This window comes from Centruroides sculpturatus, unplaced genomic scaffold, assembly GCF_000671375.1.
Source record: "Centruroides sculpturatus isolate CEXI.00-Female unplaced genomic scaffold, Cexi_2.0 scaffold375, whole genome shotgun sequence".
In the NCBI taxonomy this organism is placed as follows: Eukaryota; Metazoa; Arthropoda; class Arachnida; order Scorpiones; family Buthidae; genus Centruroides; species Centruroides sculpturatus.
Window position 1 is genome coordinate 568806 of NW_019384589.1, and position 62681 is coordinate 631486.

At 32.2% G+C, this 62681-nt stretch overlaps 4 protein-coding genes across 4 annotated transcripts; 3 read left to right on the forward strand and 1 right to left on the reverse strand.

Moving 5' to 3' along the window:
- Positions 1–12120: 12120 nt before the first annotated feature.
- LOC111624720 (sodium-coupled monocarboxylate transporter 1-like) lies at positions 12121–19714 on the forward strand. The gene is made up of 15 exons (XM_023367636.1): positions 12121–12506; positions 14071–14136; positions 14212–14263; positions 14336–14403; positions 14475–14629; positions 14694–14834; positions 14903–15032; positions 15738–15826; positions 15911–16026; positions 16789–16856; positions 16926–17012; positions 17643–17851; positions 17934–18037; positions 19235–19350; positions 19435–19714. The coding sequence occupies exons 1-15, from the start codon at positions 12141–12143 to the stop codon at positions 19618–19620; spliced, it is 1953 nt and encodes a 650-aa protein (XP_023223404.1). The 5' UTR covers positions 12121–12140; the 3' UTR covers positions 19621–19714.
- A 12482-nt stretch (positions 19715–32196) lies between these two features.
- On the forward strand, positions 32197–36844 carry LOC111624709. The gene has a single exon (XM_023367617.1). The coding sequence runs from the start codon at positions 32804–32806 to the stop codon at positions 36842–36844; it is 4041 nt and encodes a 1346-aa protein (XP_023223385.1). The 5' UTR covers positions 32197–32803.
- Positions 36845–40755: 3911 nt separating this feature from the next.
- On the forward strand, positions 40756–45284 carry LOC111624721. The gene has a single exon (XM_023367637.1). It carries the CDS (start codon positions 41058–41060, stop codon positions 45282–45284), a length of 4227 nt encoding a protein of 1408 aa, XP_023223405.1. The 5' UTR covers positions 40756–41057.
- A 412-nt stretch (positions 45285–45696) lies between these two features.
- LOC111624710 (probable glutamate receptor) lies at positions 45697–47638 on the reverse strand. Its single transcript, XM_023367618.1, has 7 exons — positions 47624–47638; positions 47456–47535; positions 47283–47370; positions 47053–47211; positions 46436–46586; positions 46090–46319; positions 45697–45960 (listed from the first exon to the last, which is right to left on the reverse strand). Exons 1-7 carry the CDS (start codon positions 47636–47638, stop codon positions 45697–45699), a joined length of 987 nt encoding a protein of 328 aa, XP_023223386.1.
- Between the last annotated feature and the right edge of the window lie 15043 nt (positions 47639–62681).

Here is a 62681-nt window from a genome sequence, read left to right on the forward strand (position 1 = left end):
TCTCCTTCACACCGTTAACTTGTTTGTGAGGCACGAACCCTCGACTTACTACCACCCTCTCCTTCACACCGTTAACTTGTTTGTGAGGCACGAACCCTCGACTTAATACCACCGTCTCCTTCACACCGTTAACTTGTTTGTGAGGCACAAACCCTCGACTTAATACCACCGTCTCCTTCACACCGTTAACTTGTTTGTGAGGCACGAACCCGCGAATGTCTAGGATGTAGAATTTCCTCCTTTATTCCACAACAGGATTTAAGGCGTAACTAACAGGAAACATTATGAAATAATTATATTTTTATTTAAATTTCACAACAGTATAATATATAACTATCATCAAATTATTAATTGTTCTGTGGTCATTAATCCTCCAAGTAATTGTTTATTTACAATGGAACCTCGATTTAGCGCCACCGTTTTTTATTGAAATTGGCACCTAAATTTAATATAACGCTAAATTAAGGAAAAGCAGATAATCATTAACGCTTTACCCGGTGTGATGCTATTTGCGGGTGCGCTACATCGAGGTTCGATGTGTGTATATAATTCCCGTAATTCACAGCGTAAAATTGAAAGTTTTCTGATATTTGTAACGTGTTAAACTTTATGTAAAGTATTTTTTTTTTAATGTATCATTCATTATAATTAATCACGTTTTATTACTTTCATAATTGAGTTTTGATTAATGGAAGTGAAATTACTTCGTAACCAAACGTGGAACTTTGAAGTTATTGTAAATAAATATTGATTAATCGTTACGTGGAATTAAAAAAATAAATATTTATACTTGTGTATTTGAGTGACTCGTACAACATGGAATTCATATAAAACGGAAAAATCAACAGTGTTATAGGGGGTTCGACTGGTATTGTCATAATGTATAATTCTTTTATTATTATTAAAACGTAATGTATTTTGATTATAATTAGAATTTTTGTATGTTTTTTTCCGGTTTAAAATAAAATTTATTGTTTTTTTTAAGATGTTTTTAATTAGTTAATTGCTTTAAAAATGATTAAATTTCATTAGAATCACAGTGACCCAAAGGTCAGTTAACCATATTGTATAAGAACGATCACAGTGTAAACAAGTTTGTTAGTAATAAGGTATTTTAATAAGACAGAAATGGTTAACTGACTTTTGGGCTACCCTTTTTTATATCAACAAGCAGGACGATAGTTTATTAAATACTGTACAGTTAAACCTGTGAACAGAGACCACCGAAGGTAACAAAAATTCCGGTTACTCAGCGATGGCCGTCATTTAGAGGTTATTACGTACACTTTTTTTTTTCTTTTATCTTGTGGCTTAATAAAACATGTTTAGCTAGAAAATTAATAACCTAAAATAATTAAACCTTTTCTATTATTTCACAATAAAATACCTAAAAATAATAATATTTTATTGTTATATGTAGCTGTATAAGCGAAAGCAGATGCTTCACCTATTTTAATGCATTTACTGCAGTTACGGTTACACAAAAATAAAGTCATTGTGTCAGTCACGCACCTGCAAAACATTTGTTAAAAGACATAAGAAAAATAATATAAATAGTGTTTTTTTAATTTTATTCCTTATCGTTGAATACCTGGAATATTAAACATAGATATAAAATATACTCAGGTGTAGACTATATGAATGAAGATTATCACTAATTTTATCTTGTTACTAGACAAGTGATAGATGTATTATGTAATTATCAGTTTGACTTATCTATTTTGTAGCGAATTTCATATCAGTTTCGTTTTTTTACCTTATATAATTAGAGAAAAATATATATTTATTTTTAAATTTTAATATATTTTTTTGGGTGGGAAGGAAAAAAAGTAAGAAAACTCGGGAAATCTGTCAAGAAGGAAGACTTTCTATGGGAAATTGGTTCCATATTTGAGTAATAAGTACGTGAAAATGCGTGTTTGTGTGGTTCGAACCCTCGACTTAATACCACTGTCTCCTTCACATCGTTAACTTGTTTGTGAGGCACGAACCCTGACTTAATATCACTGTCTTCTTCACACCGTTAACTTGTTACTGAGGCACGAACCCGCGACTTAATATCACTGTTTATTCACACTGTTAGCTTGTTTGTGAGGCACGAACCCTCGACTTACTACCACCCTCTCCTTCACACCGTTAACTTGTTTGTGAGGCACGAACCCGCGAATGTCTAGGATGTAGAATTTCCTCCTTTATTCCACAACAGGATTTAAGGCGTAACTAACAGGAAACATTATGAAATAATTATTTTTATTTAAATTTCACAACAGTATAATATATAACTATCATCAAATTATTAATTGTTCTGTGGTCATTAATCCTCCAAGTAATTGTTTATTTACAATGGAACCTCGATTTAGCGCCACCGTTTTCTATTGAAATTGGCACCTAAATTTAATATAACGCTAAATTAAGGAAAAGCGGATAATCATTAACGCTTTACCGGGTGTGATGCTATTTGCGGGTGCGCTACATCGAGGTTCGATGTGTGTATATAATTCCCGTAATTCACAGCGTAAAATTGAAAGTTTTCTGATATTTGTAACGTGTTAAACTTTATGTAAAGTATTTTTTTTTAATGTATCATTCATTATAATTAATCACGTTTTATTACTTTCATAATTGAGTTTTGATTAATGGAAGTGAAATTACTTCGTAACCAAACGTGGAACTTTGAAGTTATTGTAAATAAATATTGATTAATCGTTACGTGGAATTAAAAAAATAAATATTTATACTTGTGTATTGAATAATTATATTTTATGACGGATGTATTAATGAAGTAATACATCCGATTTAATGAATTCTTACAACGTTACATCCTATATACACTTTAATTGTGTAATTTTGATTGTAGTAATAGTGTTTAGAAATTAGAGATTAAGTGTTTTTGGTTGTAAAAATGGGGTGCCAATGGTCGAAAATATCTAGAAAATATTAAAAATGTAAAGAATAATGCGTTAAAATAGCTTTTAGGATCACTTCTATCATAGTAAAGTTTGGTTGTTTTGTAGGGGTGCATCTTAAGTTCTTTTCAGAGGCACCCCCTATTTATGTATAAAACACGTGAATAAACCCGGAAAATACCACGTGGCTAGTGTCAATCACGTGGTAATGCACCGTGGTTGAGCTGAGATGAGAACCCGCGACGAAGTTTAGTGGTGTTATCTATTCGTTGGTCTCTTGCAGAAAGTGGTTAGAGTAAGTTATTATGATTATCAAAACCTATCGTTAAGGGGTGTAAATTAATCAATTGTTCATAAACCAGTTTATATTTTCTTTATTTTTACATTTGATTTGTTTCTTGGTAGGCGTAGAAACTGTGTGCGTGAATGAGATAAATACCAACAGATTTTATAATAAGAGGGCCTTGGCAATTACAGGATTGAGAAGGCGATTGATAGACCCTATTATTGATCATAGGGAAAATCCGAAATTAGAAAGAACTTAGCACTATTAGACGGTATCAACGAGCTGGACACGTAGAGTTTTCCGGATTTCACGTGTCTAACACTTGAATACTGGGCAGTTTCATATAGAAAGTCCTTTGTTTCATATAGAAAGTTTCATATAGAAAGTCCAGAGACATTTTGCATTGACAAATTTTAAGATAATAATTAGGAAAATAAATGTAATCAAGTGTAACATATTTAGCATTCATTTATACTATAACACAATTAACAAGAATAATTTGCAAAAGGGTTTTTAAATTGTTCTTGTTATAATTTGTTTCAGGCAAAAGCCTGATTTCATACGAATAGGATGGGTTAACACACACATATATATGGACTTTTATGGAGTGATATTTTATTGTTAATGAGAAATTTAATTGCGTATTAGTTGTAAATTAATTTTACTTATCATTATTCTCGTTAACTAACATCCTTGTAAAAGGGAATTTACAGTTATAGTCATGAGATTTAAAATCCATCTCTCCAAAAGAATGTTTTATTTAAAGGACTATAGGATTAAGGCAACACAGTATATGTGATTTTAGGAGGGGCCTTTTATGGAAAACAGCCAAGGGAAGTGTTTCTAGGAAAGACTTTGTATAGAAAAGTGCGAGAACAGGATGCAATCCGTAGGACTTTCTAAGGGGAACTGATCCATATTCAGGTGTTAGACACGTAAAGAAAACTCTGAAAACTCCACGTGACCATCTCGCCAACTACAAATGTTAAGTCGTGTGAAACAGGTTTTATTTAAAGGAAGTAATTAAATAAATCTGTAATATTTATAGAACTTAATTTTAATGATTTTAAAAAAATATATATTTTATAGGAATTAATTTAATACATTATACAAACGGGGACAAGTGCCTAAAGCGCCTCGACATTAACAAAAAATGTATATACTTTATGCAATTTGTTTTAGATTAATTATTATAATAATATTGAAGTAAATATATTTACAAAATATAAAAATGTTAAAAATAGTGTATACAGTATTATAATTTTTTCATTAAGGTATATTATTAAAGTTAAAAAATTATTTTTAGTTAGAGAAGGAAGTGAAGGAGAGAACTACTATTATTTGGAAGTAAAATGTAATTTTTTTTCTGTTTTATATTTAGTCCCACTTAATACACGAAGGTGTAGAACTGAAAACAGAAAGAGGGAGAGGGAGAAAAGCAAAGGGAGAGAGACAGAGAAGGATAGAAGACAGAAAAGGGGAGAAGGAGAAAGACAGAGAAGTGGAAGATAGAGAGCGACGAAGAGAGTGAAAGAGAAAAAGAGAGAAGTGAGTGATGGAGAGAGACGAAGAGGAGTGAAAGAGAAAAAGAGAGAAGTGGGTGATGGACAGGGACGAAGAGAGTTAAATGGAGAAACAGAGAAGTGGGTGATGGAAAGGGACGAAGAGAGTTAAATGGAGAAACAAAGAAGTGGGTGATAGAGAAGGACGAAGAGAGTGAAAGAGAAAGAGATAGATGGGGAAAGAGAGGCAGAAGAAGTGAAAATGAAAATGAGAAACAGAGAAGGGAGAAGTAGGGAAAAAAACGGAGAAAAAGAAGGAGAATGCGAGGGAAAAAAAAACAAGGAAAGGGAGAGATAGATAGATAGATTGAAAGAGAAAAAGCTGCAAAACAATAATGGAATCAGAAAAACTTGAAACACTTCACAATAAGATGTAAGAATAAAAAGAAATTCTAATAATATAAACCGCACAAAAAAGGAAAAATAATTTGATAATGAGTACAAAAATAAATAACAATAAATTGAATGTAAAAATATAATAGCTACAAAAATAATGTCTTAATCATGCCGTTTCCTGGATTTTATATATAAACAATGCACGATAATAAATAAATATGAAATCAGAGTCATTGACAGTAGATTATCTTCAAAGAGTTGATTGAAAATAAAATTAAATAATGAAAAATTTATTTAAAAATTTATTAAATAAATGCGCATCGATGCGACTGCTTGCGATCCTTTATTAATTTCTGAACAAGTGATACAGTATAACCTGTATAAGGCGGAATGGCATCGTACTTAATAGTATTTCCGGTTTGGCAGGTTTCCGTTTCGCACAGGTTTTTTTTTTAAAGTAGCAAATCGCTCCATTTCGAAGATTGTTTCCGTATTAAACAGGTTTTACTGTATATAACTAACATAAAAAAGGGGTAGACTAAAACTACTTTCGTGCCTTTTATTGGTTAAATTTTGTATAATTAATTAATTAAAGTGTAATTAACTATCAATATATAGTGATTAATCTTAATTAAGTGTATTTAAATGTACAATCGAGCAATGAAGTGTGCATAAAAAAGTTCTCTTTTTTTACTGCGGATTAATCATAATAGAAGAGAATTAAATTAAAAAAGATTTTAATGACGAAAATAAATTATATTCTACTATTTTTTACTTTATAATTAGTAAATTAAACTCAAATTATAAGTGAATAACATGGCATATCACTAGCCTATCTTCGTCTAAATATACACATTTTAATAATATATACAAGCCGAACCTGCGAACAACGACCAGTAACAAAAACGTAAAAGAATGGCCTATGTTCGGAGGTTATTTCGTATGCATTTCAAATAGGAACTTTCATAAAAGTTCTTATAATACATTAACCTGTAGAACCGCGTATCTCAATGGTATTCAAGAGGCCTTTACACAGAAGGCCTACCGGGTATTTGAGTGAGAACGGATTACGTCTTAATCACTAAATTAGTATAAAATATACAATAAAACCTGTTCAAAACGAAAACCTGCATAAACGCAAAAAGTATTCCGGTTTATGCAGGTTATACTATAATATAAAATCGTATTCGAGGAGCAATTGTTAAGGTATTACAAAAAAATAAAAAATTTTTAATATAATATCATCATAGTAAGCAATCTTCAAGGTTAACAGCGCGAGAAATCACCATGTACTGTATACGTAAGTGTGACGTCGGTGTTGAAGTAATTTCCGTTTGACTTCGCACGCGACATCATTGTGAAAGCTGAAATCTCCAAGGATTTAGTAATAGGATCGATTACTTTCCTAAACGGAAATGATTTCATCAATTCGTTACAATGCCCAAGAATAGGAATTTAATTTAATTTGAATTTTTAAAAGGTCTTACAATTAAATATATACTTTTTTAAAGTCAAATTTTATGTCAACAGTAGTGTAAACAGTAGGGGTGAATCCAGTCCCTCTTCGATTTGTTAATAAAATAAGGCATGGAAACACACGGAAGGTTTGCCTTCTAGGAGGACATTCTTATTGAAAATTGATCCATATTTTACATGTTATACACGTGAAAACTCTCGGAAAAGTTGACACTAGTCAGGTTCGAACCCACGACCAATTACAAATGTTCTGTGGAGAATTATTCATTCAACCGCAGCTTACCTTTTTAGATAAATGAATGAATTTTATAAGGATTATGTGTATTCACATTGAATAATATTATATAATTATGGGATATATATATATATATAATAGAATAATACGAAACGATAATATTCAGGTCAAGGACAATCTAACAAATGAATAAAATATATTAAAATGAATTTATTCAGCTGATCTTATTTCGAAAGATTCTTTTTCCCGGTCTTCATATATTCATATTGCATCTATTGAATTCACGAAAAACAGTAGAAAATAAGCGTGGAAATCGAATCTGGAATCATACTCGAAGATTATTTATGAATTCTTATGAAGATAAATTAAATATTAGATGACAATTTCCATGAGAAAAGAGCGAGTTTAATTTAAAATATTTATTGACATTGAAACAAAATAAAGATGAAACTGCATGTTTACAAATGGTTGCATTCAGCATGCAATAAATATATATAGTCATTCACAATGTAAAATATTGTATACTCTTATGTATTACCAGGTTTCACGGTGCTGAGCATGTGGGACTCTGTAAAGACGTGGGTTCGGACCACACCCGAAGCACATTTATCAGCGAATGTTTTTATATCTTGTCCAGAAATAATTATATTTTATGGGATTGAACTTATGAGCCATCTGCCAGGGTAAAGTGCCTCTTTGGAAAACTTTCAATAGGAAACTCCACGTGGTTAGTCCGTAGGTGAGGCGAACCCGCGACTAATAGTCAATGGTTTGCCGAGTGAACGAAACCACTGTTGGTCCTCTGTTTTACGGACTTATTAATTTAAATAAATCCCACAATAATAAATTTCAAACAATCTGGCCATTATCATTATACGAAAATTAATTATGTATACTGTATTTGATAGAACACAGTCATACCTCGATATAACGCTATTCCTATATAGCGCCACCCTCGTATAGTTCCAATAATAATTACCTCGTTAATCATTGAGTATTCCATTGATTATCTTACAATGCAATTTTCGATTTAAAATAATTTAATATCGATAATAAACCCCATAAAACAGTTTATTTATTCGTTTTACGTGTTGTCTGTCCATACAATTTATCCTTAATATTAGTATTTTGGAGTCTACTAAAGAAAGTCTTTCTAAAGGGAGAGTGAGAAAGAGAGAGAAGGACGAAGAGGTGCAGGAAATGAGAAAGATAAAGAGGAAGAAATGAGAGGACCAAGAAACAGTTGAGATGGGAAAAAAGAGAAATAGAATGAGAAAAAAGAGGCCAAAAGAAGCCTTTTCTTGGCCATTTTCTCTTCCTCGTAGAAAGAGGAGAAAGTGAAAAAGGCAAAGAAAAAGAGGAAGAGAGAAAGGAGAAGGAGAACAAGAGGAGAAAGAGATGAAGGCCAAGAAAAAGAGGAAGTGGAAGAGGTGAAATAGGACAAGAGGAGGAAGAGATAAAGGCGAAGAAAAAAAGAGAGAGGAGAAAGAGAACAAGGGAAGGAAGAGATAAAAGCCAAGAAAAAGAGGAAGAGAGAGAGAAGAAAGAGGACAAGAGGAGGAAGAGATAAAAGCCTAGAAAAAGAGGAAGAAGGACAGCAGATAGAAACCAAGATGAGGAAGAAATGAAGGAAGAGGCCTTTTCTCTTACCCTAGAAATAGGGGAAAGAGAAAGGTGTCGAGAAAAGGTGAAAATGAGAAAGGGAGAGAACAAAGTGGACAAGAGAAAGCACTAAGAGGATAGTTTCCTCAATATAACTTAATTCATTTACTTATCTTACTAATAAATTCCTAATTTATATTAAAAATGAAATTGCATTTTCCACTTTCCAGTACAGAAACAAAGATTGCAAAATACCCATTATTAAAAGACGGATAAACCCTTTACGCTATGTTTTTGTATAAAGGTAAATTCAAGGAAAGATGATTCAAAAAATAAAAATAAATTAAATGGTTATATATGATGACGTCTCTTATTATACGTAATTGTCTAAACCTGAGGATAATTTCTAATCATTTTTTATGATAAATTTATTATTTACTTCCTTTTTCCTTTATCTATAATTGATACATTCAACATTGTCATGTTTCCTATGATGATTAATGATGTTTACAGAGATTCGAGATCATTTTAAATCATTTTATTGACTTTAATAGGATTAAAATAAAATAATCCTTAATTGTTTCCAGATTTATTAATTTCAATGGGGTCAAACATATTATGAAACGGCTTAACTTACCAGAGTCATCGGTTATTAGAATAGTATAGCACATTTCCGGTTGATTTAGTATGCACAATTCAAAGTTCATTTTCTACGAAGGAATTTTAAATTATTACTTCTATTTCAAAATTTATAAGTCAGATTTAACTTCTATACATAATTTATAATAAAAATCTGCATTAATTGAACAATTTAAGGCATTTTCGAGACATAATTTAAGTGGTGAATTATCAACACGTAGTACGCGATCTACCATTTAAGTTCTGTTACACAACGAAAGAGAATAATAAATTTTCATATTGACATCAATTTTTATGCATTTATTAATTCGATTATAAAAACTTGTCTGTATTTTTTTTCTATATTTAATTAATGATAAGTAAATATACAGGATTCTCCACTAGATAACAAAGTATGTCTGTTCATTCCTTCCATTCAAACCAGGTTATCCTTTACAGTGCATTATGTAATATGTTAACGCCTAGTATTGAAAATAAAGTTCATTATCCTAAGCAAATTCCCGTTATAAAACAATTCTGAAACTCACTTTGAGTAACGTAACAAGGGATAATTTGTAAATTGACCTTACTTGACCTTAACGTAACAGGGAAAATTCATATATTTACCTTATGTTAATAATACAAATGAGTTTATTTTTATTATCTAAGCAACCTTAATGTGCATTTTCTTACCGTTTTTCTGTATTTTTTCTGTACTAATGGTGGCAACTAAGTGTCTTAGTTGGAGCACGTTAACCTTATGAAATACAGGAATAAATCACGATTATTTTGTCAAAAAATTAATTTAATTTAAACAAAAATATAATTTTTATATACATTATTATCTTTATTTTATAATAATGTAAAGGAAAAATATTTAATTAATTTATTTTCAATTAATTTTTAACAGTTTTTAAGTCTGTCTTTCACATTACGTGCGTGGGTATACACATACAATTGTATGTTTTTTTAGTTTAGTGTTCGATAATTACTTTATATAAAATAGGGATTTAGAAACTTCTAAAGCTTAGAAACGTGTTAATAATGGAAATTTTCGCATTTTTATTCGCTTTAAAGTAATAATTATTGTTAAATTAAATGTAAAATAAAACTGTTTATATGGTAAAACACTAAATTTAAATATCCCTTCTTTTATAATAAGCGTTTAAATTTAAGGGGGTAATTTTTTGACAAATTGCCATACTTTCTTTCTGTTATACATTACTATCCCTCTGTAATGCATTACTATTCCCCTGTTATACATTACTATCCCTCTGTTATACATTACTATCCCTCTGTAATGCATTACTTTCCCTCTGTTATACATTACTATCCCTCTGTAATGCATTACTTTCCCTCTGTTATGCATTACTTTCTCTCTGTTGTGTATTACCTTCTATCTGTTATACATTATAATCCCTCTGTAATGCATTACTTTCCCTCTCTTATGCATTACATTTCTTCTGTTATGCATTACATTCCCTGTGTTATGCATAAAAGAGGAAAAGAAAGAGAAAATTTTAAATACATTACACAAGTTCTAGTAACTTCTTACAGTTTCCCATGTTTACATCCTCAGACACACCACTTTAAATTGCGTTTGTATGCATCTAGAAGTATACATACTTCTTTTTTCCCAATAACTAAACAGGTATGTAGTGTCAAATGATTGATGTGTCTGGCATTCGTTTCTTTCAAGCCACATCGAAACGAAAGTAATTTCCACATAAAAACAGGTAATACGTGTATAATTTCTTTCCTGATACACTTCTTGGTATTCGTGAAATATCTGGAATAACATGTTGTTTTTTTCTTTAATTTCAATTTTGCATCCTGTTCACGATACTCGAAATAGAAACAGTGATAATTACTGTATAAATTTAGGCAACGAAAAACAAACAATTGCTTTAACAATTGTAATTCAATGACTCTAACTTACGGGAGTTAACTACCATGAATTTAATTAACACTCGAATTTCAATTTTCTCTCCCCCCAGAAAACACTATTTTACTCTACCTTCCATTACGTCTAACTTATAGTTTTTAATTAACCCATAGCAATAAGAATGGGGTGGCCCAAAACTTAGTTAACTAGTGTATAAAGTAAATGCCCTGTTCATTCCGATTTTATTGTTGTATGTTATTTACATGTATACCGACTTTTGAGCCACCCTTTTAAAAACGTTCAATCAATTGCCTAAAGGAAGCGATTGTATTATTAAAAAGTGATCTCGTGTATGATGTTAGCCTTTAAACCTGTGTTTTCGATAGAAAAAAAAGGCTGTTTTTGTAAGTAAATTATATTTTTATACAGTTTAAGATGATTATTTTAAAGAAAAAAAAGTAAATAAATGAAATATATAGTTGAAGAAACGTGGTAAATTATTATCAAGATAGCATGACTAAGTAAATTTACAGATAAATATGGAGGAAGAGTAAATTTGAAAGTCATTAACAGGATTTTTGTATGCGTAGAATTAATAGGTTTGTTTCTTTATACGTAAATTTTACGTAGGAATGATCATCAATTTATCAAAAAATTGGGACAGTGTTAAGTCTATTTATTTATTTATTTATTCAATTTTTCCTACTTTAATGAGGAAAACCATAGCTCATCAAGGTCTCATTTAAATTAGATCAATTTTGTAACCGTTATGCCCTACAAAAATACCTTTTTTTTAAATCAAATTTAACACCAAATAAAGGCCCTTGACATAATAAAAATTTAGTAGGCCCTAAAATAATATTTTTACGTTCAAGTGTTGTGGGTTATATATCCACACCAGGGCATGGTACTGTATACAAATAAATAAAGTCCATTTCTGAGAAACAGACACACAGACGTCTAGAAAAACTTGAATTATTTACTTCACCTTAATTACTACTCTCTTTGATAAGGGGGAAAAAATACAAAATGATACAAGTAAAATAATTATTATTTAAGTACGAGTATTAACGTTATGTAAAGGTGGAAAAAAAGGGGGGTAGTAAATACTGTACTGTACTTTCATTCATAAACGGAACCGGTTTTCCTGTCACTGTTGCATCAGAGCATATAAAGAGAATTTTCCGTTTTCATCTTGCATTGCTATTCACGCATCCACCTTGGATAAAGTAAAATGGATACAGTAACAGTAGAAGACAATGCTGATAATCTAGCAAAACGTTTCAGTGTTTACGATTACGTAGTTTTTGCCGCAACTCTATCTATTTCGGCTATTATTGGAATTTACTACGCTTTTAAGGGTCAAAAAACTACCAAAGATATACTAATGGGTGGAAAATCAATGTCAGTTTTCCCTGTTTCTATGTCAGTTCTAGCAAGCTTTATGTCTGCCATAACACTACTTGGTACACCTGCAGAAATGTATACTTATGGCACACAGTATTTCATGATTATAATATCGTATGCCCTATTGATACCATCTGCCTCGTATTTTTATTTACCGATTTTTTATAAGTTAGATTTGACTAGTGTTTATGAGGTAAGATTATTTTATATAATTTCATTTAAATTTTATATTATTTTTCTACATCTGTATAATCTAATATTTATATTACTAAACGTGTATTGTTATACCATGATTAGCATTTTTAACGTATAAATTAATATAATAAGTCGTTAAATCTTTATTAAGTATAAAAATAGAATAGAATTAAATTAAATTCCTTAAGAAATACTCGTATATAATTTAGAATTAAAGCAATTAAATAGTGCGCGTTATACGACGATTTTTGGAAAAAAATTCGAATAAATAATTAATTTTATTATTTAAAACATTATTTTTTCCATTTTTTACATAAAACATTAAATATTTAATAATATTAATATTAATTTTCGCCATTTAAATGAGTTGTAAGATCGTCGAAGGTCGAACTACATAGAAAATCCATACCAAGAAAACAATTAATTTTCGCACACAACACGAAGATATTTGAAAAAAAAATGGGGGAAAAAACATATAAAATTCGATAGATATTATATAATTTTATTAACATTATAACTATAATTTAACTCTGCGTACGTTTATATAAATGCTAACCTTATTATAGTATTGTATTGAAAAGTTATGACCCAATAACCCACTGTTAGTAGGACAAATTAAACAATACACTACAGATAATAATTTCAAAATAATTAGTAAATGATATTTATAATATAATACAGCAGTAAATAATTTAATAATTCGTTGTACATCATACAATTTTTGTATTATATACATCGAAACTGCTTACTGTTAAACATCGTCTTACCATAGAAAATTATCCATAGAAGTAAATAATGTCTTTTTATTATTATTATTATTATTATATTCGAACCTGTAATTAATTACATCATATCCTGTTAGACAATGGGTACAGGTAGAATCGGTTCCAGCAATTTATATATTTGATTGTATTCAGGTAACATTATCATCAGAACCTATTCAAGAGAGGGTTGATACTTACACAGAATAAAATTTAATAGAATACAGATCAAAAAATAATATAAAATTTTATTCTGTAACAACAATATAAATTCCTGACACACAAAAAAATATATAATATAATGTTATTTTTATGCATTATGATACTGACTGTGCATCACTACTTTCCATAAGTGGTGTAGAATATTAAATAATAAGATTAAGGAAGTTCAGGACACAGCACAGTTTTTCACGCCTGTATAATTATTTATTTGTTGTGGAATAAATCAAATTGTATAGAAAGCCAATACGGTTAAACCTGTAAAGAACGGACAGTGATTAGAACACAAAAGATGTTCCGTTTATTGTTCATGCACACAACACACATAGAAAGAATGCCTTAAAATGTGGCCTCTGTTCACAGGTGAATTCTGTTAGCGGGTGGCCGTTATTAGAGGTTGGAGTGTATATATATTATATAAAGAATTATACGTTTAAATTGGGTAGAATGTTCATTATTCAACGATTATAAACAAAAAAAATATGGTCTTCTTAAGAAGGTTTCATCAGTTTTAAAGTAGATTATTTCTTTATTTATATTATTATAGATAAATTACATGAATTATAACATATTTTTTTATAGTATTTAGAAAAAAGGTTCAGTAAAACAGTGAGAACGTTAGCATCGATTGCATTTTCCGTACAAATGGTATGAATTTATCATGTATACTTAATGTTAAACAATTTATAACACTGTACTCACCTGTATACTGTATAATTTCAGTTAATTTACATGGCTATTGTGCTGTACGCGCCTTCCCTAGCTCTATCTCAAGGTAAATCTACTCTAATAACACCCATTAACACCCCCGTTAGAAGCGTTTTACTAACAAAAATTCAATATTTAGTAACAGGAATAGCCGTCTGGACGTCTGTTCTATCAATAGGATTTGTTTGCACCTTCTACACGACAATTGTGAGTAGTAATAAATGTACACGTGTACAAATTATAAAAGCATGCATATAACTGAATTTCTATAACATTAGGGTGGTATAAAAGCTGTCATCTGGACCGATTTATTCCAAGTTTTAATAATGTTCGCTGCCATGTTTGCTGTGGCAATTAAGGGGGTGTCGGATGAAGGTGGGATCGAAAAGGTTTGGAAGATCAGCGACGAAGGAGGGAGGATAGAATTTTGGAAGTAAGTGCAGAAAATTTACGTGTGTTTAATTATAATTTATACAATAAAATTCTGTATATTTTAGTTTTGATACGAGCCCCTTAACCAGACATACAGTATGGGGTCTGGCCATTGGTGGTTATTTCACGTGGTTAGCCATATACGCTGTTAATCAGTCTATGGTGCAGAGATACTTATCCATACCCACATTAAGCAAGGCACAGAGGTAAGGTATAATTTACTTACACACTAAGTCTTTACCTTCCTAACCTCATAATAATAATTATATTTTAGTGTCATCCTGATCAATTTTCCCGGTCTGAGTTTACTACTGTCATTAACTTGTGTAGTTGGATTAGCAATTTATGTAAAATACAAAGACTGTGATCCCATTAAAAGTAAACAAGTAAATACTTCAGATCAGGTATGTTATAATTGTTATATTTTTATGTTTATTTAAGTACTATCCTCATAAAATTTAACGGTGTTTTCAATAGAAGTATAATGAAAAAGGGGTAAATTAGCATACTTAATGATGATTTTTTTGTGGTAAAATCTTAATATATTTTAAAAATTAATTATTAAACTTGACTATAACTTTCGGAACGTCGAATTGTGTGGAGACGTCAGAGTTTAACAGGGTGCATCCAGACTTTTTAACGAGTACACGTAGGTGTCTGGATGCACCCTGTTAAGCTCTATTGGCTGGGGTCCACACTATCAAAATAACTTAACATATGAACATACGGAGGACAGAGATACCAGTTGTTTTATCATACCAGACAGGTATACGTGACTTTACCTATAACACCATAAACAATGTAACTCGCACGGTTCTAAACTTATGGTACACCCCCTACTTAATTGAATTATGGAAAAATGTGATTATATAATTTAAAAATTTAAATAAATTTTAGCTGGTTGCATACTTACTTACTAAGAAATTGAAATTAACATATCACAGCCAATTGCACGCCATTGCGAAATTGAATATATTTCCCATTTATAATGAAATTTTAACGAGAAAAGTAATTTAAAAAGGTTACAATACTTTAATTCTATTAAATTCTGATTAAATACATTTAATTTTTTTTATATTATATAATTAATTTTCTATATAAATTTACAGTTGTTTCCTCTGTTTGTGATGGACGTATTGGGAGAGATATCAGGGATACCAGGTTTATTTGTTGCTGGAATATTTAGTGGTGCCCTTAGGTTAGTTTTAAATTAAATTAAATTAAAATTAAAGCTTATAATTATTGATATAGAAATGAATTATTTTAAAATTATATTCATTAGTACAGTATCATCGGGAGTCAATTCTTTATCAGCTGTTACACTTGAAGACATCGTCAAAGCTTATATAAAACCTAATATTTCTGAAGTATGGGCTGCAAGATGCACCAAAATTTTTGGTACCTTATTTTATATAAAAAGAAAATTAATTTTGAATTATATATAATATATATATCAATTTAAATTATGGCTATTTTAAATTATAAAATTTCCCTCGATTACGTGTTTAGTAACACGAAATCCTTGAAGACTTGTTTAAATTTCACCCGTAATTGTAGACAAATATATGATGAGTAACGAATTTTAATCAGTAATTTTTTTCAGGCTGTTATATAACAGAAAAAACATTGGGGAATTTTTCTATACGTATGTTTGTGTGTGTGGTGAGGCACGATTTTTACATGAATTTCAAGTTGAATAACTCCTGTTGTTTTTGTCGAAAATTTCTGAAATTTTGTAAGGAATTATATGTTTAAGGGGGAAATGTTTCTGGAAATTTTCAGGAAAATCAAACGATTGGTTCGGAAGATATGGACCCACTATCTTAATATTACCCGAACTTATATGAAGTTTAATTAAGAGTCTATAGCTTATAAGTCTATAGCTTAGGGCCTCACGTTTTTTACAGGTATAAGTATTCGGCATGTTATGTATTATAGCTTAAGGCCACAAGTCTAAGACCAGCGTTACTCAACAAATCTGATGCGATCTTCACAGTTTACTGACCTTTTACTGATAAGGATTCATCACTTTGTAGTTAAATTTTAGTGTTTTACAGCATGTAAAACTTTAATACTTTAATTTTATTTAGTAAATTAAATACTTTACTGTTTAATTATATTAATATGTAATTTAAAAAAAAATTTTTCTTTAAATTTTAGCTGTGGTATACGGAATTTTAGCCATTCTTCTCGTACTTGTTGCGGAACAATTGGGAGATGTTTTACCTGTAAGCAAGAAATATAATTATATTTATATAAAAAGAAATACAGTAACGAGTTTTTTGTCCTAATTACAGGCTGCTTTAAGCATATTTGGAATGGTTGGTGGACCAGTTTTAGGCCTTTTTACTCTTGGCATGTTTTTTCCATGGCCTAATGTTACCGTAAGTATAATAATATCGTACGTAGAGAGTGGATGCAAAGTTACTAGGCATTAAGAAATCATTATAACGTTTAAAATAATAATGTAATCATAATAAAATTTATGTCTGAACGTGCATTAAATCAATTTTATAATGAAAACTTTTGCACTGGTGGTGTCAAGTGATCAAGCAGTGATCGTAGAGGCAGCACACACACAGTGAAAATAAAGATGACCGACAGCGAATACAGGTTGAGCTGCATTCTATGTAGGAAACAGTGGTTGATGTGCAGAAACTGTAGCGTGCAGAAAAGACTAGTCATTCCACAATCCGCACGGAAACAATCAAGAATTGCATTCAAAGCTAAAACAGTCACAGACTCGGTTGACGATACACAAAGAAGTGGCAGTCCATTCACTTCACGATCTGAAGAAAATGCGTCAATGATGGATGAATCCAATGTGTACATTAAATTTTAAGTATGGATACTTATTTCCGTTTAATATAGTAAAAGATAGCTAATCTTACTTACTTTCTGCTTTATAAGTTTAGAAATTATATTGATTTTTCGAGGCCTAGTTACTTTACATCCACTGTATGTCACACACATGAAAGTAAAATATAGTTTACGTCCTGATTTATTTTAATTAGGGTGCTATTAGTGGCTTTATAACTGGATTAATTTTGCCATTCTGGATAGGATTTGGATATTTTATACATAAGCCCTACATTCCCAAGCTTCCGATATCATTAACAGGTTGCAGCAACAGAACTAGTATTATATCCAATATAACGACGACTTTGATGACAACAGTATCAACGAGTACAGAGTATACTACAACACCAATGCCAATTCAATAGTAAAATATTAAATTATTAGTTATAATTATTAAATTATTTAATAAATTACAATTAAGTAACAGTTTTTATTCGGTTTTTTAGTGAGGGTGGTATACAGGACCTGTACAGAATATCGTACATATGGTACAGTGCCATCGGTTGTACAACTGTCGTAGTAGTTGGCCTACTTGTCAGCTTTTTAACAGGTAAATTGTACAATAATTTTGTAAAATTTCAGTTAAAAGAAACGATATTTTCATTAAGGTTTGATAATAAATGACGTAACAAAACACGTATAAAAGGAGGGACTTTAATTCGACTTAGTTAATTAATACAGTCGTTGTATTATATAAAACTTGAGACTTACTAATCCGGTACCTTCGGTTATTCAGTACTTTTCAGCCCACAAATGGTTCAATAAAACCATTGAACACAGGTACTTGGTCACGGGTTCGCGCCTCGCCAACAGGCAGGCCACGTTTGTAACACCTAAACAGGGGCCAGTTTCCCATATAAATTCCTTCCGGGAGGCATCGCCACTAGGCAGATCGCCCACTTTTCTCGTATACAAACAAAACAATAATGGCAGCTATCAATGGTGTATTAAGCCCTTCCGGGCCACCTGTATATAAATTTTTAACATAAGCTAATAGTGTATGATTGTAGTTATATAATTGTTTATAAGTTACGACATTGAACAGCATCGGAAAATTGCTTTATATTTACAAATTTCGGGTCCTGAAACACGAGGCCACACTAGGCATGAGCTCACGTGTCTAGTAGGTTTCCTTGTAAGCATTCTCATGTGCCTAGTGGGTATCTTGTAAGCATACCCATGTGCCTAGTGGGTATCTTGTAAGCACCCTCATGTGCCAAGTGGGTATCTCGTAAGCATCATCATGTGTCTAGTGGGTATCTTGTAAGCATCCTCATGTGCCTAGTGGGTATCTCCAAGGTAACCTCACATGTCTAGTGAGTGTTGCCAATTATCCTCAAACAGACAACACTGCAATTGGGGCACCAACAGCTCACCAACAGCGCACCACAGCGTTTACTTCTGTTACATCTTGCAATAGTTAATAATAAAGATAATAAACAGGTATAAAAATGAATAAATTTCCTCTTTTTACTTAATACTGGTTAGGAAATTCTGTATTCCGTCACCCGTCTGGTCTCAAGATTGCCGGATTAGTAAAATTCAACTTATAAATTAGATAAATCTATGAATAAATCAAAGAACTAGCTTACTAATAAGGGAAATATCAAATATCCTAAGGTCTATTACTCAAATTAAGCTTAAAAATATCTTTCTTTCCGTCAGTTAAAGATATAAAAGCATTAAAATATAGTTAAAAAAATTCAATAAATATATAATTATAATCTTTTAAAATAATTATATCAAGGGCCAAAACAACCCTGCGACATGGATCCGGCATTATTTTCTCCATTTTTTGAAACCATATTTTACTGGTTGCCATTAAAATTTAGGAGGCATTTAAGATTCGGTGTTCCACACAAGGTACGAATTACGAATTTAAATAACAATTTTAAATATAGATTTTTATGTTAAACACATTTTAATAACTTATTTATATTCCTAAAGAATGCAAGCAAAGAAAAAGACGAGAAAGGGAACAGCTTTAACGTATTTCAGATCACTGAAAAGGGGATGGACGAAGAAAAAATGGAATTTTCAAATGGAATTGCCAACCTTTCTTACACGCCAAGCAGTTCTGATTTAACTTATAAGTCAAACGGTGAACTTAATAAACGAGATTTGGAACCATAGTAAAGAATTAATACATAATTTATCACCTTGTTGAACGTGTTCATTAAGAGTTGTTATATAAGTAATCTCATACACAGGATCTTCCAATAGACGGATATATATTATTTTTATATATGTAAAAAAAAATTTTTCTTTAAATTTTAGCTGTGGTATACGGAATTTTAGCCATTCTTCTCGTACTTGTTGCGGAACAATTGGGAGATGTTTTACCTGTAAGCAAGAAATATAATTATATTTATATAAAAAGAAATACAGTAACGAGTTTTTTGTCCTAATTACAGGCTGCTTTAAGCATATTTGGAATGGTTGGTGGACAGTTTTAGGCCTTTTTACTCTTGGCATGTTTTTTCCATGGCCTAATGTTACCGTAAGTATAATAATATCGTACGTAGAGAGTGGATGCAAAGTTACTAGGCATTAAGAAATCATTATAACGTTTAAAATAATAATGTAATCATAATAAAATTTATGTCTGAACGTGCATTAAATCAATTTTATAATGAAAACTTTTGCACTGGTGGTGTCAAGTGATCAAGCAGTGATCGTATAGGCAGCACACACACAGTGAAAATAAAGATGACCGACAGCGAATACAGGTTGAGCTGCATTCTATGTAGGAAACAGTGGTTGATGTGCAGAAACTGTAGCGTGCAGAAAAGGCTAGTCATTCCACAATCCGCACGGAAACAATCAAGAATTGTATTCAAAGCTAAAACAGTCACAGACTCGGTTGAGGATACACAAAGAAGTGGCAGTCCATTCACTTCACTATCTGAAGAAAATGCGTCAATGATGGATGAATCCAATGTGTACATTAAATTTTAAATATGGATACTTATTTCCGTTTAATATAGTAAAAGATAGCTAATGTTACTTACTTTTTGCTTTATAAGTTTAGAAATTATATTGATTTTTCGAGGCCTAGTTACTTTACATCCACTGTATGTCACACACATGAAAGTAAAATATAGTTTACGTCCTGATTTATTTTAATTAGGGTGCTATTAGTGGCTTTATAACTGGATTAATTTTGCCATTCTGGATAGGATTTGGATATTTTATACATAAGCCCTACATTCCCAAGCTTCCGATATCATTAACAGGTTGCAGCAACAGAACTAGTATTATATCCAATATAACGACGACTTTGATGACAACAGTATCAACGAGTACAGAGTATACTACAACACCAATGCCAATTCAATAGTAAAATATTAAATTATTAGTTATAATTATTAAATTATTTAATAAATTACAATTAAGTAACAGTTTTTATTCGGTTTTTTAGTGAGGGTGGTATACAGGACCTGTACAGAATATCGTACATATGGTACAGTGCCATCGGTTGNATTTAAATTGATCGATGTTTATGAGTACCAGTCGCCCCCCCTATAACACTTTTGATTTTTCCGTTTTATATGAATTCTATGTTGTACGAGTCACTTATGTTTTACAAATACGTGAGCCGTTCACAGCCCGGCACACGTATTTGTAAAATCTAAGTGACTCGTACAACATGGAATTCATATAAAACGAAATAATCAACAGTGTTATAGGGGGGTAGTACGTTTACTTCTTCATATGAAAGTTAATCTCACTAGGAAGGTGAAAGATTAAATTGAATTGAAGAAGTTAGAACAAGTGAGTTCCTACAGAACTTATAATTGTTAAAAACCGTGAAAATATCATGTTGGTGCGAACCCACGACTGCTGTTTAGTTTGGCTTGGTGGATAAAACAACACGAGGACACTCTGTTAAGGGGGTGTTTCTCGGGTAGACTTTCTATGGAAAATTGTCCCTGTTTACATGTTAGACGCGTAAAGAATGACCGAACTCACGTGGCCAGACCATTAGTGAAGTGTGAACCCTCGACCAACCTGTCTAAAGTGGTTTTATCCACTCGGGCATGGTAAGTGGAAAAGCATACAGGAGAGGAATTAGGTACTTCTCATGAAACTTAAATTGCTATTTCTTTCAATGAAATTATAATTTAGTAGAAGACAGGAAGTGAAAACACAGTTTCCTTTTATGATAAAAAAAACAAAGAATGTACAGTTTAAATATCAGTAGTTTAAACAGTAATTTGCTATTTACACAGCAATTTTGCTGTATAAATAGCAAATTGCTGTTTAAACCAGGAAATAAAAATATCTTATAAATTAATTAAACCATTTGTCTAAAATTGTGTGTTTATATATTATTTTTAATATATAAACAATTATAATTAATAAAAAGTACAGAGTATTAATTAAGAACAATTATAAAAAACTTGACAGACAAGTTTTATAAATTTGAATTTCACAGTTAAATTATCTTATGCTTTAAACAATACTTCGTCGTTTAATTAATTAGTAAAGACTAAATACATAATTATAAAGTTCATTCATTCGTTAATTATATAAATATATAATTAAAAATTAAATGTTTTTGTAATATAATTTAATTGAGTTTTATGTAATTATTATTTCATAATGCTAAACATTTTTTGTACTGATTGTTTGATTAAAATATATAAAAAACGATTTCAAACACTAAGGGAAAAAGGAATGGGAGTTATTAAGCTTTAAAGGGGTTAAGACATCGTAATGTTTTATTATCGATTTAAACTTCTATTGCAGTTATTGTATTGATTTTAATCATCTAACTTCATTACATTTTTAAATTTATTATTATACAGTAGAGCGTCGTTTATCCGAAAGTCGGTTATCCGAAAGAATTTCAGTCGGCCTAAAGTATAATTTTTATTTGTTTTTATATTTTTCAATGTATTTATTTCGTTTGTAAAACATAAAGAAATCATTTTTAACGATACAATAGCCACGATTATTATTTTAAAAAGTTTACGTTAGGCTTAACATCGACGAAAGCGACACGCAACGGAGAAAAATTTCAACACGGGATAGATTAATATATTTTTTCGTACATGATCGGTTATCCGAAAAATATGTTATCCGAACAACCCCAGTCCCCAATTGATTCGGATAAACGACGCTCTACTGTAATTATGTATTACACTTTAAAAGTAATCAATATTAATCTCTGATAAAAATATGAATTCGCGTGTTTTTAGCTTCTCAATTCCACACATCACGCGATACATTTTGTTCAAATTAGAATTTTTCATATTGAAATAACATTTAACATTAATAACACGTCTTGAAGGTACCAGCATATTTATTGTGTATTATACAAGCAATATTCACAAGTTTTATTCATTCGAAGAATTTAAGATCTCTTGAATAAATAGAAAATTTTAACAGAAGGAATAATGAAGATTTCACGTTTGTATCTGTTATTTACTATTTTGGGATATATGAAAAATGGTATGTACTGTACAACTATTTATGTATTCTTTATAACGTGATTTTAATTATACAAAAAAGATAAAAATATAATAATATCCATGGATATGTATGTATGTATGTACATGTGTGGGTGTTATCTATTTTGCTTAACAGTGTATCTGAAGATGAATAGAGAGAGTACGATACCAAATTTGGCATGGTAGCTTGTGTATAAAGGGCATTATGCTTTTAATTATAGTTTTTATGAGAGTGTTTATAATCATACCCATTGAAACCATTACCATAATCATGCCCATTACGGGATCTATGAAATGACTAGAAACAGTATTTGATCTTGTACCAACTAGCTTTACTTAACTCAACCTTTCCCAGTATTTTTACCACTATAGCTCTATTAATGTTTTTAATGAGACCTGATACAGCTAGTTCATTTCCCGATTTTCTGGAATTCTCCACATTCATCAACTTCTACAAATGCTGTGACATTATTTTCAACTGCCATCTTGTCTTAATAGCTTTTACTATGTTTATCTCTTTGCTTTACTATTCTGAAGATTTTCTTCCCTCATCTGTTTCCAAACTCTCTTCAAAATCTGGTTATCATTCATTGTTTTTCCTGTAATTTGCTTTCCTGGGCTCCGTTTTGGCTTCTTTATAATTTTTCTTAGCCTTTTGATTGGCATTTTCATCCATTATCCTCTGATCCTTCTTTACTCGAATGAGTTTCTAGTCTTCATCACTCTGGTGATCTTTAATGCCCTGAAAACAAAGAATTAAATTTTCGGGGCTAATTGAAACGTCGTCGATATAAGATTAACCATTAATTTTATCTTTTAATATCAATGTTATAATAACAGATAAATATATATTTGTTTCTAGGTAATGCTTTAAATGCAAACGAAACTACTATAAAAATATCTGCATTTCCGGTAATTCTGATATATTTTATATATATTTAAGACACGTTTAACAATATATAAGTCATTTTTTAACATTAAAGACTTTAATTAGACCATTTAGAAAAGAGGTACAGTAAGTATTTTTAAATTAAAGAAACGATAATAAAGTAGGGTATGGTTAGTATATAAATAATGGTAATGTGATAAGAAATGGCTTCAGCTTCAGCGTGGTAATAAATTCCGTATGAGGATGTTTGTGTGTTATTTTATATTCCTTACTGAAATGCACTCAATAATTTATAACCCTTCTCTATCTTACACTATCTCATTGATTGTTTGATTAGAATGTGTTATAATATGAGCGATCACCCAGAGAACTCTTTGAGATTCCACATTCTATAAGGAAAATTGCCTTTATTTAGGTGTTAGACACGTGAAAAATACCAGAAAAACTCAATAAGTGAGGTTATAACCTATGTCAGCTACTAATGTCTACTGGTTCACTAGAATGGTGGGCCAAATTCAATTATATAGAATCTAACACGGCGATTACGGTGGCTTGTCAACAAATAAAATTAGAGAAAACAAGTAATTATATACACAAATCACTCATTCGTTAGTAATCAAATATATTTATATAATTACAGGTCTGGTTATTGATATTAGTTACAGCAATAGTGACTATTGTGTCACTTTATCTAGTAATACAAAAAAGAAAGAAGATAGTTGAAAATGGCCAGAAAATGAGGTACATAAAAGAAATTTTTTGGTATATTTTTCAAACATTGATATCGCAAGGTAAGTATTTATATAAGTAAAGAAAACAATAAAATTTTCACAAATATGTGTAAAATAAATCCAGTATTAAAAGAGTACACAATCCTCACAGTTAGTTTTATAAGTGTACAGATTTTAATATGATATTATTCGAAATTATTCCAAATTTCACTATTCACACTATTCTATTAAAAACATTATAAAGTAGAGCGTCGTTTATCCGAATCAATTGGGGACTGGGGTTGTTCGGATAACTTATTTTTCGGATAACCGATTATGTATGAAAAAATATATTAACCTATCCCGTGTTGAAATTTTTCTCCATTGCGTGTCGCTTCGCGTTAAATTTTCGTCGATGTTAAGCCTAACGTATAATTTTTAAAATAATAATCGTGACTATTGTATCGTTAAAAATTATTTCTTTATTTCTTACAAACAAAATAAATATATTGAAAAATATAAAATCCAAAAAATATATACTTTAGAAGATGATCTAGTATCAAAAACGTTCGATTCGGCACGACACACAATCCTCAGAAAAACACCACATAAAAGTGCCAGTGCTGCCAGCTAAAAAGCACACAACAACAACAAAAAAAATATTACAGTAGCCCAAGATATAGCCAAAGATTGCAGCGCCACAGCACTAGCGAAAATTTAAATTTGCCGACTGGAATGCATTCAGATAACCGACGTTTCGGATAACCGACTTTCGGATAAACGACGCTCTACTGTAATTATAACTTCTATTTGTAATTTTCATATAATTTCAGGCGGTGAGATAAGCCATATACGAGACAGTACCACAAGAATTGTTATTGGAACGTGGCTATTGGCAACAGTTGTACTTATTTCAGGTTATTGCGGTGTACTGTTTTCTTATTTAACTCATTCTTTTTATGAAAAAGTTCCAACTACTATTGAAGAATTGATAAATGCAGTAGAGGAGGAAACTTATTCGTTTGGAAATATATGTTCTTCTCCAAATGAAAAGTTATTAATGGTAATTCTGATTTATCTGTATAGAAACATTATATAATAATGTCCATTAAGTATTCATCTTTAATCACATCTGTATTTTACAGGCGGTAGAAAATGGATATCTAAAGATATTAGGAGATTACATAAAAGATCATCCTGAAAATTGTGTCACCAGTTAAACGTGGCATCACTATGAAATAACTTGTAAAATGTTATATATACTTCAAAGTTTCACAATGACGCTCAGTTGTTCAATGCCAAACGTCCAACTGTGCTTCAGTGATATACAAACCCCCTTTTTTCCGAAATTTTAAAATTGTATGCTGGCTATGTTCATCTGGAATGTCTTAATCGGAAGATTTTGTGAGCCAAGAAATGGGCCTTCTAGATCAATTAATAACGTCTTATCTGAAGGACAAAGGAGGGGGTTGCTTCATCTTGCATTTTCTTTCATCGTCAACATGCAATTTTGGGATTCGCAGAACGGCTTCAAGAGTGTTTGGATAATATTGGAACACTGTTGGAGCTGTGGTGTTGAACAGCTACAAACTTTGAAGTATAAGTAACATTTTACAATATATGCGACGTTCTATCCGGATAATACAAAAGGCGTTATTGAAGGTTAAAATATAACATATTTTAACCTCCAATAACGGCCTTTTGCCTACCACGATCACATACAAACAGCGACAATTTTCTCTTTTTATCAGTGTCCATCGTTAAGAGGTTTGACTGCACTGTACTTGCTATTAGAAGTGCTAACGGTATTTTATTTTAATGTCTACTTAAATAAATAATACTAATATGTACAATACTGTAGTAATATTTTAATATTTATAACACACAATGGAACGTTCTTAACCTCTTAAGAACGTCCACTCTCGACAAAGGACTCGTGTAGACTGTGTGCCAGATTGTTTTTCTGGCACGTTATACAAGAATGAATAGAAAATAAGCTCGAAAGGAAGTAGATTATTGTTTAAAAATTCGAAATTTTGTTATTAAATCACTGTAAAAAAATAAATTTGTAAGTTAATTATGTATAAATATCTCTTAAGTGCCACTTAACTTTCATGATATATTATTGCTATAATTGCTTGTAAGTACTTCGATGTGTTAAAAAATAAATAAATCTTTCTTCGTGTACAGTTTCTTGAATTATTTACGGAACTCAACCATTAAATATTGTTAATTTTCACAGTTCTTAGCATAATTTGTATAAAGTATATGAGATATAATCCATGTCAACATCAGAAGGTGGATTTTTTACTCATGTGTAGAAATGTTAGTATGGAAAGACACAATTTTCTTTACTCAAAGCTTAATATTTCTTGTGCTTTTTATCAAAATTTTCTAAAATTTCACACGGAGGTTTCTGTGTTAGGAGCATTAATGCTGTTTAATTTTAGTGGTGAAAGGTCAAGAAGGTGAGGAGATAGTGGGGGTTACGTGTAATATCTCGAGTAGCTTGTTATTAGCATTTACAATTTCTTTTATCATCTCTATACTCAAAATAACGTGACTTTCGATTGGATAGAAAATTGCTCTATAGTTAATCTTTGCTTCATCTGTTTTGTAGATTAAGGAAGATCATACAGCGAGAATTTATAAGTCTACAATTTTTTTTTCAAATTGAAGCCCAATAACAAGTAAAATGTTCATTGAGTCTCACCCTACTGAAGATAGGACACGTGAACTCCCCTTTCGTCAACCCCGTTGACATTTAACCACAGAAATTAATACAGTGTATTAAAAAACACTGTATCATTGGACTAGGGAGGTTATGTGACATTACAGAAGCTTGTTATGCGTTTGGAAACTTGATTTAGTGATTACAATTAAAAGTGTAATAATAATGTAAAATAAATAACCTTTATGTACTGTACATGTCCTATATTTGATGATAGTAGAGCTCTAACACTACAGATTTGTACAATTTAATTGTTCAGATATACACACCTCTTTGTAGTAGATGGAATGCAGATTTCTCAGACAATAAATTAGTCGTTGACCTTCTGGATGAGAGAATTGTATTAGTAAATTCTTCTTCCATTAACTACCTATCGTCTTTAAATACCAAAAGAACAGACAAACAAACAGACACAGTTTTTTTTTTTATTTACAAAATAAAATTATTAGAAAAAGACGTAAATTCTAAAGGGAGAAAATTGAATAAATTATATTTAATTTTTAGGTTTTTTTATATTAATATATACTTCATCTTTTAACCATTTTATGTATGTTAAATTCTAATAAGAAGTATTGAAATATATTGTATAAATTGCTATAGAGGAGACATTATAATATGTCAGAAACGTAATAATTAAAGGCACTTGTTTAGTCTTGTGTAACTCCCTTCATTTATCATCACTACTAACAATACACGGGTGTGTCGTGTTCGTAGCGCCATCTGGACGTTAAAATTCAAACTAAATATAATAAAAAGTGAATTCGTTTTGTTCACTTTAACGTCATTATCACTCTTTCTCCTAATAAAACTGCAAGAATGACGTAAAATTGATGTAATAGCTTACATTATTCGGACAAAACTAATGTGCATTACTGTAAACAGAGGAAATTTAAACTAATTTATCATTTTTCTTCATAAATTAAAGATAATTTTAATAATTTCAGCAAGAAAAATCCCATTAACTCCGATTATTTAAGAATTAAAATTTAATTTGTTTATGTTACTTCCTCTGTTTATACGTCGAACACCGCCTTAGGTTATGTAAATACGTTGTTGTAGATGTAAAAAAAAAAATATATATATATACAAAATTCACTTTAAAATGTATCGATTTAACTCAAAATAATGTGTATTTTATAAAAATTATAATTTTGAGTAAAAGAATTAATTGTTTAAAATCTATATAATAATATATGCTACAATTCACAGTCTCTATAGAAATTATTTCAACATAATTTCGAATTAAATTATTGATTAATTAATAAATATAAAAGAAATTTAAATTAATTTATTTAATTTTTATCATTGTTTATTTAACAGAATCTAAATTAATCATGTACAGGTTAACCAACTCGCATAATCAACCCGCCTACACTCTGATTTAATCTTTAATTAAAGTCGTAATTTCTAAGTAAAATAGTCATTTCTTTACGTTAATTTAAAAAAAGTGTATTGAAATAATCATTAAATTTAATTGAAATTTAAAAATTTAATACTTTTATAATGATTAAATTCCTAAAAACATTAACAAATAGTAAGTGTGTAACAAGACTTTCCATACTATTACAGTTTACTTTTTTACCTAAAGAGAGACCCAGAGGGCTTAAACCTCTTAAACTTGTAATAAATTAAGAAATTTAAATGTTACAACATTACTTATATACAATATTTAAGAGTCTATTCTTAATTCACAGTAGTACAGGGATGACTCTTGGTTTGTACGTTCTAAATTGAGTATACCTAATATCTCTTCTAGTTACGTTGTCTTCACCTTTTTTTAACATTAAATGCTATAGTTTTTGCCGTGTTATTGTTATTTTTAAATAGGATTATTAATGTAGAATTATATCTGATGGTGGCTACTTTATCTTCATTGTGTTTGTTGTATTCTCCCATCCTGCTGGAGATTCATCCATTTTGACGCTATCCAGATATTTTTGAGTAAAGTATTAATTTGTAGCTTCCTGCAAACAGTTTTGACAAGAAACATTTCTATATTATAGCTGTCATTAGTTGTTAAAGTGGGTGAACGAAGTCGTTCCCCCCCCCACAAACAGACATAAACACACAATAACACCCAAGCATAAATATTTAAACAACAACGTTTTTAAAGATATTCATAATAATTTAACATTATTTAACATAATAATGACATTAAACATTGTTCTGAGAACAATTTAAATGGAAACTTTTTAAAGTTAGTTTCTACTTTCGATCGTTGGATAGTAAAATTAATTACTTTCTCTGTTACTAATGATAGAAACAGCTCTTATGTAAATGAATTTTAAGGTCATTTAAAATAGAGTAAGATTGAAAAGTTTAAATATAACTTGCCAAGAATTCATTCTAATAAAGTTTTAAACATTTTAAAAACTTCAGAGAGAAAAAGTAATTTTTAAAAATATTTTTAATTGGTAACTCGTCTTAAAAGTAAAAATAAAAGCATTAAGATAACAACAAGAATGACCTCAAGAAATAAAGAAAAAAGAAAGATTAAGTAACATATGAGCACCCTTATACGAAGTTGATACGAGGAAAATTCTCCTCAATAAAAGGTGCAAAATTCAGCTTAATTCCAAAAACAGTATGGAGACATATAAACACGTGTAAACACTAAGTATTGATATAAAATATATAAACGTTCCCTATGATCGTTCAGTAGTTAAAACATTGTAGTGCTGAATCATCACCAAATAAAGCTGCATCATTTGTACAATTACTTTCGACGAAGCTAAGTGTTAGAAAGACCGATTACCTCATGTGGAAGATGAAAACTTCCACTAAATCCACAGCATCATCCATCATGAATTCCTTCGAGTGTATGGAGTATTCATCATCTTCAAGATGATGAATACTCCATACAACTTGATGAATGTATGAATACTCCATACATTCTTGAAGTCCGTATTCCAAGCCAACAATCTTCATTTTTATGTTCAAGTCCACAATCATCCAAGAAAAAATAATCTTCTGCATTGGCGCAGGTTGTTATTTGCTAATTGAACCTTGCAATTTGACAGTATAATCAACGTTGAAAGGATTCTTCTAAGATTATCACACGGATAGGAAGAGGAAGATGAAGAAGAGTGTTAGGATAAGGCACGTGTAATCTGCCAAAGGAAAATACATCTCGGAAGGACATTTAATGGGAAAATGGCACCTATTTGGGTGCTAATTTATAGAGAATTATGACAGCATCAGTTTACAAAAATGAATTATTAATTAATTCTCTTAAAGTGCATTTTTTAATGGGTACGAGAATTAAATACACCTGCTACTTATCGACATCCTTCACTATAATGATCTAAAGTGTCAGAATTATCTAAAATATTACACTGTTTATTGATATAATTAAATATAATTGAATTACAAATTTTAATCATTTCTAATGTAAAAATAAAAACACTTATATCGTATTTAAACTTTTACAATTAACCTCCATATATAGTATTTTTCAGCATATAGGGCGTAGTTTTTTTTTAAAAATTCTTGTGAGAAATAAGGAGGCGCATTATACATGGGAAGTAACATAACTTTTTCTTTTGTGTATTTCACTTCAACTAAATAACTGAAACAATTCAAATTAAAATATTTTATTAAAATTTTATATCTAAATGATAATGGCAACAGTAAAAGAATGATCACTGTGTAATTATTATGCACTGATGTTTCATTTTGCCATAAGCAGTATAATTGGTATAATTTGATAGATTAGTTAATAAAATAAATTTCAGTGTTTTATATATCAACGTTTAACAGTACGATTATACGTTAATTCTATTACAAAAGCTACAATAGAAAATCCATATCCGGCCTCGAGAAGAATTAAACAACTTAAGACGTCGTCAATAGATAAAGGATGAAAATTGTCTTTAGCAATTTCTTTTGTAGACGGTGGAATAATCTCTGTCACCAACTTCTCGATAATACCGGTGTCTCTCATCCATCCAAATCTAAAAATAAGCAAGAAAAATATGTATATGTAACATATTACTTTTCATGTAAGAAATTAGGATCGTTAGAATTATAAGAAGAAGAAGAAGAAGGCATAGCTGATTTTATGGCTGAAATATGTAATGACACGTTGCATGAAAAACATTTGTCATGTATTGAAAGAAATTGTATAGTGTCAGTGTCTATAAGCAAACAACAAAATGTATCGACAAATCAAACTACATTTTGCGTTTCTTACACAATATAATTTTTTATTATTAAATAAACACGAAAAAAATATTCGTATGCTTTGAGCGTCATAACTACTCATAAAATTTCCTTAGAAATCGTAAAAAAAATAATAAAGATTAATAATACTTTTACGTTCCTGGCTGTTATACATAACAGAGGGCAAGTATAGCGATTGGTCAAAAAATGAGTTACAAGACCTTTACATTTTTGGATTTAGGACACCTTAAAACATCAAAAAATGCGAAAAAAGTTTATGTGCTTTTTCTATATCAGTGAACGTTAGTGTATGTGTGTGTGTTTGTGTGTGGGTGTGGGGGAAAAGAATCATTTGATTCACTGTTTCGAAGCCTAATAACTCATGTGCTTTTCGTCGAAAATTTATGAACATTTGTAGGGAGATATAACCATTAAAAAGTGGATGGTGGGGTGATGGATGTAGCCACCCCGCGGATATTATGTTGTTTTTTGTTATTTTCATATTTATGTTTTATAAATTTATTATTGTTTGAATACTCCATAATTTAATTATATCTAGCTTTTTTTATACGTTTTTTTCTACAACTGTAATTACTTAAATTATTAATAAACTAGCAGGTGGGCCCGGCGTTGCTCGGGCAAAAGTAACGATGAACAATGAACAGCTCAAGAAAAAGATTATGAAGAAGTAAAGGAAAAATATATTCAAGCACGATCCAAATTATCATCATTAATCGACGAAAAGGCTCCAATAACAGAGGCATCAACACAGGCATCACCGAGACAGTCGAATGCATCATTTGAAGGGCAGGCAATCTCCGCGTCGATAAAATTACCAAAAATTGAACTACCAACATTTGACGGAGATTATTTAGAATGGATCAAGTTCAAAGACTTATTTTCAGCAATAGTGCATAACAATGCAACTTTAACAAACGCACAAAAACTTCATTACCTTAAATCAGTTTTAAAGGGAGAAGCTGAACAACTCCTACACTCCATTGAAGTCAGTGATGGTAATTATACAGAAGCATGGAAGATACTGCAAGATAGATATGAAAATGAACGACAGATTATTAACAGTCATCTTAAGGCTCTTTTTCAACAGCCACGTGCAAGGACTGATTCGGCGAGTGAAATCAAACGACTGCTAGACACTACTGTAAAACATGTCAGAGCATTAGCAGTGTTAAAATTGCCGACAGATCATTGGGATCACATTTTGGTTTATACATTAAGCAACAAACTCGATGATGAAACAAGAAAACAGTGGGAATTAAAGGCTACAACGACTACATTTCCTACATTCAATGAGTTGAAGCAATTTCTGGAGCAGAGATATCGTGCTCTAGAGATTTCCGTGAGCAATATGTGGAAACAAAGAACACAACAAAACATAGGAAAACTATCAAATACACTCAAAGCTCATAGTGTGACCGTTTTAAGTTGCCCAGTTTGCAAGGAGGCACATCATGTTTTTTACTGTCCAGCGTTCCAGAAACAGAACGTGAAAACTCGTAAGGTCACTATCAAGAATGCTGGACTCTGTTTTAACTGTTTTAAGGGTAATCACTCAGTGAAAGACTGTAAATCTACATCTACATGCAAGCATTGTCGTAAGAAACATAACACCATGCTACATGAAGACGAATCTCCCGCTCAAGTTTCAGCATCAAACGCAGCATCTTCTTGTATAACAGCGAATTGCAACACTAGTGAAGTGATTATTACACACCACGCATCTGAAACTCAACAAAAAACTGTCTTGTTAGCGACGGCAGTGGTAAATGTGATTGACTCGTTTGGAACCAAACATAAAGCTAGACTACTACTAGATAATGGATCGCAGTCATCATTTGTTAGTGAAGCGTTTGTACAAAGAACAAGATTGCCGCGAGAAACTGGAAAATTAAGAGTTATAGGTCTGGGTCAAACAGATTCTGGAGTTACGAAGGGTATAGTGAAGCTACAACTTCAGTCGATATATGACCAGTTCTCTTTACAAATTAACGCATTCGTATTGCCGAAGCTTACAGGTATTCTCCCAGCAGTAAAGGTTAACATTTCAGACTGGAAGCATATTAAGAATATAGATCTAGCAGACTCAGCATTCAACAAGCCTCGTGAAATAGACATTCTATTAGGAGCAGATTATTATCATGATGTCTTAACATCCACGCCAATAGTGAAGGAGTCAAACCGTCCTTATTTACAGCTCACAAGGTTTGGATGGGTAGTCTCAGGTCCTGTGGGTCAGCAACTTGAAGACAAGGTGATCTGCAACTTTGTTACGTGTAACACAGATAAAATACTAAAACAATTTTGGGAAATCGAAGAGGTAGAAGCTACACAAAAAATGTCGGCAGAAGAAACAAAATGTGAAGAACATTTTCAAAAAACTCATCGAAGACAAGAAAATGGACGCTATTCAGTCTCATTTCCCTTTAGGGAAGAAAGACCAACGTTAGGAGACTCCAAGCAAATGGCATTTCGTCGGCTTCAGGCATTAGAAAGAAGACTAGAAAAGGATCCGTACATTCGTACTCAATACAATGATTTCATGAAGGAGTATGAAAATAAACACCACATGTCTGAAGTCTCAACTACTGAAGAGTGTTACTATATACCTCATCATTGCGTCATACGAGAAAGCAGCGAAACCACGAAGCTCCGTGTAGTTTTTGATGCCTCAGCCAAGTCATCGAACAATAAATCACTAAATGAACAAATCTGTGTGGGACCTAAAATCCAAGATGATATATTTGAAATCTTGCTTCGTTTCCGTACGTGGAAGATTGCTATATCGGCAGACATAGAAAAGATGTTCAGACAGATATCTATGAACAATGAGGATAGAAGATGGCAACGCATTTTGTGGAGATCATCACCAGAATTGCCAGTGAAAGAATATGAACTGAACACAGTAACGTATGGTACCACATCTGGTCCGTATTTAGCTACAAGGACCTTGAAACAACTGTCGATCGATGAAAGAGAACATTTTCCTGAAGCGTCGACAGTGGTTGAACGTGACTTCTACGTGGACGATTTAATGACAGGTAGAGACGAAGGCCAGGAGGCAGTTTATTTGTGTCAACAGCTTACAGAGATGCTAAATAAAGGACAATTTTATCTTCGCAAGTGGATCTCAAATGACAGGACAGTGATATCAGCCTTACAACAATCTGAGAGTACTGACAATCATCACATTAAGGTATCTGACTTAACGAAGGCCTTAGGTCTTAATTGGAACACTAAGGAAGATATATTTTACTTCGTGTTATGTAAATTCTCTAGTCAACCACCTACAAAACGTACTGTAATTTCAGACATCGCACGACTATTTGATCCATTGGGTTGGTTAGCACCAGTCACAATCAAGGCCAAAATGATGCTCCAACGCCTTTGGACAATTGGAACAACATGGGATGAATTGCTACCTACAGTCATTGCAGAACAATGGAAAGGCTTTAGGGCTGAACTTCAAACATTAACAGAAATAAAAATACCACGTCATGCTATTGACAGAAAATATCCACTTCAACTGCATGGGTTTGCTGACGCATCTGAACGAGCTTATGCTGCTGTCGTGTACAGCAGGCAACGAATTCAGGGAGAAATTGTAATCAAGATACTCTGTGCAAAGACTAAAGTGGCTCCATTGAAGGTTGTGACTCTTCCTAGATTAGAACTCTGTGCTATACAACTCTTAGCTAAGCTAATGCATCGAGTGAATCAACAATTGCAAATAAATAAAGAAGACGTTTTCGCTTGGTCAGATTCAACTATAGCTTTGTCTTGGATTAAAAGTGAGCCTAGAAATTGGAAAACTTTCGTGGCAAACCGAGTAAGTGAGATTCAGACTTATCTTCCTCCACAACACTGGAAGCACGTTAAATCCAAAGATAATCCTGCAGACTATGCGTCACGTGGGCTTAACCCAGCTACGTTAAACTCGTGTGATCAATGGTGGAATGGACCAAAGTTTCTTTACGATGAGGAGGTAACTTGGAAGGTAAATACAATCAATTATTATGATGTTCAAGAAGAAAGAAAGAAGACAACGGTCGCTTTCACAGGCAAAACTGAGATTGAAGATCCTTTGAATATAAGAAAATCATCTTCATGGTTAAAACTTCAACGCATCCTTGCTTATTGCAGAAGATTTATCAACAACTGTAAGAAAGAAAAGAAAAACAGACAAATAGGACAGTTAACTCCAACAGAAACAAAACATTCAGCGATCTGCATTATTCGACATGTACAGCAGGTTTGCTTTAGAGATGTTTTTGAAGCAATTAAAACAAATAACTCAAAGCACAGATTACGCGCACTCGCACCATTTGTTGATGAGCAGTGCTGTCTTCGAGTTGGAGGTAGACTGCAGAATGCAAATATCAGTTTTGATGCAAAACATCCACTACTGTTACCAGAGAAACACCATCTCACAAAAATCATCGTGCAATATTTTCACAAGTTGCTGCTTCATCCGAGCATTAATCTTTTGATAGCTCAAATTCGACAACTGTTCTGGATTCCGCATACTCGAACTTCAGTAAAGAGGTATACTAAAGACTGTATGGCTTGTTTTCGAGATCGAGCTTCGGAAGAAAGTCAACAAATGGGTGTCCTTCCACAATATCGTGTTCAGCAACTGCGACCTTTTTCGAAGGTTGGAATAGATTACGCAGGACCATTTCCTATTAAGGTGTCACATGGAAGAACAACAAAACACTGGAAATCATATTTAGCGTTATTTATCTGTATGGCTACAAAAGCAGTCCATCTTGAAGTCGTAAGTGATTTAACAACTGCAGCTTTTATAGCAGCTTTGAGAAGGTTTACTTCAAGAAGAGGTAAGCCCACTGATATATTTAGTGACAATGGCACAAACTTTGTCGGTGCTAACAATGAGCTTCGGGAGTTACTGCAATTTTTGAATAAAGACAGTACTAAACAGGAAGTTATTTCAACTAGTTGTAATCAAGGTATAAACTGGCACTTTATTCCTCCTCATTCCCCACATTTTGGCGGATTATGGGAATTAAATATCAAATCTGCTAAGAAACATATGATAAGAATCATAGGCAATCAAATTCTTACTTATGAAGAATTAACTACTGTGTTTAATAAAATTGAGGCTTGTTTGAATTCGCGACCTCTGACACTAATCAGTGAAGATCCAAATGAACTATCAGCATTAACTCCAGCGCACTTCCTTCTTGGGGAAGACCTAACTTCTTTACCAGAACCTGATCTTCAGCATATTAAGTTGAATCGATTATCCCGATGGCAGTTACTCCAGCGCATGGTGCAAGACATTTGGAAACGTTGGCATTTAGAGTACCTGAGCCAACTACAAAATAGACCAAAATGGGCAGAAAAAAGAAGAANATCATTGTTTATTTAACAGAATCTAAATTAATCATGTACAGGTTAACCAACTCGCATAATCAACCCGCCTACACTCTGATTTAATCTTTAATTAAAGTCGTAATTTCTAAGTAAAATAGTCATTTCTTTACGTTAATTTAAAAAAAGTGTATTGAAATAATCATTAAATTTAATTGAAATTTAAAAATTTAATAGTTTTATAATGATTAAATTCCTAAAAACATTAACAAATAGTAAGTGTGTAACAAGACTTTCCATACTATTACAGTTTACTTTTTTACCTAAAGAGAGACCCAGAGGGCTTAAACCTCTTAAACTTGTAATAAATTAAGAAATTTAAATGTTACAACATTACTTATATACAATATTTAAGAGTCTATTCTTAATTCACAGTAGTACAGGGATGACTCTTGGTTTGTACGTTCTAAATTGAGTATACCTAATATCTCTTCTAGTTACGTTGTCTTCACCTTTTTTTAACATTAAATGCTATAGTTTTTGCCGTGTTATTGTTATTTTTAAATAGGATTATTAATGTAGAATTATATCTGATGGTGGCTACTTTATCTTCATTGTGTTTGTTGTATTCTCCCATCCTGCTGGAGATTCATCCATTTTGACGCTATCCAGATATTTTTGAGTAAAGTATTAATTTGTAGCTTCCTGCAAACAGTTTTGACAAGAAACATTTCTATATTATAGCTGTCATTAGTTGTTAAAGTGGGTGAACGAAGTCGTTCCCCCCCCCACAAACAGACATAAACACACAATAACACCCAAGCATAAATATTTAAACAACAACGTTTTTAAAGATATTCATAATAATTTAACATTATTTAACATAATAATGACATTAAACATTGTTCTGAGAACAATTTAAATGGAAACTTTTTAAAGTTAGTTTCTACTTTCGATCGTTGGATAGTAAAATTAATTACTTTCTCTGTTACTAATGATAGAAACAGCTCTTATGTAAATGAATTTTAAGGTCATTTAAAATAGAGTAAGATTGAAAAGTTTAAATATAACTTGCCAAGAATTCATTCTAATAAAGTTTTAAACATTTTAAAAACTTCAGAGAGAAAAAGTAATTTTTAAAAATATTTTTAATTGGTAACTCGTCTTAAAAGTAAAAATAAAAGCATTAAGATAACAACAAGAATGACCTCAAGAAATAAAGAAAAAAGAAAGATTAAGTAACATATGAGCACCCTTATACGAAGTTGATACGAGGAAAATTCTCCTCAATAAAAGGTGCAAAATTCAGCTTAATTCCAAAAACAGTATGGAGACATATAAACACGTGTAAACACTAAGTATTGATATAAAATATATAAACGTTCCCTATGATCGTTCAGTAGTTAAAACATTGTAGTGCTGAATCATCACCAAATAAAGCTGCATCATTTGTACAATTACTTTCGACGAAGCTAAGTGTTAGAAAGACCGATTACCTCATGTGGAAGATGAAAACTTCCACTAAATCCACAGCATCATCCATCATGAATTCCTTCGAGTGTATGGAGTATTCATCATCTTCAAGATGATGAATACTCCATACAACTTGATGAATGTATGAATACTCCATACATTCTTGAAGTCCGTATTCCAAGCCAACAATCTTCATTTTTATGTTCAAGTCCACAATCATCCAAGAAAAAATAATCTTCTGCATTGGCCCAGGTTGTTATTTGCTAATTGAACCTTGCAATTTGAGAGTATAATCAACGTTGAAAGGATTCTTCTAAGATTATCACACGGATAGGAAGAGGAAGATGAAGAAGAGTGTTAGGATAAGGCACGTGTAATCTGCCAAAGGAAAATACATCTCGGAAGGACATTTAATGGGAAAATGGCACCTATTTGGGTGCTAATTTATAGAGAATTATGACAGCATCAGTTTACAAAAATGAATTATTAATTAATTCTCTTAAAGTGCATTTTTTAATGGGTACGAGAATTAAATACACCTGCTACTTATCGACATCCTTCACTATAATGATCTAAAGTGTCAGAATTATCTAAAATATTACACTGTTTATTGATATAATTAAATATAATTGAATTACAAATTTTAATCATTTCTAATGTAAAAATAAAAACACTTATATCGTATTTAAACTTTTACAATTAACCTCCATATATAGTATTTTTCAGCATATAGGGCGTAGTTTTTTTTTAAAAATTCTTGTGAGAAATAAGGAGGCGCATTATACATGGGAAGTAACATAACTTTTTCTTTTGTGTATTTCACTTCAACTAAATAACTGAAACAATTCAAATTAAAATATTTTATTAAAATTTTATATCTAAATGATAATGGCAACAGTAAAAGAATGATCACTGTGTAATTATTATGCACTGATGTTTCATTTTGCCATAAGCAGTATAATTGGTATAATTTGATAGATTAGTTAATAAAATAAATTTCAGTGTTTTATATATCAACGTTTAACAGTACGATTATACGTCAATTCTATTACAAAAGCTACAATAGAAAATCCATATCCGGCCGCGAGAAGAATTAAACAACTTAAGACGTCGTCAATAGATAAAGGATGAAAATTGTCTTTAGCAATTTCTTTTGTAGACGGTGGAATAATCTCTGTCACCAACTTCTCGATAATACCGGTGTCTCTCATCCATCCAAATCTAAAAATAAGCAAGAAAAATATGTATATGTAACATATTACTTTTCATGTAAGAAATTAGGATCGTTAGAATTATAAGAAGAAGAAGAAGAAGGCATAGCTGATTTTATGGCTGAAATATGTAATGACACGTTGCATAAAAAACATTTGTCATGTATTGAAAGAAATTGTATAGTGTCAGTGTCTATAAGCAAACAACAAAATGTATCGACAAATCAAACTACATTTTGCGTTTCTTACACAATATAATTTTTTATTATTAAATAAACACGAAAAAAATATTCGTATGCTTTGAGCGTCATAACTACTCATAAAATTTCCTTAGAAATCGTAAAAAAAATAATAAAGATTAATAATACTTTTACGTTCCTGGCTGTTATACATAACAGAGGGCAAGTATAGCGATTGGTCAAAAAATGAGTTACAAGACCTTTACATTTTTGGATTTAGGACACCTTAAAACATCAAAAAATGCGAAAAAAGTTTATGTGCTTTTTCTATATCAGTGAACGTTAGTGTATGTGTGTGTGTTTGTGTGTGGGTGTGGGGGAAAAGAATCATTTGATTCACTGTTTCGAAGCCTAATAACTCATGTGCTTTTCGTCGAAAATTTATGAACATTTGTAGGGAGATATAACCATTAAAAAGTGGATGGTGGGGTGATGGATGTAGCCATCCCGCGGATATTATGTTTTTTTTTGTTATTTTCATATTTATGTTTTATAAATTTATTATTGTTTGAATACTCCATAATTTAATTATATCTAGCTTTTTTTATACGTTTTTTTCTACAACTGTAATTACTTAAATTATTAATAAACTAGCAGGTGGGCCCGGCGTTGCTCGGGCAAAAGTAACGATGAACAATGAACAGCTCAAGAAAAAGATTATGAAGAAGTAAAGGAAAAATATATTCAAGCACGATCCAAATTATCATCATTAATCGACGAAAAGGCTCCAATAACAGAGGCATCAACACAGGCATCACCGAGACAGTCGAATGCATCATTTGAAGGGCAGGCAATCTCCGCGTCGATAAAATTACCAAAAATTGAACTACCAACATTTAACGGAGATTATTTAGAATGGATCAAGTTTAAAGACTTATTTTCAGCAATAGTGCATAACAATGCAACTTTAACAAACGTACAAAAACTTCATTATCTTAAATCAGTTTTAAAGGGAGAAGCTGAACAACTCCTACACTCCATTGAAGTCAGTGATGGTAATTATACAGAAGCATGGAAGATACTGCAAGATAGATATGAAAACGAACGACAGATTATTAACAGTCATCTTAAGGCTCTTTTTCAACAGCCACGTGCAAGGACTGATTCAGCGAGTGAAATCAAACGACTGCTAGACACTACTGTAAAACATGTCAGAGCATTAGCAGTGTTAAAATTGCCGACAGATCATTGGGATCACATTTTGGTTTATACGTTAAGCAACAAACTTGATGATGAAACAAGAAAACAGTGGGAATTAAAGGCTACAACGACTACATTTCCTACATTCAATGAGTTGAAGCAATTTCTGGAGCAGAGATATCGTGCTCTAGAGATTTCCGTGAGCAATATGTGGAAACAAAGAACACAACAAAACATAGGAAAACTATCAAATACACTCAAAGCTCATAGTGTGACCGTTTTAAGTTGCCCAGTTTGCAAGGAGGCACATCATGTTTTTTACTGTCCAGCGTTCCAGAAACAGAACGTGAAAACTCGTAAGGTCACTATCAAGAATGCTGGACTCTGTTTTAACTGTTTTAAGGGTAATCACTCAGTGAAAGACTGTAAATCTACATCTACATGCAAGCATTGTCGTAAGAAACATAACACCATGCTACATGAAGACGAATCTCCCGCTCAAGTTTCAGCATCAAACGCAGCATCTTCTTGTATAACAGCGAATTGCAACACTAGTGAAGTGATTATTACACACCACGCATCTGAAACTCAACAAAAAACTGTCTTGTTAGCGACGGCAGTGGTAAATGTGATTGACTCGTTTGGAACCAAACATAAAGCTAGACTACTACTAGATAATGGATCGCAGTCATCATTTGTTAGTGAAGCGTTTGTACAAAGAACAAGATTGCCGCGAGAAACTGGAAAATTAAGAGTTATAGGTCTGGGTCAAACAGATTCTGGAGTTACGAAGGGTATAGTGAAGCTACAACTTCAGTCGATATATGACCAGTTCTCTTTACAAATTAACGCATTCGTATTGCCGAAGCTTACAGGTATTCTCCCAGCAGTAAAGGTTAACATTTCAGACTGGAAGCATATTAAGAATATAGATCTAGCAGACTCAGCATTCAACAAGCCTCGTGAAATAGACATTCTATTAGGAGCAGATTATTATCATGATGTCTTAACATCCACGCCAATAGTGAAGGAGTCAAACCGTCCTTATTTACAGCTCACAAGGTTTGGATGGGTAGTCTCAGGTCCTGTGGGTCAGCAACTTGAAGACAAGGTGATCTGCAACTTTGTTACGTGTAACACAGATAAAATACTAAAACAATTTTGGGAAATCGAAGAGGTAGAAGCTACACAAAAAATGTCGGCAGAAGAAACAAAATGTGAAGAACATTTTCAAAAAACTCATCGAAGACAAGAAAATGGACGCTATTCAGTCTCATTTCCCTTTAGGGAAGAAAGACCAACGTTAGGAGACTCCAAGCAGATGGCATTTCGTCGGCTTCAGGCATTGGAAAGAAGACTAGAAAAGGATCCGTACATTCGTACTCAATACAATGATTTCATGAAAGAGTATGAAAATAAGCACCACATGTCTGAAGTCTCGACTACTGAAGAGTGTTATTATATACCTCATCATTGCGTCATACGAGAAAGCAGCGAAACCACGAAGCTCCGTGTAGTTTTTGATGCCTCAGCCAAGTCATCGAACAATAAATCACTAAATGAACAAATCTGTGTGGGACCTAAAATCCAAGATGATATATTTGAAATCTTGCTTCGTTTCCGTACGTGGAAGATTGCTATATCGGCAGACATAGAAAAGATGTTCAGACAGATATCTATGAACAATGAGGATAGAAGATGGCAACGCATTTTGTGGAGATCATCACCAGAATTGCCAGTGAAAGAATATGAACTGAACACAGTAACGTATGGTACCACATCTGGTCCGTATTTAGCTACCAGGACCTTGAAACAACTGTCGATCGATGAAAGAGAACATTTTCCTGAAGCGTCGACAGTGGTTGAACGTGACTTCTACGTGGACGATTTAATGACAGGTAGAGACGAAGGCCAGGAGGCAGTTTATTTGTGTCAACAGCTTACAGAGATGCTAAATAAAGGACAATTTTATCTTCGCAAGTGGATCTCAAATGACAGGACAGTGATATCAGCCTTACAACAATCTGAGAGTACTGACAATCATCACATTAAGGTATCTGACTTAACGAAGGCCTTAGGTCTTAATTGGAACACTAAGGAAGATATATTTTACTTCGTGTTATGTAAATTCTCTAGTCAACCACCTACAAAACGTACTGTAATTTCAGACATCGCACGACTATTTGATCCATTGGGTTGGTTAGCACCAGTCACAATCAAGGCCAAAATGATGCTCCAACGCCTTTGGACAATTGGAACAACATGGGATGAATTGCTACCTACAGTCATTGCAGAACAATGGAAAGGCTTTAGGGCTGAACTTCAAACATTAACAGAAATAAAAATACCACGTCATGCTATTGACAGAAAATATCCACTTCAACTGCATGGGTTTGCTGACGCATCTGAACGAGCTTATGCTGCTGTCGTGTACAGCAGGCAACGAATTCAGGGAGAAATTGTAATCAAGATACTCTGTGCAAAGACTAAAGTGGCTCCATTGAAGGTTGTGACTCTTCCTAGATTAGAACTCTGTGCTATACAACTCTTAGCTAAGCTAATGCATCGAGTGAATCAACAATTGCAAATAAATAAAGAAGACATTTTCGCTTGGTCAGATTCAACTATAGCTTTGTCTTGGATTAAAAGTGAGCCTAGAAATTGGAAAACTTTCGTGGCAAACCGAGTAAGTGAGATTCAGACTTATCTTCCTCCACAACACTGGAAGCACGTTAAATCCAAAGATAATCCTGCAGACTATGCGTCACGTGGGCTTAACCCAGCTACGTTAAACTCGTGTGATCAATGGTGGAATGGACCAAAGTTTCTTTACGATGAGGAGGTAACTTGGAAGGTAAATACAATCAATTATTATGATGTTCAAGAAGAAAGAAAGAAGACAACGGTCGCTTTCACAGGCAAAACTGAGATTGAAGATCCTTTGAATATAAGAAAATCATCTTCATGGTTAAAACTTCAACGCATCCTTGCTTATTGCAGAAGATTTATTAACAACTGTAAGAAAGAAAAGAAAAATAGACAAATAGGACAGTTAACTCCAACAGAAACAAAACATTCAGCGATCTGCATTATTCGACATGTACAGCAGGTTTGCTTTAGAGATGTTTTTGAAGCAATTAAAACAAATAACTCAAAGCACAGATTACGCGCACTCGCACCATTTGTTGATGAGCAGTGCTGTCTTCGAGTTGGAGGTAGACTGCAGAATGCAAATATCAGTTTTGATGCAAAACATCCACTACTATTACCAGAGAAACACCATCTCACAAAAATCATCGTGCAATATTTTCACAAGTTGCTGCTTCATCCGAGCATTAATCTTTTGATAGCTCAAATTCGACAACTGTTCTGGATTCCGCATACTCGAACTTCAGTAAAGAGGTATACTAAAGACTGTATGGCTTGTTTTCGAGATCGAGCTTCGGAAGAAAGTCAACAAATGGGTGTCCTTCCACAATATCGTGTTCAGCAACTGCGACCTTTTTCGAAGGTTGGAATAGATTACGCAGGACCATTTCCTATTAAGGTGTCACATGGAAGAACAACAAAACACTGGAAATCATATTTAGCGTTATTTATCTGTATGGCTACAAAAGCAGTCCATCTTGAAGTCGTAAGTGATTTAACAACTGCAGCTTTTATAGCAGCTTTGAGAAGGTTTACTTCAAGAAGAGGTAAGCCCACTGATATATTTAGTGACAATGGCACAAACTTTGTCGGTGCTAACAATGAGCTTCGGGAGTTACTGCAATTTTTGAATAAAGACAGTACTAAACAGGAAGTTATTTCAACTAGTTGTAATCAAGGTATAAACTGGCACTTTATTCCTCCTCATTCCCCACATTTTGGCGGATTATGGGAATCAAATATCAAATCTGCTAAGAAACATATGAGAAGAATCATAGGCAATCAAATTCTTACTTATGAAGAATTAACCACTGTATTTAATCAAATTGAAGCTTGTTTGAATTCGCGACCTCTGACACCAATCAGTGAAGATCCAAATGAACTATCAGCATTAACTCCAGCGCACTTCCTTCTTGGGGAAGCCCTAACTTCTTTACCAGAACCTGATCTTCAGCATATTAAGTTGAATCGATTATCCCGATGGCAGTTACTCCAGCGCATGGTGCAAGACATTTGGAAACGTTGGCATTTGGAGTACCTGAGCCAACTACAAAATAGACCAAAATGGACAGAAAAAAGAAGAAACCTGCAGTACAATGATTTAGTTCTTGTCAAAGAAAAGAATATACCACATACAAAGTGGATTTTGGCTAGAATTATAAAAACTCACCCTGGTAAGGATGGACATGTCAGAGTTGTCGACATAAAAACAAAAGACGGATTATTTACTCGAAACATCAATCAGCTATGTAGATTGCCTGAAAACTCAAGTAATCTTGAAATCTAGGGATTTCAAGGTGGGCAGAATGGATGGTGGGGTGATGGATGTCGCCACCCCGCAGATATTAAGCATAAACACAAAGATCATTTATTACGTAACAAAAAGATTAATGATTAAAATTTAACAGAATCAAAGGGTATGAATGTACAGAGATACAGGGGGTCTTGTCTATCTCCAAAACGGTCAGACTTCATGACGATTTTACTCGTTATTAGCATTCAAAAATTTTTAAATATAACCTATCCTTACACTGAAAATTATGTTTTCTTTTAATTTTATAATAGATATGAATATAAAAATTATTTTTAATAAAATAATAAATTATAAAAATCGATGACAGCCTAAATATTACCATGTAAGTTAAACAACTCGTTGCTAGATTTTTTAAAATAGATTCATTAAGTTCCCTGAACATAACTTACATTTCGTCTACTTCATTTTTAAATTCAAACATCTTTTTTCTTGGATATGACACCATGTAATTCAATAAAATGTCTTTTGAATATGCAAATTTTTCTTCTCCTTTAATTCTAGCCATTGATTCTACTACACTTTTAGAATGGAAAAAAGCATATTTCGTGTCTAGTACACGTTGAAAAGCATCGTCCAAATCAGAAAATAAATTTTCAGGATATTTTCTTAAATGGTCACCAAGAACTTTGACATTTTTCTCATTCGTTTCCTAAAAATAATTCGTCAGAGAATGATCAACTGTTAAATTATGTAAGCAATTTTTTAATAAAAATTTTGAATACTCTCAGATTGTTTGAAAATAAAAAAACACACGATTATGAAATAGAGTTAATTATACCAAGATATAAGTTTCCATGGCCGAATCTTCTGTTGTTCCACAAGAATATTCTCCTTTCATCACAGAATCTGCAAGTTCTTCAATAGTTGTAGGTATCGATTCGTATACAGGATAAGTCATAATGGAGAAGAGAACTCCACAATAACCCGATATGAGGACTACTGTTATTAATAACCAGGCACCAATTGTGATTCTAGTTGTGCTGTTTCTGATGTGACCTATTTTACCACCTGTCAATTATCATTGCAAATTATTAACGTATACTTATTAATTATATCACAATGGCGATTTTTATCCACGTGAATATAGACATTTTTCTTTAAGAAATATGCAGTAGATATATTACCTTGAGATATCAAAGTGGAGAAGAGAAACCAAAATATTTCGTTGATAGGCCATGATTGTTTATCCTTCTGGTTTCGTATCCATTTTTTTGAATGAATTAAATACAGAGCTATTCCTGTTATAATTATAGCAGTAAAAAGTGCTATCCAAACCTAAAATTAAATATTAATACTATATTAAAACACGGAAGAAATACAGTAATTTGAAGTAACGTATTTAATGTAAAGAATTAAAATGAAAGTAAAAACGTGATGTAACGTTTTGGTTTCATTTTAGTTATGTAAAATTATTTAATAAAACAAAAACAGTAAACAATAATGTAACTTGGTTAATTTTCATTAAACATAAACAGTGAAATTGGCATGTTGGTCCAATATTTGCATCTGACGTTGGGAAATTTTTCATGTCATTTTTATATGTCTAGGTTAAAATTGGGTAAAGTTGCTCAAGTCATACCTCATAAGAAAAATCATATATAAATTGTATTATTCATTAAATAACACGCCATCGTCAAATTTTAATTTTTTTTTTTTCAGCAGTATAAGGTGTTTCTGACAATATTTAAGATTCATATATCCACTTATCGCAATAAAAAAATTTGAGTCTTTACAAACTTACCGTAATTGTAAAGGGTCTAAATATAGTTCCTAATTTAGAAACTTGTTTCGGAGAAGAAACAATAAAAATGGCTTCGTCAGTGGCAACAGTAACACAGAAATCCACAACCTTATAACGCTCGTGCGTAATATATAATGAAGTCACACTAAAATCCGCTTCCTAAAATTAAAACGAGATAAATTTAATTTTGTTTGCGAAATGAGGTAATTATTTTGGTTGTTTAACATTACTTCTCGTTGCAGTCTTCCATAAACTCCATTCCATGATCCATTTTCGTCTTCTACACCAACTACTGTTTCAATTTGAACTATTTCGTAACTGAAAAAATGTTTGATTTTTAAGTAAATAAAATTAATATTAGTTTAAGGAAACATAACTTTTAACAAATAGATTAATTTCTTACCTTACACAATTTAATTTATCGAACAATAATTTAATTATGTTTACGTCAACTCCGTCCACAACTTCTTTTTTTTTCTTTGTCTAGGTCAACATAGAATGGCATCTATAACACAAGTATAAAAGTAAGTAAATTAATTAACTTATGTAAACCTTCAAGAAAAAAACTTACCTCAGCTGCAACCATTTTTATTATACTTTCATTTTTACATATTGTACCACCTAATCCAAATTAATGATAAAGATAATTTTAATCAATTATGATGTCAGATCTATCATTTCGGAGTTTAGTAAGTATAAAATGCAAGGAAAAAAACAATGAACTAAACGTAAATAGTGCTGATAATAAATTTAATTTAAACGAATATTTATCGAATTTTTATACTGAATGAGGCATTTAATGTATCATTCACATAAAGTACATTCCATTGTATATACGACGATACCTTTTATATTAGGCATAAAATGTGCTAAAATATATATATTATTCAAGTCTGTATGTTACCTCATGTTTCAAGAATTAAAAGAAAGTCTATAGCATGGTCATAAATAGAAACAGTACATGTGTTATTTTTGAGTTTAAATTAAAAAAAAAAGAACTGTTTTAAGTATAGACATCTGCAGCGTGTAGATACAAACAACAAAACACAGTATATCGTTCTTCTATATACCTCATATTTTGCAGTAAATTAAAGTTATTCATAGCATAAGTAACCATACATACATACATAAAAGAAAGACATCGACCGTTCACGAAAAGTTTAGGCGACAGAAAGTTGGTAAGGGAAAAGGCATGGGAAGAAGGAGGGAGAGGAGATAGACCCAGAGAAATGTACTCCTGAACAGCGTACATTTGGCTACAGTACTCTTTATATTGACGGTGGCATGCAGTTTTAAGGAATCAATCCCGTACTTTCCCGAAGGGTCTAAAAAACCTGAATGTAGCAAACACCAATAATTGAGCGTTGCCAGGAATAGTTAAAGTGTAGATGTTAGTGCCAAATGGCTGTTAGTAGGAAGATATACCTACTTAATACGAACAAAACTGAACGCGATCGTGAATCTTAATATTACTTAACAGCTAGACAGCAAGTGCAAGAAAGCAAACGAATACATGACAAACTAGGCGAGACAAATGAACCCACAGAAATAAATTAGCAAGACACCAATTTTTTTTTATAACATTAACTTACTTACATTCTTAAGTAACCTACCGTAATCTAAAACGTACCTAACCAGACAACTAGAGCAAACACACCCGAATCTAGTTTAACCTAACCTATCTAATATTAACTAATCTAACTTACAACTAGGACTTACTTAAACTAACTGAATTTAACTAATAAAAGACAGGAAATAAGGATTAAAATACAAAATTGAAAGGCAGCTATATATCGACAGTTGAAACAAAGCAAGAGAAAGCTAAGTGATATCCGTGCTCCAGGAGAGAGTGCTCTCAAGAGCCTCACTAGGAGATATCAATGCGAGTAGATGATGGAACATTGTACAGTACATGTGTGAATGAGTTGGTGCGAATTGCAAGGCCAGTTGTACTCTTCAATAATAGCAGCTCCCATTAAGCTATACCTAATGTGATTGTGTCTGTTGCAGCGAAAAATTAAGTGAAGTGGTGTTTGGTCTTCCTGAATACCACAATCGCATTGTGATTTGTCTCCAAGTTTAAATCTATGCAAGTATTGCTTAAAGGTGCTATTTCCTTTAAGTAGCTGAGTGAGGGTGTAACTACAGTAAAAGTGGCGAAGACTCACAGTGGTGTCAACCTTGGGGATGAAAATGTATATGAGCCTACTAGTGGTGTGACGGTTTTATCTGTTTGCAGAGAATGAAGTTTTGCTTTTTGACATGATTGTTGATGCACGAGGTAGGAATATAACTCAAAGTACAAATGACTACAGCCTTTGCAGCTTGTTTAGCAACCTGGTCAGCAATCTCACTGCCAAGAACCCCGCAAGAACCAGAACCCATTAGAATTCTATTTTAATCTTGTTTTCTAAGTGTCTGAGAATGTGGTGTATGAGATGGAAGAGTTCGTAGTGGCTATCAGACTGTGGTAATACTTGGTGGAACTATTTTTGTCATGCTACAACAGTTCGTGTTTGAACCTAATACACGTTATTACATTTATCGAGTTTACTGAAACTGGAAGGAGCTTACATTTTTCTACTGGACTGTTTTCTGCATCAACTCTACATCAATCCATGTGTGAGATCCGGAAGGCCCTAGGCCTCATTTAATAATTTTTATTAAATATGCTTAAATAATGTCACCAAATAATACTTCGTTTTGGTGAGAAAAATATTGTTTTAGACGTGGGAAAAACTAGATGACAAATGTTATTTCCTTTCATCGAGGAGAACATCCGCTGTTTTTCCCATATCTGGTTAAAAATCTCGCTCCGATGGGAAATGGTTACCCCTCATTCATCCCCCTCTCATCCGTTCTCACGAAAGAGTTACTATACGATGATTGGACGAAGTTTGGAAATAAAAGGAGAAATTAGTCATAATTCGGGGAGTCCTCCGACCGATTTGAAAGTGTCCAGACTCCACATACGTTTCCTCCTGATGGCCAACGCCCATAACGGAGCCCGATAGACNGTTGGAGGTGATCTCCTCAATTAAACTTAGGGATCTTGTGGTTTGTTTAAAATTCGACTGCAGCGGATTGTAAATTATGATAGTTTCCTGGCTATTCACTTTTGGTCTTGCACCTTGTGGTCATAATTGCACATCAACAGAACAAATGTCACTTAAGAAGAAATTCTTTTTCACTTTCTTCTGGACTTTACTGTGACTAGTGGGACTGTATACTACTAATTGGACTGCACACTGTGTTAACGCCGTACCACTTTAAGCATATTGGTGGTTATTGTGTTTGCTGGACTTTAGTTGGTGCAGTAGTATACTTGGCATCTTTGTGTACATTTTCTTGTGGCTGACACTCTGGGTAATCCTGTAGGTTCTACTGGTGGAGATATACTTGACGCACTGTCACTGTTTCTCTGTGGTAATACCTGGTGGAACTATTTTTGTCATGCTACAACAGTTCGTGTTTGAACTTAATACACGTTATTACATTTATTGAGTTTACTGAAACTGGAAGGAGCTTACATTTTTCTACTGGACTGTTTTCTGCATCAACTCTACATCAATCCATGCTTTGTGGTGTACTTGTGTATTATATTATGTGTTCTATTCTTGTGCACCATTATCATATGATCGTCTAGTGGTTTCCTTGCTATTGAAATAACTGTGGTGTGGACGAAGTTTCTTCAACTTCCAATGAATATAAATGATGCAGCGTGAAGACAATCCTTCAACTTCTGGTGGCTCTTACTATGTCGGAATATTACGCACAGATGCTTGGCGGAGTTCAGTGGTGTTGAGAACATTGTTCAACTTCCATTGCTCAACTACTAGCGGATTTTCTGTGGCCGAAACATAAGTACTTTGGTGCAAATGATTATTACTACTTTACACTATACTGTCTTATTATTATATATTATAGTTTGTATATATACTCATTTCTATATATGTATCATCTATAATATCTTTGCACTTCTGCTGTTCGCTTCTTTTATAATTTGTTAACTTGCGCTTAATTGTTGTGATTCTAATTTTATTTTATCTTCGTTACTTTAATTGTTACTGTATATTTTAAACTATCTTATTTTTCATAAAATTTTACTTGTATAATTATATATTACCCCTGTATAATATCCTTGTTGCCCTCCCATCATTGTACAATTTTACTCTTAATGTTTATTAATATGCTGTATTCATTGTCATAATTAGTTAGTGTTTTTAAATCCTGATAATGCTCAGCAAAATCAGGAAATGTAACTTATGTTATTTTAATAAAATGAAAATGAATGAATGAATGAATGAATGAATGGCTATCAGACTTTGCAGTCCTGTGTAAAGCTATCTTACTGTCAGAATAAATGTGAAATTGTAAGTGGCGTCTTTTGTCCTATCTATGCCTAATGTGAATTATACTCATATAAATAGCTAAAGTTTCCATCTGTGCTATTGAACAGTGCGTACCTAGATGGAAGCAAGCGTTTTGAAGCTCGCAGCCTGAGTCAGAGTAAACTACAAAAGCGGCACCTATATTGTCACCAATCTTGGTAAGTCAGTGTAAATCCTAAACATGAGATGATCATCTGGATCTTCGAAGTAAATGTCAGTGGCAAGCTGATAGAAGGGACGTATTCATAAGTTAGAAGAATATTTTCGTCCATGCTGAACTTTTTGATATTATCAATCAAGGTCAAACTGGAGAAATCATACCTATTCTAACCATTTTGTTGATTTCTGGGTTGCTGCAATCTTGCCAGGGTAAGATGACAAGATTTTCCTGCCAAATAATGCATTTAATTTCTTAGTCGATGTGGGTCAAATCTGACATTACCAAAAGGGCACTATTGGGTGCGGTCCTATAAGCCTTACAAATGCAGAGATCTGCAATCTTTTGAACACATAAGAGTTTTTTTATGGTTATGGACTTTGGCAGCCACGTGGCCTCAGACCTGTATGGTATAGAGGAGTGCTGACTCAGTTGCACCTTTCTAAATAAGCTTAGTAACAGTAGGGCCAAGGCCACATATGTTCTTAGGAACACTAATAAGGGCATTGGCCGTCTTTTTAGCTTTTTCCATTATTTAACTGATGTGGGGTGCAAATTTAAGTTTCTTGTTAAGAATAGCACCTAAATATTTAATTTTTGTTGTTTGCATTATTCTGTTTGCACCTATTTGAAAGTTAAGCTTCCTGACAAGTAGCGCATTCCTACCAAGTATCATGCTTTCGCATTTGTCTATGTTAATAAATTGCCCATGCTTAATACTTAACTGATGAATGTTATTGAGAATGTCGTTGCATATGTCCTGTAAGCATTCATCGTTTCTGTGTGAATATAGTATAGTTGTGTTGTTTGCATAGCTTTGTATGTGTCAGCAAGGAGGCAGGGTGCCATTTTAGTGCAGGATAGAGTTATAAACTATGTTTCAGAGACCAGGACCAGACGTGGATCCCTGAGGATAGCCTCGAGTGATGGATATGACTATGTTATTTTGTGTTGTATAAACACCTGCACTCCTGTCGCTGAGATAGGACTGAAGAAGTTTGTAATAATTATAATGGCAATGATGAGCGTGTAATGTGTGTAAGATAGAAGGTTACCAGGCGTGATGAATGGTGCCTCTAAAGTGAATAGCGATAATTGCAGTATGCTGATTGTTTTGTTTAACCTGGTGGGTAACCTAGTCTAAATGTCATTACTGGCTCGGTGGATGGCATCTACAGTACTTTTGTTTTTAGAGAAGTCAAACTAATTATGATGTAGGGCTCTATGCTTGCATACATGCCACGTGTTCCTATTTATCATTAGATCGTCTAACACTTTTCTCAGAGTTGGGAGAAGGCAGATAAGTCTGTATTTTTTGTAAGTCAGTGCAGGTGGATTTGGGAATCAATTTGACACTAGCCTTTTTCCACTGAGTAAAAAGTAGGCCAGCGTTCAAGCAGATATTAAAGAGAATTACAAACACTGTAGGATTGGCCTCAAACGCATGCTTTATCATCCTAGTGGTTATGTGGTCAAGACCTGTGACTTTGTTATCGGTGAGCAAACAGATGGCATTCAAAACCTCGATGTAGGTAAAGTTGTGGTCATTGTCTGCATTAGATGGAGTGAGTGTAGAACTTATGATGAATGCTTGTGTACTGTCATCTCGCTGTGGGTCATCTGAAGGGCAAAGACTAGTGAGAATGTATGCGATAGTTTTCTCTGTGTAACAACTATCATGGAGTCTATTTGGATAGTAGAGAGGATTCGGAGGCGGCGTTTTTCCTTACAATCTAAGTAGTACGATTCAGAGCAGGGGTTGCAATAGCAAGTGTTGATGCAGAAATTTTTTAAGTGTTAGTCCTTGTTTTATCTATAAGTGTTTTGTAAGCATTGTGTTTATGCCTGCACTTGTCGCTAAGTGTGACATTAATGTCCGGGTCCTGCTCATTTCTAAATTACCTTCTTAATTAATTAATCTACTACTGTTTTATGTTTTCTATCTCAGTGGTCCAGCAAAAAACCTTTTTGTGTTTACAATGTTTGACCATGGAGGAAATAACATAAGAGTTAGTGATTGTATTTGTAAGCCTGGTGACAACATTGTATAAGGTGTCCTGAGTGTACTGACTGTGGAGAGAGGTACTGTACCCGCCCAAATGTTATTGAAGGTGTTGTGAGATAATTGCCAGTAAGTGCGAGTATATTGAAAATGATTACTAGTAACACTACATTACTAGTAACACTTACATTATCAATATTACTAGTAACACTACTAGTAATATTAATTTAATAATACTATTATTATAAGTATTACTAGTAGTGTTCAGTTGGGTACAAATATACCTATCATCACTGGCAGAATCTCTGTAGGTAGTGTAACAGTGGTCAACTCCAAGAGTGATGTGACTATTTCCTAACGTTAGGTCGATCCAACTTTTCTGTTGTACAGGATAAAGTGTTCAAGTGAGTAAGGTTGTTTTGTGCCATATTTTTGTTAATTATGTTACCCCTAGGATCATCTTTCGACTACGCCAGTTGCAGACTTGGAATTAAAGTCTTTTCCCATTAAGATACGTTTATCTTTGTATGAGTTCAGGAGATGATGAATGTCTTCAAGGGTTGTCTTAGTGTTAGTGGTGTCTGGAATGTAGATAGATTATATGCAAAGGTTAGTGTTATTGTCTGTAACACAGATGATGGTAATGTATTCAGTTGTGTGTTGGTAGACAAGACAGGCGGTAATGTTTTTGTTCCTAATGATAATAGTCTATCCTGGCTTCATTTGATAGCCAGGATAGACTTTGAAGTCATTGAATCTGACTATCATATTGTTAATAGTGTAGGGTTCTTGGATTATGTTGATGTCTGTATTGTGTACATTGGAAGTGTGAATGAGAAGGGAGCTGGCAGCTTCGTATTTGTGTTCATTAATCTGCCTGTGTTTGTATTGTGTATGGGTGTATTATTCATAGCTGATCCATCTGGCAGCTTGTGTTTTCATTCGTTTGGTTATGGGGCACTGTTGAGAAGAATGCATTATGCATGTTCTTGTGTTTTCTCCCTTCTGGTACAGTGTTATTGGCCTTTGCACAATTAATACAGCACAGTTCCTGACTGTGAATGTAGAAAACCTTGTAGCTGTGGTTGCCCATGAAGTGACTACAGTGTTGTTTTTCTGTACAGTTAATAGCTAGATGGCCATAATTCAGCATTTGTAGCAATGTGTGAAAAACATGTAGTCATCTACAACTGTCGTTGCTTATTGCACACTAACTTACTGCTCTTGAAGTAACGTGTTCCTGATACTAGGGGTTACCTGGAGAACAACATATAATCTAGAAGTGTCTGTTGTGTTGCAAATTATTTTGGTTAGAAGTAAGCTAGAGTTGAAATTCCTTGAGTGTGTGTGTAGTATTTATTGCAGTGTTCTGAATGTGGAGTTCCTCTATGAAGGTCTGGTAGTCACCAGCGCAGTGTTGCCCAGGACATTTAACAGAATAACCTGTGGTTGTTTGGCTGCTGAATATCTGATTTCCAACCTGTACATTAATGTTTTTACTGAGTTTATGGCAGCCACTATTTAGTCACTGTCAGCCTTTATATTTAACTGAATAGAAACTGTAGTATTCCTAATTTTCCTGAGTGCTTTAACTGAGATTCATAACTGAATAGGTTATATGTTCGTAGTGAATGTTTGTGTCATTTCATCCTGAGTGATATTAATGTTTTCTTTTGAAGAAAGAAGAAACGCGCATGTGCCAGCACTAGACTGTATGCTTTTGAACTGCTTTCTGAATAATTTTGGTATTTGTTGTGTTATCCATTGCCACAACTCCAGCGTTGGAGGTGGGTAAACTAGTCAGAATAGTAGTTTTTTCGCAGGATCCAATATTTTATTGACTTTGCTATCAATGAGAGAGCTGACCTTCTCGGAAACTCTCTGTTGAATACAACAGAAACTATCAGCTAAGGATTTAGAAACTGATTTGCTACTTATACTATTCAACATATCAACAACTTTGTTCAGACCAATGCTCTGAGAGTTTTTTCTGATTATTTGCAGCTTCACGAATTTTTCTTCTGTTCTCTTTCTGAACAGCCAAGCTTCATTCTTCTAGAAAATTTCCCAATATAATGTCCAGAAGCTCCCTATATTTTTACGAACAGACAAAAATGTCTGAGCATGGGTTCTTGTTCCCATTATTTCCAGAACTAGATGCACATGCCATATAGACCCTTAAACTACTTAACTCATTCGCTATATTTGTTTTAATCCGAATGACCCTCAGAAATCCACAAAAATTTATTTTTTATATGAAATAATTATTTTTACTTAAACGGGAATCTGTCATCCAAAAAATTGCGAAAAAATAATTCCTGCAACATAAAAACCTCTCCACAAGTGTTTTTTTTTAAAAAAAAGTATATAAAAAATTTAAATAATTTAAAAGAAATGCTTTTATTTGAAAAAATATAGATGCAAGGATTGTCATTCATACATTTAACAAGGCGTAAAAATTTAGAAGTGCAGTCTACATTGTTTACAAACTTCTTGACCTTCAGAACAGCTGGTGTCAGCTTTGGTAGTTCTCATGTATGTCTGTTGAATATTAGTTTGAAATAGGAGAGGAGCTAACTTATTGCATCTGTTCAAATATAACACAATAATTACGATTTTTATGCTATTAAAATACAAAGAATCCGAAAAAGATATGGAAAAAAATTCTATTAAGTACAATACAAAAAGAACCTGCTGATAGCATAGGAAACAATCAATAGCATTTCAAAAAATTTTACCGAAGTCAAATCGGTCAAAAAGAAGTTTGGACCGATTTAATTGATTAATTTGATTAAAAAACTCCCATAAAAACAATAGCGCAATTAATATATCGTCATAAAATATTTTTGCGACAAAAATAATTTATGAAATTTGCAGAGATCATAGATAACGAAGTATATATGCTGATCTATACATTTTTGGAAAAGTTATAAGTCAATGTTTTCTTTATGAGGCCCTTAAGGCTTATGCGTGAGATAACTCGGGATATGGACTGCGCAGCGTCACGTATAGCCCAATTTATCTCTAGTTATGGGCTTAAGGGTTTATAAACTACCTTAAATCTATTAAGTTATAACTTAAATCGAGGAAAAGAACAGGAAAACTGAAAACCAAAATACTGCAAAGCAATATAACAAAAAACTCTGGAAAACTCAAAAACTGTTTTACTGAAAAAAACCAAAATTATAAAGGAAGCCCTAACAGAGTACAAATACAGAACTATCTAAGCAAGATATAAACTAAACCAAGACTAACTAACTGAAAAACATCATAAAACTGAACATTTACAAAAGCCAGCCTAAAACAAGAAAGTTGATCGAGTGGAAGTTGAAAAGTTGTAAATTTAAATAGATTAAATTTAAAAAAATGTAATTGTTTTTACATGGCGAAACCCAAACACAAACTGAGCTAGCTAAGCATAACCTGTATGCCTAACAGGTGAGAAACATGTGAAAATGAAAAACTAACTTAACATCTAAGCAGTAACACAAATACTAACTAAAATGACAAAAAACAGCAGGAAAAACACTGAGTAGAGCTTAACAAAAAAGTAAACCTCAGCAAGAAGCTCATTAACATAGGCAAGAAGCGGGCAGGCCCTAAGTACCGGTAACCATAGTGTGCTATTCGATAAAATAGTGATTTTTCGTTCCAAACGACTTTTCTTGAATCAAGTAATATCTCTGATGTTATAAAAGAGATCGGCACAGTTATAAGTAGTTAATAACCATCTAAAATCCATATAAACGATTAAAATACTGAAAGAAAAAATGGGTCAAACGCTAAAAAATGAATTGGCCTCACAGTTTCTTGTAATGCCGAAATATCTTTGCACCATTAACAATGAAATAGCTAAATGCTGGGACTATATTTACTGCTTTACTAGATAACATAGATGCAATTTATGCTATTAGTGGCTTTTCTTTATGTTGACTAAAACTATTTAATTGAATAAGCGTTTCGTCAACTAAGCGTCTGTAGCAAATAATGTTTTTCGAAAAACAATACCTTCACATTATAAAAGAAAGGTAAATTTTTGCTGCTTGTTAAATTGCATTCTATTAAGTATACTCTGCTGTTTTTGTATTTGGATAATATCTACAAAATACAATTTGATGTATATGTACAACACTTTTCTTCTACATGAAAAACACATTATGCTACATCTGTTTATACAGTTCATTATATCGAAAAGAGAATGCAAGAATTTATAACATACGGAATTGTAACAACGAATATAACTATCTCAGTTAAAATTATGATAAAACATGTTTTATTATTTGAAATATTTTATTACACTCACTTGTTACTGTCAATATGTTCAACACTGCAGTTGTTAAATTAATAAATTTTAAAATACACCCCTTCCATCTCAATGAGGAAAAATTATTGTACTACTGGTTGTTTGCTGCAGGACAAATATGTCCCAACAATTCTGAAACCACGAATTATAAAGAAAGGTAAAAGGAGAACAACTGAAAAAATAAATGCAAAAGGAACACATATGATAAATCAAGAAATTTATGATCGGCATACTGCATTTTTACAAAAGGTTGTTAAATATTGTAGATTATTGTGTAATAGTCCGCTTTTCAGTTTGTTTGGCTGAATGTTTTGCACATCATTTCTCGTGCTACCTTCAATTGGAAAGGGTACTCGTACGATTGTCGTTGTTTTTTTTTCATTTTGGCCGATTGTTCAGAACATTTCTTACATCCCACTTTTGTTGTAGCTTTGCCTGAAGCCATCATACTTTCTATCAGAAGAAAAAAGCATACCTGAGATATGTTGAATCTGTCTGAAAAGGATCCTTGCGTTTACTACTGATGTCAAAACAAATTTTAGAAATTTTTTCTTTCTGCAATTTTGAGTCATACAATTGAAGTCATATGCACTAAAGATGTAGTCAGACGAATTTACTATCTTCTTTTATTTATAAAAACTTTTTACAGAAAAACACGTGTGGAAAATCTAGCCAACCAATGTGATGCTTTCCACATTTTGCATAGATTTACGTGTTAGTTTATAAAAAAATGCCATTCTTGCTCATGAACAAGGAAATATACATATGTCGTATAAAATATAATTATAGAAATTGTGTTTGTCTATTTGTAGTTAACACTGACCAATCCATTTGGACTGCTGCAGGTACAGTATATCGTCATCATTAGATTTAGTTAAAGAAACGTAAATATTAACATTATATCAACATTAATATTTATAATTTCAGCAAGAATATATTATAATAGTAGATTAAGAGCAAAAACAAGTCATTTGAAGACCAAGTCTTAAGGCATTCAAATTTATTCAAGAGAAAATAATATTTCAGTATGGAAAAGTAATTTCTATATAATTATAATAAAAAACCTAATTATATAATTAAAGATGTAGAAATTTTGGAAATATAAATAAAACAATGGGCATTTTTGAAATTACGAAACGAGCCCTTGTACGAGGGAGAGTAAAAAAATTAGTTGGAATTGGCAAAGAACGTTTGATTCTGAACGATATATATATGAGATCTGGTGTCAACATTAATAATACTTTCAATTATAAGACTCAGAAGTTTATCTGTTCTTAGTCCTAAAATTAGTCATGTCATTTGGATTAACCAGAAAGTTGAAAAATAATACATGTTGTTTGAGAATTACTACATGGCAATTGATTACAATCAATAGTGTGCGTGATGCCCATCAACTTAGACAACGAAAGACAACGCCCACTATCAGTCCAAACGTTGTCCCTTTGGACTTTCATGCGTTTGGTCCCATGAGGAAGCTCTGTTCAAATGCATACAAGTTTTATGAAGATGATATAAATGCAATAGGAAAAATGTTATTTTATGTTCGACAGGAAAAGACTTTCAAAAAGAAATAGAAAAAACTCGTGACACGTTACAATACTCGGAAATAAACTTGATTGTGAAAAAAGTGATATTTCGATTGTAAATTTACACATATAAGAATTTTTTACTCATACTTTTCAAACTTGTATTTCTGTTACTGGTACTGGTAGGTAGATAAGTGGGAGCGTCAGAATATAAGTACAACTTATATTCTGACGCTCCCACTTATTTATCTACTAGTTATTGCATACAATTATTTTAAATTGTTGTGGAAGTATATGTAGCACATGTAAATCTATATATGTATGTATCTACGTGGCAACATCCAGATAATACGTTTTATAGGCGGATACAAACGTCTATGGAATTTAAGCAAACGATTTGTAGACGGGTTGGTTACTTGATGAAGTTACACAAAGCAAAACTAGGACAACGTGATAGGTGAGTTTCTTCAAGGAAACACTTTACATGATATGTAGGCACCTTTTTTATGTGTTAGATACAGGAGAGATATCCAGAAAACGCCAATAGACTTGCCCATTAATTAGGCGCGAACTCGTGACCGACTACTATTGTTCTGTGATTTTTAGGTATTCGTACATTGATCAGCACATTCAAAAGGAAACACTTTTGATTTGTCTATGCAAGTAACATTAATCCTGTTAAGAAGCTTTCATGATGAGTACAGAAAATAATCTATTTACAGTACATTGAGATAAATGCTACTGTATTCTGTGAACTGTATATCACTGAATAATAAAGTATACCTATTGCATAGTTATGAAAGCATTTGAATCAACCCATAAGTATTGAAAACATGATTTATGTTTTATTTATTTTAGATACAAATTAGTGCGAATTAGATTAGAATTAGATACAAAAACTAATCCCTAAACTAATCCCTTGTTTTTATATCTTCTGAATTAATGAAATACATTATATTGGTTAATTAGGAAAAATTATCAAGTTTAACAATAGATGAGAATAGTATTCGATGTTTCAAAAAATTTATTAAATTGAGTGTTATAAGTCAAAGAACAGACTTAACTCACTAGTTCATATTTGAATACGCAGATAATTTAAACTGGAAATTAATGTGGTAAAATTAATTATATATGTACTACTACATTTATTGAAAAACATATTAGACACATGCAAAATGGGATTTAATTTCGGAACGTGCAGTATTAGATGATAAATTCATGGATGATATTTTAAAATATCTTAATTAAAATAAAAAGTGAAATATCATATTATCTCTAATAATTTTGTGAAGAAGTATATATTGATACATACATTAAATATGAAAATAGTTTTAAAATATCAACGATTAAGAAACGATACTCTACGAGAGCTAAAAAATTACCTACATTGGAATTTTGTTTCCCATTATCAAATACTAGACGAGGATTTTATTCACGATTTCAAAAATAACCTTTCCTAGTGTTATTTTCTAAAATATCAAAAACGAGATTAAAAATATGTTGCTGATAATTCACATAGTTTATTACAGGGGTTCGCAAGCAGGAGGTCAGTGGGAGCCGAAATGTAGGTTTTGCAACATGCATGGAAGCCGCAGTTCTGTACTTTTTATTCTGTACTGCAGTTATGTACCGCGATTATATTTTATAATATAAATATTATATAAAACAAATATTGAATTTTTTTAATAAACATATTTTCACAAAATTATGGAAATTAAATTGTAAAAAAAATAATAAAAAGCAGAAATTACCACTTTCAGCAAGAGCAACATGTAACTCTAAAAGAGCCTCATTTGCCCATGGTGGGTTTATTAGCATATATAAAGTACTTCATGATATTTTTAACATAGTCGATGTTATAATGAAAAAATTAAATAAATTTGAAGAAAAAAAAGAAGAAAAAATTTAAAAATTTTTTACTTAAATTAAAATATATACACTATACAGTATTTAATTTTGAGTTAGAATAAAATATCATTTAAACTGTATTAGAGCTTTACATTAAATTCCTATCTAAATTAANTATATATTATAATATTTTTTATTATTGTATATAATTTATATATACAATAATAATAATTGTATAAAATATTTTTATGAAAAGTTTTACATACCACTCTCCACACATCTGACGATATTAATAATGATAAATAAAAGAAAAATGTGAGAAATCTTCATAATTTTTATTAGTTTTCAATCTTAAATTTTAGTTTTTCTTAAAGTATGAAATTAGATTAACTTTTGCTGCTTTACTTCTACACCTACAGTCAATTTCCTTGTGCCAAGTGTTTTTCACTATCCACCTGCCGCTTCCACTGCTAAATTAGTAGAAATAAAAGTCTGAAAAAAAAATATATAAGTTCTATCTAAATTACGTTTTAAATATTTAAATTTTTTTTCAATCAATTATTATTTTTCATTTGTATTATGAAGTTAAATGATATCCTGGTAACATTTACTAACAAATAACATAACTTCACAATTATTCCTTAAAACTAGTTTCAATTTATAACTCGAATAATAATTTAAACCTTTTTCAACTAAGCTCATAGACGAAATAAGGTAACAAAAACTACTAAGGTAGGTGAACTACTGGTGAATTTTAACCTGAATTCGAAGTTACGCGATTTTCAAATTTTCGTCAATTCGTTTTTTGTCTGAACGCGATGCAAATCTCGATTACTCACTTCCTCCACTTTTTGTGTTATTTATTTCTGTTTGTTGTATCTACGGAGACTCGAGAGACTCTCTACTGTTTTCCAAACCAAGTAGAACTGATTCTTCTGCATCAAACAAGAAAAGAAAAACTTTATCTTTGGAATGTAAAGTTAACATTATTAAAGACTTCAATACAAAAATAAAAATTTGTGAATTGGTAAAGAAGTTTGATCTACAGGAATCGACAGTCAGAACAATTATAAAACGCCGCGAAAAATGCTCAATCTTTTAAATTCAAGCATTATTCGTAAACGTCACGGTATTATCGCTGAGATGGAAACATTAAAATTATGATGTGATAATCAAGTAATGGTGAAAAATTGTATAGGGGAGACCGGGCCAACTTCGGCATACGGGACAAGTTTGTCAAGACCTTTTTTTAAAAACAAATTAAAAGGAGACTTTGGTTATAGGTTAGGCAGTTGAGTTTTATTGGTGGCTTGTTGAGTGTAGTGTTTTTATTGTTCTCCAACAAGCGTAGTTGAATTATCAAGCAAATTTTCATTTTCGTTCAATTCCATATAATATTTTT

What these genes read in the sequence shown, in the direction of transcription:
- LOC111624720 (XM_023367636.1), top strand. Translation starts at nt 12,141, where the DNA reads ATGGATACAGTAACAGTAGAAGACAATGCTGATAATCTAGCAAAACGT. An exon ending in AAGATGCACCAAAATTTTTG is followed by an intron (nt 16,027 to 16,788) that starts GTACCTTATTTT and finishes TTTAAATTTTAG; the next exon opens with CTGTGGTATACGGAATTTTA. An exon ending in TTCCATGGCCTAATGTTACC is followed by an intron (nt 17,013 to 17,642) that starts GTAAGTATAATA and finishes TATTTTAATTAG; the next exon opens with GGTGCTATTAGTGGCTTTAT.
- LOC111624710 (XM_023367618.1), bottom strand. An exon ending in ATGGAAGACTGCAACGAGAA is followed by an intron (nt 47,212 to 47,282) that starts GTAATGTTAAAC and finishes TTTTAATTTTAG; the next exon opens with GAAGCGGATTTTAGTGTGAC. An exon ending in CTCCACTTTGATATCTCAAG is followed by an intron (nt 46,320 to 46,435) that starts GTAATATATCTA and finishes GATAATTGACAG; the next exon opens with GTGGTAAAATAGGTCACATC.
- LOC111624721 (XM_023367637.1), top strand. Translation starts at nt 41,058, where the DNA reads ATGTGGAAACAAAGAACACAACAAAACATAGGAAAACTATCAAATACA.